General features: G+C 34.1%; 2 protein-coding genes, 2 long non-coding RNA genes and 2 pseudogenes across 4 annotated transcripts; 4 read left to right on the forward strand and 2 right to left on the reverse strand.

Moving 5' to 3' along the window:
* Positions 1-2,734: 2,734 nt before the first annotated feature.
* On the reverse strand, positions 2,735-10,737 carry LOC120153915. The gene is made up of 3 exons (XR_005518832.1): positions 10,623-10,737; positions 4,420-4,435; positions 2,735-2,744 (listed from the first exon to the last, which is right to left on the reverse strand). It is a non-coding gene; the product is annotated as an uncharacterized LOC120153915 (long non-coding RNA).
* Positions 3,906-5,366, forward strand: LOC120153913 (protein EARLY RESPONSIVE TO DEHYDRATION 15-like). The gene is made up of 2 exons (XM_039165776.1): positions 3,906-3,984; positions 4,899-5,366. Exon 2 carries the CDS (start codon positions 4,933-4,935, stop codon positions 5,218-5,220), a length of 288 nt encoding a protein of 95 aa, XP_039021707.1. The 5' UTR covers positions 3,906-3,984; positions 4,899-4,932; the 3' UTR covers positions 5,221-5,366.
* On the forward strand, positions 5,376-6,142 carry LOC120153914. Its single transcript, XR_005518831.1, has 2 exons — positions 5,376-5,615; positions 5,792-6,142. It is a non-coding gene; the product is annotated as an uncharacterized LOC120153914 (long non-coding RNA).
* Positions 10,738-10,787: 50 nt separating the features above from the next.
* Positions 10,788-14,138, forward strand: LOC120153911 (triacylglycerol lipase SDP1-like). Its single transcript, XM_039165774.1, has 3 exons — positions 10,788-12,305; positions 12,733-12,876; positions 13,117-14,138. The coding sequence occupies exons 1-3, from the start codon at positions 10,887-10,889 to the stop codon at positions 14,095-14,097; spliced, it is 2,544 nt and encodes an 847-aa protein (XP_039021705.1). The 5' UTR covers positions 10,788-10,886; the 3' UTR covers positions 14,098-14,138.
* Positions 14,139-14,890: 752 nt separating this feature from the next.
* LOC120153912 lies at positions 14,891-16,012 on the forward strand (annotated as a pseudogene).
* A 1,368-nt stretch (positions 16,013-17,380) lies between these two features.
* On the reverse strand, positions 17,381-18,526 carry LOC120154122 (annotated as a pseudogene).
* Between the last annotated feature and the right edge of the window lie 46,771 nt (positions 18,527-65,297).

Here is a 65,297-nt window from a genome sequence, read left to right on the forward strand (position 1 = left end):
GAAATTAATTTTCTTTTAGTGAATCTTGACCGAATTACTTTTTGATCTGTTAATTTTGGAGTTTCTCATTATTTTACTTGAAAAGTAGTTTTGCTTTGAGTAGATTCTACTGGATCTATATTTTTCTACTTTTCTTTGAGTATGATTTATTAGATCTGTATTTTTTTCATTGTCCTAGACTCATAGTATCTTATATGATTATCGATATTTCAAATTGAGTATAACTATTATAAAGATTTATAAATTTTGTTGTTGTTTTACCACTTCATTTCTAGCTGTAGGCATAAAGTTAAGTAAGATAGTGTTAATTTGTCTTAAAATCCTATTGAGAAACCAACTAGGCTTCTTAGTACCCCTCAACTCTCTAGCATTTTATTGGTGCATCTTCTGTCTTCTTTGGATTCCTTTTTCATAGTTCCTCATAGATTCAGCTATAGATGATTACTTGAGGTCATGTCATTCTTTTAGATCCCATAGGACGTATAGGGGGAGGGCTTGACAGAGTGGTGTCAAGGAGACTAGACTTAGAGTTTGTTCGTTGAATGTAGGCTCATTAAATGCTAGGTTATTGGAGCTGACCGATGTATTTAGTAATAGGAAAATAGATTTTGCATGTATTCAGGGAACTAGGTGGAAAGGGGCTCACACCAGAGAGTGTAATGGGTACAAGTTATGGTATTCAGGCGTAGATAACGCTAGAAATGGGGTGGGTATCTTGGTATCCTCTAGGCTCAAGGAAAATGTAGTTGAAGTTTGTAGATATCGGAATAGGATCATGATGATTAAGGTTATTATAGAAGCGGAAGTGGTGAATGTCCTTTAAGTGTATGGCCCACACGTTGGCTTAGGGGAGGGGGAGAAACGTTACTTCTGTGATCAGTTAGATGATGTACTTAGGATCATTCTGGAGGACCAAAGAGTTTTCATAGGGGGCGACTTCAATGGCCATATAGGTAGTGCAACCGACGGGTATGACAGTGTTCATGGGGGTTTCGGTTTTGGTAGTAGGAATGAGGAGGGGAGTACGTTTCTTGAATTTGCTACAGCACACGCTAACTCCTTCTTTAACAAGAGAGATGTGAACTTGATTTCGTTCCATAGAGGGGGACATTGTACCCAAATCGACTACATACTGGTTCGAAATCGGGATCGATGGGCTTGCATTGACTGTAAGGTGTTCCCTGAAGAGGCATGTGTATCATAACATAGATTGTTGGTTTTAGTGTTCCGCGTATGCCATGGGCAGAACACTCATAAGAGGGCTAAACTTGGTAATCCTAAGATCCTTTGGAAGAGCTTACATGGAGCGACAGCTGATGACTTTAGGAGTAAGGTTTTGTCTAATACAGGTTTTGGAACTACAAACTCAAATAATGCAGATATGTTATGGACAAATATGGCAAATTCAATCAGAGATGTGGGCAAAAACACCCTTGGGTTGTTGACAGGGAAGGTCAAGGAACATAAAGAATCGTGGTGGTGGAACGACGAAGTCCAAACTAAGGTGAAGACAAAGTAAACTTGCTTCAAGGAGTTTCTAAAATGCAATGACGACGAAGAAAGATCGAGAAGTAAACAAAGATACAAGGAGGCAAAGCGGGCAGCCAAGAAAATTATGGCTAATGCAAATGATAAGGCATACAAGAAAATGTACAAGAGATTAGACACCAAGGAAGGACAAAACAACATCTTCAGGCTTGCAAAATCCAGGGAAAATAGGAAAAGGGATCTAGGTAGCATTAGGTTTATTAAAGACAACAATGGTGTTCTTTTAGTGAAAGATCATGATATTAAGAGGGCTTGGGGTAGTTATTTCTTTGGATTATTTAATGACAATGCCTCTTCCTGTAGAGATAGTGTCGTTGATGGGTTTTCCGACCATCATACTGCGGTCAATGACTGCCTTACAAGTAAGATTGGGTTTGAGGAAGTCAAAATGGCTCTTAGAAAGATGGGGAGGGACAAAGTTGTCTGCCCAGATCAAATTCCTATCACTGTGTGGTTGGCCCTAGGAGAAGAGGGAGTTAAATGGTTGACTAACATCTTTAATATTATTTTAGAAACTGCCAAGATGCTAGAGGAGTGGATAAAGTCTACGGTGATACCAGTCTATAAGAATAAAGGAGATCCCCAACGTTGTGGCAACTACAGAGGTATTAAACTACTCAGTCATACCATGAAGCTATGGGAAATGGTGATAGAGGCTAGGTTGAGACAGGTTACTAGGGTTTTGGAAAACCAATTTGGCTTTATGTCAGGCAGGTCTACTACGGAGGCGATTCATCTACTTCGACGGCTTATGGAGAAATATAGGGAAAAAATAGAGATCTTCACATGGCGTTCATTGACCTTGAGAAGACGTATGATAGTGTTCCCCGCGATACGATCTGGAAGACCTTGGAAACGAGACGGATCTTAACTGCTTATATCCGGGCGATTCGTGATATGTACTGCAGATCTACTACTTACGTCAGGACTACAGTTGGCGACATCGAGGCATTCTCGGTGGAAATCGGACTCCACTAGGGGTCGGCTCTTAGCCCTTACATCTTCGCCTTGATTATGGACGACATCTTTTGTGCGACACCAGACGGTGTTCCATGGTGTATGCTTTTCGTTGACGACATTGTCCTAGTTGCTGAAACAAAAACTGAGCTGAATAGTAGACTTGCTGCCTGGAAGACTGCTTTGGAAGAAAAAGGTCTAAGGATCAATATTCAAAAGACAGAGTATTTATGTTCAAACTTCAGTGAGAACCAAAACGATGAATATGTAGAAGTATGCATAGAAGGACACGTTATCCCCTCAAAGGAATGTTTCAAGTACATAAGGTTTATGATATATAAAGATGGGGGTGTAGATGATGACGTTGCACATCGTATAAAGGCGGGATGGCTAAAGTGGAGGGCTGCTACTGGAGTTTTGTGTGACAAGAAGGTGCCTCTAAAACTTAAGGGAAAATTTTATAGAATGACAATAAGACCAGCGCTGCTGTATGGATCAGAATGTTGGGCAATCAAGAAGGATCACGTAAGGAGGATGAAGGTCGCAGAAATAAGAATGCTTCGATGGACATGTGGTAGGACTATGTGGGATAAGACACCAAACTCTGCTATTAGGATGTCCTTGGGGGTGGTGCCTATATCCGAAAAATTGAGGGAGGGAATACTACGGTAGTTTGGGCATGTCCTTAGGCGAAGATGTGGTCAGGAGGGTAGAGTCGATTACAGTCGACGGTGCCAGAAGGAGAGGACGACCAAGGCGAAAGTGGGAAGACTGCTTGAGATTTGATTTAAAGGATTTAGCCATTACCGAGGACATGACCTCTGATAGGAAAGTATGGAGACTTAAGACCAGGGTAGTTGAGTAGTGCGAGTTACAGACATAGGGTGTAACATCTCTGTCTTCTTTTTAATGCTTTTGTAATAATTTCCATGACTTCTACTTTATATACGTTTATGTTATTAGAATTTATGAAGGCTTAGAACTAGGGTAGTGGAATAGTGTTGCATCAGTTTAGGTTGCAACTCATTTGACTTTATTCATTCTCGTAGCATGTTATCGTTGACTATTGTATATCATTCTCTTCAGGTTTCCTCTTTTTAAATTTTATCGGGTCTTACGTTTCTGTCTATATGCAGAGATTTTTACGCAGTGATGTATTTGCAGGAATTACTTCCCATTACAGATGCGCATTTGAAGACTGTTCAACTATGTATTTTTTATTTATTTAAACATGTATTATATTTTATATTTATTTTTAATTTTCTAATTGACGGATGTCTTCTACGAAAATTGCTCTCAATACTAACGTTGGGACAGCCTACTACCCTGTCTCTTTTTACCGTATTGCATACCATAGTGTTTTGTTGTTGTTGTTGTTAGGTTATGGCTTTGGATAATACCGAACCTTAACTCTCTTCTCTACCAAGGATTTTCAACAGAGAGGTATTTCGAAAGAGTTTACGATCACGCTGCGCAAAGGTGCTCTCTTAATCTTATATCTCTGACATTTTCATCAATTCTTCAGAGTTTGCTTTTTTGTTTGATCGGTGAGAAAGTGAAAGAAGAGTGGTGGAAAATGGATTGAATTTGTTAGTCGATATAAAATTGAAATACGGATGAAAGCAAGGTTGCATGTACGAGTAGTAAGTGCTTCATTTTCTCAGTAAACAAACGGTAGTGTCATCTTAAAGATCTTTAAGCTTATGGGATTCTGTTACCAAGCTCATTTATCTCTTGATTTGATAGATTAGGCATCGACAGTGATGGTATGAACTTTGAATTTTAAACCATGATTTTTTAATTCTATGCTTTACTCATGAATGGATGCGGTCCTCCACTTTTGAATCCTTCACTTAACTTTTCGGTGTTTCACAAGTGATCAGATCGTTGAACGCTTTTCAAAGTTTGGGAAACTGGAAACCTTTACTATCTGCTGATCTGTGTCTGTTATTAAATGGCTGTCCCTTTTTTCCATATATATGAGGTAAGGGGAGGTAAGATAGTAGGCTACTCCATCACCGTTGAGAGCAGTTTCCGTAGGAGATCTCCAAATTATGAAATGCCCTCCGTGGGACTCGATCCCACGACCTTAAAGTTAAGAACCTTGTGCTCTATGATCTGTGTCTGTTATTGGAATCTATAAACACAAATTCTGGAAAGTGCTTGGATGTTCTTTCGGCTTATGATTTGCCATATATTGGATTCGCTGCACTTTTTCCATTTTAGGAATTTGTCAATTCGTTGGTTCCAATTTCCAACTGCTTATGAATAGATTAAATCTTTTGAAGTGATTGAGTTAGAGAGGACATGAAATGTTCTAATCTTAGGAATTTCTGAATTCTGATTAATCATCCATCATTTGTTGATTCCGTTTAAATTGTTGCGTATTACAGAATTAAGGGATAAATAACCACGATCGGTATAAGAATGACTCTGGTTGCGGGATCAGGAACGTCTACATTGAACCCCAATGCCCCTCTCTTTGTCCCAGCTGTTTATCGCCAAGTAGAGGATTTCTCACCAGAATGGTGGCAACTAGTGACGACAACGGCATGGTACGAGGACTACTGGATCAGCCAGCACCAGGATGACTTCTACAACAACACCGAGAATGATGTCTCCGATGGCAACGACATCGCCGATTGGCTCGAGGATACTTTTGACCCTGTCACCAACGAAGATCTCCAGTTCGAGGAGTTCGAAGGATACTTTTGACCCTGGCAAGGAGGCTGTTGCTGTTGTTGATGATGAAAATGGTGCAGGGGTTGATGAAAGTGAACAGAAGAAAAAGAAGAAGAAAAAGAAGAAGAAGAAGAAGAAGAACAAAGACAGTGAGGAAACTGTTGTTGTCGTTGATAGTGCAGAGTGTAAGGGGTGATGAAAGTGAAAACAAGAAGAAGAAGATGAGGAAGGAAAAAGAAAGTGTGAGGCTGTGGCTGTTAATAATGTTAGTGATGATGATGAAGGGGCTAATGGAAGTGAAAGGAACAAAGAGTTTGAGGCGTCTGTTGCGGTTCTTAGTGCAGATGATGCAGGGGGTGATGAAAGTGAAAAGAACAAAGACAGCAAGGAGGCTGTTGCCGTTGTTAATAGTGCAAATGATGCAAGGTGTAATGGAAGTGAAAATAAGAAAAAGAGGAAGAAGATGATGAAGATGGACAAAGAGAGTGATTATGCTATTGTTGTTGATAATGTTAGTGCTAATGATGCATTGAGTAATGAAAGTGAAAAGAACAATGAGAACAAGGAGGTGGTTGCTGTTGTTGTTAGTGCCAGATGATGCAAGGGGTGATGAAAGTGAAAAGAACAAAGACAACAACGATGCTGTTGCTGTTGTTAATAGTGCAAATGATGCACGGTGTTGTGAAAGTGAAAAGAAGAAAAAGAAAAGGAAGAAGAAGGGTGGCGAAGATAGTGAGGAGGCTATTGCTGTTGTTAATGGCGCAAACGATGCGGGGGCCCGATGAAAGTGAAATGAAGAAAAAGAAGAAGAGAAAAAGAAAAGATGCAGTAGAGGAGTAGATGAGGAGGTTTCAGAAATTTCCATTTAATTACTTGATCTTTTTGCCCCCATGTATTTTTGGCTCCTATTGGAGCTTTTTAGTAGCTTTTGGAACAATTAGTTTGAGTGGTTTAATGTTTGCGTAATCGAATGCTTCCAATACAATTATCAACAATATTTTTCTTCTGTTCTTCATTATCCTTGGTGTGTCATCTCAACCTCATTTTCAAGTGGAATGCTAGCATTCTAGTGATATGAATTTTATGTAAAACCGCTATTGCTTGCTAATTTCCTTTATACGGATGGCATTTCGATTCTTGAAGAGTTTAACAATGTATATTGAAGACCATGAGAATACCCTTTACATCTGTGAATTACTGCAAAACCTGGAAAAAAAATTTCATACTGCGATGTAGGTAAATGGGTCTCTTAACTTTTGGTTTCTTCCCTTCCATCTCCTTTGTGTACTTTCGAGTAATGAATAAGTTCTCATGTACTCGATCAATTAACAATATTTGTCTTGTTGGATATCGGCTTGATTTTGGCCGTTCTTTTTATTTGGCTTCGATTGTGCCAGCGGTTCATTGCATAATTCCTTAAATGTGGTAGTTTTTGTACCAGGTTTCTCTATTGGATTATTTTGGGATGAGTTATGGCACATAGATGGAGTTGAAGGACTGGAGAATTGATGAAGCATCTTATCCGCAGAGAAATTATCTTGGCTACTACTATTTTCTTGAATGAAGGATATCCCATTAGCTTAGACAAGAAACTCGAAAGTATAGTTTATGCTGTCTATGTCTAATCATACCGATTTATACGAATGTGTTTGTTTGTGGAGCAATGCCAAGAATGCAGGATCTAACCAGGCTTTGTTTTTCGCCTCCCTGAAATTGCCTCCTGCTCGGCTACTCGCAGCTTGCTGCAAAAAATGCAGCTATCGGAAATCTATTCCTTCAATCTACGGCAGCAGGGGATAATGTTGAAGTTTATGTATGTTTTTTTTCTTTGTTGCGGGTTCTGTTGCCGACTTGGATTCAGAAAGATGGTTCATTGAGCACTTGCCCGATCAAAATTATAAAAAAGAAGGATCGTGTTGAGATTGAGCAGATGGGATCTCTCTGGTACGCACAGTTTTGAACTGCGACTCCAAGTAGGGATGGCAAACGGGTACAGTTTCGTGGATTTCGCACCGCATCCGCTCTAATTGGAGCGGGGATGAGTATAATTTTAGCGGGTAGTGGGCGGCTGTGGATTTATAAAGTGGTACCCGTCGTGGGTGGTGGGCGGTTAATGGGTTTGAGACATTACCCGCCCCGCATCCGTCCGCCCCGCATCCGCCTGCCCCACATTCGCCCGCCCAGCTAAATATCTATTAAATTTTGGACTATTATGAATTTAGGTGTAATTTTAGAGACTAATTTATAAATTTTAATATTATATAATATATAACATATAATTTAACTAAATATTAATGATATTTAGTCTTTAATCTGGTATTTAATTAGGGAAATATTCAGCTCTTTGATTAAACTCATAATCCCACTAACCACGTCACTTTCCATGTTCTTTAGCACATGCTGCCCATCCAAACACAAATTAGCCGTACTATAAACATTAACATCAAAAGCAGCAGTTTTCATGTTCTTTAACCCCTCAAAACCCATATTAGGCGCACTATGAGCATTAACATCGAAAGCAACACAACAATCCAGCTCTGCGACTACATGCTCCCTACAATATGTCTCCATAACATTCGTAGAGCCACTCCTCTGACAAAATGAAGCATGCGCTGCTATCCCATCACGAACTGTCTGCGAACCAACTCCAACATCTCATTAGTTTGTTGTCAGGCGAGTCTAGATGGGTATGTCGCTAGTGGGTAGTAGGTGTGGGGATGTATTTGAAAATGTACCCGCGTGAGCGGGTGTGAATTTAAAAATTTGTACCCATCATAGGTGGTAGACGGGTGGTAGATTGAAAAATAATAGGTGAGTATGAGGATGGGAGAAGGAGTATCCGCATCCGACCCGCCCGTTTACCATCCCTAACTCCAAGAGTAAATGGAAGAATTTTTATAGCAATATCTTTGTCCTCTTGGATCTCCATCTTGATCGGGTAAGCTCTTAAATAAGTTGCAATGTTAGTGGAATTCTAATTAATCTCTACTTGGATTTGATTTTTTTAATTATTTTATTAAATAATTATATAAATATATACAAATATTTTTATAATAATATTAAAATATATTTTTATTTTTTAATTAAGTTGTCAGGAGTACCTATTAATTTGTAGCATCAATTCAGTAACTTAATAATAAATGGAGTGATTCATATGAGCTACTGATGGGGTGATGGGACTGGCACGTACGTTAGGCTTACTTGTCATATTTATTTATACGTATTCGCATTCAAATTCAAAAAAGTCAATGCATATTGCTATGGTCCACCGCCACAATTTGTCGGTATAGTGAAAATAATAACATAAATATTTTTTTAATTTCAAAATATAAAATGGTATTTAAAAATATACTTTTAAAGAAAATTTTAATTAACTATTGTGATAGTTGCTTATTGAATAATTTATCATGTCTATATTGTGAGTAATCTTCTTTTGGCTTAAATATACAAAAGTGGACAAACGTATGCCTTTGGTTATAGTTTAGTGTTTAACGTTTATTTTATTTTAATTTTATGTTTAATATTTCATTTCGTTATTAATTTAGGTGTCTTAGCCGTCAACGACATTAATTTGATCATTAAGTGATACGTGTTACAACCTAGTAATTTTAAAAAAATTATTTAAAATTAAAAAAATTAAAATTATATATATATATATTAAAAAGAAAACAAAAATTTTAAAATAAATGCAAAACTTTGAAAACCTTCATTTCAGCATTAACGTTTTATACCCCGGGAACCCTAGGATAAAAATATCAATCCCATGCGATTCCCACGGTCGATCGACCGCCGATCGGTCACGATTTCATAGGGATTTTTGTTGGCAAGGGAAGGAGAGGTCAAGTAGAGCTTCGTTGACGGCAAAATACAACGACTGATGTGGGTTTAGGAATTGAAATGAAAGTTTTCAAAGTTTTGGTTTTATTTCAAAATTTATGTTTTCTTTTTAATATATATATATAATTTTAATTTTTTAATTTTAAATAATTTTTTAAAATTATCAAGTTGTGACACGTGTCACTTAACGGCCAAAATTTACGATCCATCACGGCCTGACCCAATTTGAGTTACGGAATGAAACGTTAAATACCAAACTGAAATATATTCTAGGGTAAATAACACAAATAATCTCTCGATTATAGTATATTGATTTATTAAGTCTCTTAACAATTAAAAGTTACAAAATAGTCTTTCAAATATAGTTTGTTGCTTTGTTGAGTTCATCGTCTATTAAAAATTACAAAATGATCACTCGATTATTCATTATGTTCCAAACTCTTCCTTTTTTGTTAAAAATGGACGATATTATGAGGTGAACGTTAATTTATTGATTGTGATATGAAAAAAATTAATCATAAAATCTCAAATAACTATTATATTTCAATCATCATGTTAACGTTTAACTTAAACAATCACTAATTTTTTTAACGAAAAAGGACGAGTTTAGAACATAATGAATAATCGAATGATCATTTTATAACTTTTAATAGTCGAGTATCTAAATAAAATAATACTCTATAATCAAAATATTATTTTATAAATTTTAATAATTAACCTACATAATAAAATAATATCTATAATCGATATCATTTGAGTCGTTTACCCTATATTCTAATAAGAAAAAAAAAGCACCATGTTGTGTTAGAGCATGTAAGAAAATAAAAGCTTCAAGAGGAAGCGACAAAAACCTGTCGTCGTTTGCGCAAAAACCATTCAATGACCCTTTAACTCTCTTCTTCTTTATTCTTTTTTATAAATAGAAAATTGGTTTACCAACAATCAGAATCTTATCTTGTCGTTGATTTTGCTTATCTTGGGCGTATTTTATTACACAAATCTTCACTGACTCTATCCTGAATCTTCGGCCCTATCGGCACCTCTCTCTCTTTCACACATCCTAACGTTCACCCTATGGTTTCGCTTTCACCTTATATTTAGCTGCTGCTGCTGCTGCTGCTTTCATTATATCAGGCACAATATGGATGTATCTGCTTTTCTTTTCCCGGGTTTTCCTTCGTTTGTATTTGCGAGTTTCGGGTTGCCAAAGGAAAACCCGTGATCTTTATCTGGTTAGGTAAGTTGTAAAATTCGATATTATAGGCAAACTTTCAGGCCCCTTTTTGAGTTTCTGGGCTTCGTTCCGTTAGGTTCTTGACTCTCGTGCGTTGGTGTGAATTGGAATTCTGGGGTTTCTATGATTTGTTTTTGTAGATATTAAGAGAATTGGGTCCTTGTTGGTAATTACAATCCAGGGTTCTTCTTTGACTTGTTTCTTTTTGTAGATACTAAGAAAATTTTGTTGCAAACTTTCACTTGTATCCCTTCATTGCGTCATACCATGTTCAAATAGGATTGCCTTTTATTCTGCTGGTTTTCTATATATTCGAATCTTCTCCTTTTTTTTCGTTTAATGCTATAGCTAAAGATTTAAGTACGTATACAATAGAAGGAAGTGAAATTAGGCTTATAGGATCGGTTTCTCATTGATCTTTAGTGCTTCTGAATTCAATTTGGTGCAAAGCAAAGCCAATACTGTCTCCATTCTTCATACCCTTTTAGAACATTTGTTGTCTGCTGACCACCTATATTTACTTTAGATCAACGTTCTCTGGTTCGGTATTTGTTATCCGGTCCACATTCGTGGCTGTTACAAATTAGCAAACCTTCCTAACACAGGAAAATAACATTGTAAACTAGCTATGGATATAAGTAATGAGGCCAGTGTTGATTCATTTTCGATTGGTCCCTCGACAATAATTGGTCGAACGATTGCTTTTAGGATCCTATTGTGTAAGTCAATGTCACATTTCAGGCATCAAATATTTCGTGTGTTGTTGGGTTTGTTCTATAGATTTAAGAACTTCTTTTCGCCCATTCTATCATGGTTGCATCCCCGAAATCCACAAGGGATATTGGCATTGGTGACAATTATTGCTTTTTTGTTGAAACGATACACAAATGTAAAATTGAGGGCTGAAATGGCTTATAGAAGGAAATTTTGGAGAAATATGATGAGAACCACATTGACATATGAAGAGTGGGCTCATGCTGCTAAGATGCTTGATAAAGAGACCCCAAAGATGAACGAATCAAATTTTTATGACGTGGAACTTGTGAGAAACAAAATTCAGGAGCTCCGACATCGCCGAGAAGATGGATCTTTGAGGGATATAATCTTTTGCATGAGAGCTGATCTTATACGAAATCTTGGTAATATGTGTAATCCTGAGCTTCATAAAGGAAGGCTTCAGGTGCCTAAACTCATCAAGGATTATATTGATGAGGTCTCGACTCAGTTGAGAATGGTTTGTGACTCTGATTCAGAGGAGCTCTCCTTGGAAGAGAAGCTTGCTTTTATGCATGAAACGAGGCATGCATTTGGTAGAACTGCTTTGCTTTTAAGTGGGGGTGCTTCTCTTGGAGCATTTCATATTGGTATCGTTAAAACACTAGTAGAGCATAAGCTTTTACCCAGGATAATCGCTGGTTCTAGTGTAGGATCCATTATGTGTGCTATTGTTGGCACCAGGTCATGGCCTGAGCTGCAAAGTTTCTTTGAAGACTCTTGGCGTTCATTGCAGTTTTATGATCAGCTGGGTGGAATATTTACTGTTGTTAGGAGGGTCATGAGACAAAGGGCTGTTCATGAGATCAGGCACTTGCAATGGATGTTAAGACACCTCACAAGTAATCTTACATTTCAAGAAGCTTATGATATGACTGGACGGGTTCTTGGGATAACGGTTTGCTCTCCAAGGAAGCATGAGCCACCTAGATGCCTTAATTACTTGACTTCGCCTCATGTTGTCATATGGAGTGCTGTAAGCGCTTCTTGTGCCTTTCCTGGCCTTTTTGAAGCCCAGGAGCTAATGGCAAAAGATAGGAGTGGAGAACTTGTTCCTTATCATCCTCCCTTTAATTTGGATCCTGAAGAGGGTTCTAGCACAACTCCACGTCGATGGAGGGATGGAAGCTTGGAGGTTGACTTACCTATGATGCAACTGAAGGAGCTGTTCAATGTCAATCATTTCATTGTGAGTCAGGCAAACCCTCATATCATACCATGGTTGAGGATGAAGGAGTTTGCGAGAGCCGTTGGTGGTAACTTCGCAGCAAAGGTATGTGTATGGTCAAGAAAGAAAAAAAAATCCTTTTATCTTGGTTTATGTTTTCTTCTCATCATTGTGTAATATAAATCTCTGACCTTAACCACCATGGCCTTCTAGTTTCTCTCTGATGCATAGGCATGCACTGACATATAGACCCAATGATTAATAGAGTAACTAATCTTATAATTTACGTAGAGATATCAGACAAGGTTTTCAGTCAAATGCTGTTTTATTGGGGAAAGTGGTGCTGCAGTCATTCATAGAAATTCATTTTGTTGGTAATGCATTTTCGTAGGAACAAAATGATCTGTATGGCTGTATTTAAAATATTTTATGCATTACGAACTTGTTGGTCATTACTAAATCTGTAAGTTTACCTGCCCTATTATTTTCATGCTGAAATGAAATAAATTAGTTTTATCGTTTCAAATTGTAGCTTGCGCACCTAACTGAGATGGAGGTTAAACATAGATGTAGTCAAATACTCGAACTGGGCTTTCGGATGGGGGGACTTGCCAAGATATTTGCTCAAGATTGGGAAGGTGATGTTACTGTTGTTATGCCAGCCACAGTTTCTCAGGTACCTTCAAAATCATTTTAAGGCTTGCCTTTGGTGACATTCAAATTAGAAAGTGGTAAAAGTGTCATTTAGTGGCACTCAAACCTAGATTTGTATTTATTTTGAGAAATGGGCAGAGTAGCTTCAGCTTTTATATATTAACCGAGTCTATCTTTGCTGTTGTTCCTATCCATATCATTCGATAATCTTTTCAATGGTGACTGACTGGATGTTTCTTTTTATGGTTGTAACTATTAACAGTACTTGAAAATTCTTCAAAACCCTAATCTTGTGGAGCTTCAAAAGGCAGTCAACCAAGGGAGAAGATGCACTTGGGAGAAGCTTTCAGCTATGAAAGCAAACTGTGGCATTGAGCTTGCCCTTGACGAGTGTGTTTCGATTCTTAATCACATGCGTAGGCTTAAACGGAGCGCTGATAGAGCTGCTGCTACCTCTGCTTCATCTCATGGACCCATCAACACAGCCAGATTCAGTGCTTCAAAGAGAATTCCTTCTTGGAATTGCATTGCTAGAGAAAACTCAACTGGCTCCCTTGAAGATCTCTTAGAATCTTTGCATCATGGGGTAGGGAGTTCGTCAGGGATGCCACCTCCTGGCAGGAGTTTGCGAGCCCATCGCATTGCCTGTGATGGAAGTGATAGTGAGTCTGATGGTGTAAACGTGCATTCTTGGACAAGATCCGGTGGCCCGTTAATGAGGACAACTTCTGCAAATTTGTTGATCGATTTTTTCCAAAACCTAGATGCCGAAGCTGAAGCAAACAAAGGTCTGATGGCTCATCCTAGTTCTCCCGGATTTCAGTTGGATGGTGGGGATTCTTTTAGTCACAGCCCAAGGATGATGACAACAGATAGGGGTTCAGAACACGAGTTTGGTCAGAGGGATTTCGGGAATAGACCACCGATTAATGGTTCAAGCATTATGGTCTCTGAAGGTGATCTCCTGCAGCCTGAAAGGCTACTTAACGGACTTATGCTCAACATCGTCAAGAAAGAAGATTTGGAATCCTCAAGTAGAAGCCTCGGTTCAGAAAATTGTAGCACTGAAGTACCTGAATGTCTTCAACTCGATTGTCCAGAGAAGGACGACAGCTCGCTATCCGATTGCGGTGACTATGATGCTAATGCAGCTAACATCCTGTATCAAACAGCTGCTACTGAAAATCCCAGTGGTGTCTATGATGGTGGTAATCAAGGGGGTGTTGTAGATGGTCAACTTTAAGATCAAATCTGATATTTGCCAAGTTGACAGGGATATTTTTGGGGTACTTCCCTTTCATATTTAATGTCAAGCTGAAGATTTTCCCCTAGTGTATGGGAATGGGATATCCAACTAAAAACAAAAGGTTCGAGGTAATTTATTACTTTTAATTAATAAATTTCCTCTGTATCAATAAATAATTATAAATAAAAATACTTCCCTTAAATTATTTTTTATAATAAAACTGAAATTTATAAATTTAATTAACTGTATTAATTTAGAATTGAAAATAATTTAATTTTATCATTTATATTCACCAAATTAGAACCTATAGATTTCTTTAATGTCCTCTCAGTGGATAACTATTTCGATTCTGACTTGAGGCACTAATATTGGTCCTCCAGGCAGACACGTGGAGTTCCATGCATTCGTAAAACAAAATGAAAGTGCTCTCTCCGCTCTCGAAAAAAAAATAGTTCTAAGTTATTGAATTATGTTAAAATAATCTTTTTGGTCATTAAACTTTTAAAAGTAATAAAATAATTATTAATTTACCAAACTATAATCAATAAAATGTTATAATTAATTTTAAATTTTGATAAGTTTAATGATAATTTATAATATTTTGATAAAATGCAATGATTATTTGGTAATTGTTAGAAAACTTTAATGACTAGTTTATAACTTTTGAAAATTAGGTGACTATAAAACCTTTTTAATATAGTTTAGTAACCTATACTGTAGTTTACGCAAATTATAAAAAAAGAAGCGGAAATCCACGCCACACTTCCGTGTGTCGTTGAAAACCGGGCACTCGAGCTTTAGAATTCTCTATCTATGAAGCTCCACAAATGAGGCATACCCCAGGTTTCTCTCCATTTCTTCAATTCATTCCCTTGTTTTGGTGAGTCTCTTCTTCTCATTCTTCAATTCATTTTCCCCAGATTCAATGCTGTAAGCTCAATTTCTAGCAGTAATGATCTAGAAGAAACTTTTTTTTTTTTGGATTTGAGTAAGGTATTAGAAGACGCTTTGTTGGAATTCCATGGATACTTTACTTAGAACGCACAGCAAGCTCGAATTTTCGCTTCTACTACTCCATGGGTTCTCTGTGAAATCTTTTAATAAAGTCCATGAGGTTAAGTTTGGTCCCAAAAAATCCTACTTGAGAAGTGGTAGGGATGATAATGGTTGTGTTAAGGTTAAGGCAAGTAGAAGTGCTCTTTTAGAGTTGGTTCCAGAAACTATGAAGGAAAATCTAGAGGTTGAGCTTCCTATATTTGATCCATCAAAAGGTACTGTGGTGGATTTAGCGGTTGTTGGAGGTGACCCTGCTGGTCTTGCTGTTGCTCAGCGGGTTTCACTGGCCTAATAACTATGGTGCTTGGGTGGATGAATTCGAAGCTATGGATTTGCTCGATTGCCTCGATATGACTTGGTCCAGTGCCGGTGTGTATATCGATGACCGAAGAACGAAACAGCTCGATAGACCTTATGGAAGGGTTAACAGGAAGCAGCTCAAGTCCAAAATGTTGCTGAAGTGCATATGCAATGGTGTGAAATTTCATCAGGCAAAGGTTATTAAGGTTATTCATGAGGAATCAAAGTCTTTGTTGATTTGCAATGATGGTGCCACGGTTCAGGCTACCGTTGTTCTCGATGCGACCGGATTTTCTCGGTGCCTTGTTCAGTATGATAAGCCTTATAATCCAGGCTATCAAGTGGCCTGTGGAATATTGGCCGAGGTGGAAGAACACGCCCCTTCGACGTTGAAAAGATGGTTTTTATGGACTGGAGAGACTCACATCTTGCCAGTAGTAAGGATTTGAGGGAGAGAAGTAGTAGAATTCCCACATTTCTATATGCAATGCCCTTCTAATCGAACAGAATGTTTCTATATGCGCACTTTGAGCTCAGTTAGTAGCAGCAAGAAGCACATAAGAGCTAGGTGAACTATGTGTCATATACTCATATGTTGTTAATGGGGATATTAGAATTCATCACTATAATGGCTGCTGCTGTCTACGTCTGATAACATGCATGGTTAATCAGCATCATCGGTGTCCACTTATCGAATAATTAAAAAAATGCAGATGGCTGATATTCAGATGGTTAAACATGCTTGGAAATAGGGGAAATCACTTGTTGAAATTGTTTTGCTTTCATTTAGGTGGTAACTGCAAGTTTTCTCGTCTTTCATCAAATATGATCAGGGAAGAACATATAATTTTATGCTTGGAGGCGAACTCGTAAAATTTTAGGGGACAAAAATAGATTATCAATAAAAGTACGAAGAAAATATCTAAAATATATGAGAATTTAAATTTTTTAAAAAGGCCGGCCACCATGTTTCGATCACTGCTTATGTATAGCTTATGATAGCTTCCATCAATAGCTTGTTATACGCGAAAGAGATGGTTTGAGTTTTCGGGATAATGGTCTTTTTTAAGGTCGACGAGTTTTCAGCCTGTTTTGTTCACATATGAAAGCCTTCATGATTTTGTTCGTCAAATCATATAATTTCCAATGCTTTAAAATCACCAAGAAAGTGATACTGATGTATATATAATTGTTATTGAATATAATCAATCATGTGTAGGTTTTCTTAGAATATTTTTGATTATTAGTATGTTAATTTATTATAACAATTGATTCTTGTCATGATCATTTAGATTATATGGATTCTTATAATAATTTATCCTATATATTTAAACTCTCGAAAATGTCATCATCAATAAATCAATATGCAAAAGCATTTTTTTATATTTTAAAATTGGTTGTACAAATTATATAAAAATGATTTTATTGTAAGAAGTGGTTTTAGTGATAAAGAACAATATATTCTTCTTAAATGATATGATGATTCTAGTGATAATTTTTTTAAAATGAGCGAGATCGAATGACATATTCTCCCTTAAATAATCTGAGTCGAACAATGTAATTGTACGATAATTTTCCTATAATATTATATCGGTAAAGAAAGGCAAACATTGTTACACACACTTTTACATTCATGGCCAATATAAATCAATATAGAAGCCAATAATTTTTAAACGGTGTTACAAATTAAACCAAAGAAGAAAGAACTTCAACACGAAACCAAACAACTCTTTTTTTTTTGAATTAATCACTGGTATCTGATCTATTAACTGACTAATCCAAATCGAGTACTGCAGAGGCGAAGAAGACCCTCCCAACCCAGTTTACTCCATTCGCAAACTTCAAGATTCAAACCTTGACCTTACCCTAGTGAAAACAACTCTTTAATACAAAAGTACGAACCAAAGGATCGATTTCAAGGATTTCACTCATTCTCTGGTTTGTTCCCGGGCAATGAGAAATAAGCCTGAGTAGCAGAGAAAAGAAGGCTTATAATGACACCCAAGAGTGCAAGGAAAGTCCACGGACTACTAAAATGGCTGTAATAAACCTGTGCCACAACCGGCGTCCATGGATTGTTGCAGAACCAATGAATGTCGTTTACGACACCCGAATACCTATCCTGATCAGGCACCAAATCCCTGCTCATTTTGTTAAAAAGATCGGCCACTTCTTCGTCGCTGCCCAAGTAATTGTGAAGCATGCCCGCGACTCTCAGCACCTTAACATCTTCTGCCGTATCGATGAGAGAACCGAGGAAGCATAAGTAACTGGTCACCTCGAACTCGTTGTCGAAGTCCCGGCACATTTCTAAAGCTACCAAGTTCATGAACATAGCCGCCGTCGAATCGTCCACCAATAGGCGTGGAATCGTTCTTGAGCTTGTTGGTCTTGTTCGGCTTCACGTGAATCCCTGATTCCTTAAGCTCCTTGATGCTGCGAAATGTTTTTCGAATGCTATGTTTTCGACTGTTGCCGCACCTCAAAAGAGTCCGACCGATCATGTTACTGCTGCTTTTGTCCTTGTTGTCGTCCCCTGTTAAGAGTTCTTCACGTAACCGTTCCAGAAGGTGAGCAGAATATTCCCTGCCTGCTGCATTAGTTTGGCTCTTGTGCTCATCATGGGGTATATTTGTCATCAGGTTTCGACTGATGAAGTCTGTGATCGACTGTTTCCATTTCTCGGGTTCAATGGCCGAGTTAGCCACGACGGTCGAATTTGGGGTTGCAAAGCCCATGATGCAAAGGGCCGAGGGCTACCAGCCTGGGTTCGAAACATTTCTTAAAATCCGACTTCATTTCCTTTATGACCGTTGAAACTCTTTGTATCAACGGTTTGGTTCTTCGGGGTGGCGAACCTCGTTCCTGGTTTCGGACATCATCCATCACTGATGTAAATTCCTTACACCTTTCCTTGATGAATTCCGATTGCCGTCTCTCGGCCTCGGGCATTTGAACTGCTATATGATCCGGTGTGCCCTGGTTGCTCATCATTTAACAGAAGATGGGATGTACTTGTAACAAAGGATGGAAATCTAAATATGGCTCCAAGCGCCGAGTTTAAAGCTTAGTTTGGGTTTGGATTGATACCATGACTCTATTGTGGGAACAAGTTTGGTATAATATTCAATATTTGCCATTAAGAACTCATCCGTGAAGCTTGGAACAAGTCTTTCTGGGTTAAAGCATTTTCTTCTAATTACTCGTTTTCCTTCTAGCTGTAAGACTAACTCCATACAAATATATCACTGTGTACTTATTTTTTTTGCTTGTATTGATACTTGTTTTGCCCAACAAAGATGAAGACTATTACTGCATATGATATTCCCATGATTTATTGTGGGTCCCTCTTGGTCCTAATCTCCTTAATTAGTATTTCTTTAATAATAACACGAAGAATTGTCTTCAATAGGTGGTTAATTTCATCCCTTAATTATGTGGCTGGTGTTAATCATGCTTAAAAAAGAGTAAAAGCATGTAATGTAATTTTATCTCTCTCAATTATTTTTCGTGTTTATTTTTAATTATACTTTATCGTTTTTGAACTAAAATCCTGATTGCATCCCCAATAACTCATCAAAATTAATGACGGATGTTGGAATTAGTACAAAATGGTTATTAAGCAAGGAAGCAAATATAAAGCTCGATCCTTTTAACTCTCGCTTTTACGGGGAAGTCTCACGTGCGACAGCCTAATATATAACTAAGGAAAAACGCTATCGGTTTTGTTATTATTTTTTTAACAAAATCGATAAAAAATTACTGGAAATATTATTATTTCTACCGGTTTTGTTATTATTGGGCGCTTTACCGGGTTTGGTAATATATCTGGTAGAAAAAAATAATATTTTATGTAGCGCTTTACCATATATATTACCAAGCTCGATAAAGCGCTCAATAATAAAAAAATCCGATAGAAATAATAATGTTTTAATAATTTTTTACCGATTTTGTTAAAAAAATAATAAAACCAATAACGTCTTTTCTTAATCATACATTAAAACTGTCGTACGATAGAAATTTTCGATTTTGCAAGAATATTGGTTATCTTGTCCATTTGCAATTAAAGAATGCTAGTCTTTATCAAATATTAATTTGATAGTAGCTTTCTTTGTAAATTGAGGTATCGACCATTGATGGCGTGCATGCATCTTTATCTTCCTTTGCTTTTGTTGAAATGAGATCTGGGGACAGTCCGAGCACCACTAATTTTGGACACATGATGAGTGGCCTCTTTGTGGAGGTAAGGTCACCCCCGGTTCTCGTATTAGATTTCCTCTTCTTTCTTGATTTTTTTATCAGCTCTAAACAGGAGAAAAATAAACGTGTCTGACACAGCAACAGATGCAGACAAGGACTTTGGTTTCTCAAAATGATAAATTTATTGTTTAATTCGTTACCAAATTATAGAAGCAACTAAAAAATTCAAATAATAAAATAAAAAATAAAAAGTACAATAAATAAAATAAGAGAATATAATTCAATTAGCAACGGTGTATTTTACCCAAATTATATTTTGCTCTTTAAAACATTAAAACCTTGTGGTGAAGGGGTCAAATGAATATCCAGACCTTGATTAAAGCATTCCAAACTGGTCTCCGGGAGCAGCCAAATTCAGTGAGGATGAGGGAGGAGTGCATGAACGTGGATCATAAAGTCATATATTCACTGTTTCTCCAAATGGGATGTGACAATGATGATGTCCTGAATCCAGTTAAAATGAGACAACCACTGCAAGTGGAATTTGGACAACCGCGAAATCTCTCTTCCGGGTATCTGTCAAAACGGTGTGTTTCTATCGCCCAATAAAGAAGCAAAGCGGGAAATGATTGCCATGCCTGAAAACAAAACTTCTAATCAATTGGGAAAATATCCGAAAAGTGAGCACACAAATCAAGTTTAAAATTTGTATTTTACTAACAACGTCTCATTATTATGCCATTTAACATAAAAAAATTCAATAACTATTATACATATATTAGAGAATATGAAAATTTTATACCACGATGAGTATCATTAATTTAATTTATAAAAATTTAAATTTTAAAAAATTTAATGTATAATTATAAATTATTTAAAAATTTAAAGATAAAATAAAAGGTAAATTCTACTAGTGATCACTTAATTATTGTCCCTTTTTATTTTGATCAATATTTTTAAAATTTTGTCAATCAGGTCACTCAACTATTTAAATATATTTAATTAAGCCACTTGTCGTTAATATTTAACGAAAAAATTGATATGACAGTTAAAATATTTGATATAATTACACATTTAGTCACTGTTATTTATATATTCTATTAATTTGGTCTTAATTTTAATAAATTAAAATAAACTTAACCCTCAAATCTTTAATTTCAAAAGATTTTAAAAGTTTGACATATTCTATATTTATAACAAAATAAAAACTTTACTAGAAATTCCATTTATGGTTTTCAGAAGCATCTGTCAATAGTATCATAATCTCTTTTGGTTTTGAGGAAAATATAGTTGATTAGTCATGCATATAAAGTTTGTTGGACAAAATTATTATCATACTACTATTTGTAAAAGACATTCTACTATAAAAATGTGATATAATCTAACCTGAAAAACTAAGAATTTTTTATCTAGTAAATTTTTAATAGAAAAATGGACATATATTTCTTTCACGTTTAACACAATCTTCCTTCAAAATTTTAAAAATTCATCTCCTATCATAAAATTTTATGTCCATAATGAGTGTTTAATTTTGTTATTATTTCATTGTCAATTATTCCTTTATTTGTCGGTTTACGTGACTAAGTTAGGCATTTTCTGTTATTTTCTGTGTAGGGCATTATATTTCAGAAACTATGTTAAAAAGGATGAATTCTGCAAATTTTTATTTTTCTGGAATCATGGCTGGACTAGTGGGCATTACTTTGCTAACGTGGCGACGAGTCAACATCTTCTAGAAGATTCAATCAGTATTTTCGTGCAAGTAGAAGACTCAGCCACAAATCCAGACATGAATTTTGGATTTATTTTTATTTTTGGGGTTTATTTCAAACAATTAAGGGAATTTTCTTTTGCAATTTATTATGAATTATTTTTTTAGGATATTTAGAATTATATTTACAATTTATTAGGAGTTATCTTTTAAGATTTTTAGGGTTTATGAGGACTATAAATATCCTCTTATGGTAAGCCTCAAATCATCATTTACATCTTGAATTTTCTTGTTTTTCTTTGCTCTTGTTTTTATAAAAGTTTTTACTTTTTTAGTCTTTACTTTCAAGTTTTTATTTTTCTTTTCTTTTAAAATGCTAAGTATGATTTCTATCATACTTAGCTAAGATTTTCATAGCCAAAGGCTGAAGTGATGACTCAATTCCGATTGTGAGAATTGAAAATCACTTAATACCCTCTGGGTTACATTCTTAGTTTTCTAGAATCAAGGATTGATAATCTACCATCCTTTTATAATCAAAACGCTTTCAAAGCAAAAAAAAGTTCATTGGCTTGTTAGTTGTTTCGATTAACAGTTGGGAGGAAAGATCGTCTTGTATCACATTCGACTTTTTGGGAACACACTTAACGATGGTCCACTATTGGGAATTGATATCGGATTTTATTCTCAGTGAGACACTATCCGAGTCAGTTTTTTTTTCCAAAGCTTTAAAATCGAGTGTCACTAATAATGATTGTCGTGATTAGTCCACATAAGGACTTGCAATAAAAAATTGTTTTAGATTGTCAGTTCAATTAAGAGAAAAATAAGTTATAGGGGTTGGGCCTTATAGACTTAATGGCATGAATCTGAAGTGAAAAATCCATTTCGATGAGCGACAAAGTTTGAGGCAAAGCGAAAGTCGGAGACTGATTTTTATAATTAGATTTTCAATTCAACTCTACTTCCTTTTAATTTTATTTTCTTTATTTTAAATCAAGCTAAAACCCCATTTTTATTTTATTTGTAGATCACGCCTAGCATATAAACAATAAGCAATTTGTCAGCAATTACGATATTCCCTGTGGATCGACCATTTACTCCATTTATACTATTTATTTTTATTTAATTTTTATTGAGATTAAGGATAATTTATTTGACAATTAAAACGAAGCATTATCAAATTGGACTTCTTGTCGGAGAATACGGTAAATTTCTGACTAAATTGATATTTATTTTATGATCATGTAAAACCCGGGCATATTAGAAGAATTTGACCTGGAGATCAAAGTGAGAGCTAGAAGAATTCACGGACAAACATTTCGAGAAAAAAGAAGAATGTGGCAATATCAATTAAATTTCAAAGAATCTGACGCCACCTCTCATGAGGAATTGACGCAATTAATAGAAGTTGAATCGTACAATACCCCTATTAAATCACACACTATATATGGCGCTTCATTTCAAACCGATCACGCTGAAACGACAATCAAACCATTCGTGAGTTAACCGCATCCCCTGCTATTCAAACACCCATTTGCATTGCATTCCCTCAAGCAAAACTTCGTTCCAATTAAAGATGTATAACACCCCCAACCCGTATTCGACCCGAATACGAGTCCGAGGTGTCACATTGACTTTTCAAAACATTTACTTGTATAAAATAATGAGTAATTTAAGACTTTTATAACATATAACTTATTCAAAACGTTTACAAAACTATTCAGAGCTTATACAATATATTCTTTTGAATACACGCCAACTATAACTTTATATATTAAAATACATATTATTCACCTCTCTTCTGATCTGATCTTCAGTAAGGAGAACTGACATGTCTTGTTCCACATTGCTCTTTACTCTTCTTGAAACCTACGTGTAAATCACTTACACGCTAAGTCTGTGACTTACTGAGGCAATAAACATATAATGTAAACTATAACTTGTAACCATGAACGAACAATTACTGTTATCACATCATACCCAACCATATATCCATTCATATATCAAATCCACATATGCATATAATTATCTTCTTTCCTATCATTATCATATTATTACCATTCATATTTCTATTCTCTTGTTTATATGATCTATTATGTTCATATCATATATCTTATAACATATACAATAATCACTAACACATATATCATATCACAAAACACATATATATATCACATACATTGTATTCAATATTATCTCTTATTAGTCCATGTACACCTGTGAGAACTGTAGATATATGAGTCTATTGAGGTTGCGTACCACTATGCTGTCATCACAGCTCGTATAAATGTTCCGAATGACCTATCCAGAGGTCATAAAGAACCTCGACAACTGTCCATAGGTCTCAAAGAACCTAGGTAAACTGTTCATATGTTCCTTAGAACATAGGTATAATATCCATATGTCTCGAAAGACATAGGTAATTCTGTCTATATGTTCCGTAGAACATCGGTAAACCCTCGACTATTGGCATGCCAACTATACCTATAGCTCTCGTATCATATAACATGGGCATTTTCACTTATATCATTTCACATATACACTTTCATATCACATGTCATATAAGCTCATAGCTTCTTTCACATATACATGTAGTCGCATAGCTTCTTTTCATATTCTCATAGGATCACATAGCTCATAACTTATACTTTGTTTTCTCATGTTCACATATATCATGTCATATGGCTCATATATTTCTCATGCAGTCACATAGTCCAGTTTCACATATGTTCATATATATACATCACATAACACATACTTCTTATATCATTACATTCAAAAGCATATTAACACATATAATCATGCATACATACAATTCATGTCATTCATATACGTATAATCATATATTCATGCATTCTAACTTAGGAAATAAACTTGTGGCAAGTATTGTTTTCATTTAGCACCATAAACTAACTAATATGCACTCACCTTGGATTTACTAAGTTCCAATCCACTTTTATGATTTCTTTTCTTTCGATCGAATCTTAACTTGATAATCGTTCCAAAACTTGTTCGTGCTCGATATCTACATAAATATACATTTTAAGGTAATTATCAGATATCTACACCTTGTAATTTGATGCTAATAACTTGAACGAATTTAATATACCAATATTCACTTTTTCCTTTAGGGGTATACCGATGCACTATGGATGCATCGGTACACAAATTAGGTTCGAAATACCCATGCATCGATGCACCCTTTAATGTATCAATACACCTTCAAAATTGGTCTTAGTGCATCGGTGCATATTCATAGTATACCGATGCACCTGCCCATAATAGGCTATTTTCACCCGAAATTCCTCAATGTATAAACCATTTATTATGCTATCAAACTCATCTATAACCATTATAACTAACTTCTAGCATTCCAACACCTTATAATCTCCCATATTTCATCCAAATTCTTAAATCTTAGAATCATACCAAAATATCAGCATGATCCAAATTCAATTCTAATGCTTTAGACTTCTTAATTCTTCTTATGTCAAGTCAAAAATCTCATCAAAACCCTAAAAACTAAACCATATCAAAATTCCTCTTTAAAACTCATTTTACAAATCCCATCATAATTCATTCATCTTATTGTTTTAAGTTTATAAAAGCTTTCCTTAAGCTTATATAACACCCAATTATTCCAACCCAACCTATAAATTCAAGGAATTAACAAGATGAAATCAACTTACCTTTATTTTGGCTCTCACGGTGAAGAGAAAGAATAAGAAGAATGGAGAGTTCTCTGGAAACTTTCCCTCATGTCCCACGTTTATATAGCCTACAAAAAGAAAGATAAAAATCTTTCTTGTTAAGTGACCATTTTACCCTTCTTTATTTCATTCTTTACTAAACCATCCATCAGAAAATGTTTCCAATAAAGTCTCTGAACTTTTAACTTATTTTGAAATTAAACATAAAACTTTCAAAATTCACGCTTTAGTCACTAGCCCTGTTTTAGGATGTTACAAGATGGGGCTGATTTATCTTTTTCCCACATTCAACGGTCTTTCCAACAGAAGTTTGCGTAAACACTTGGCAGAATTCCATTTGGTCTGTTCAAGCATGAAACCATAGGGAGTTTCCAATGATCAAATTAAATTGAGAGCTTTTACATTTTCTTACCTGGTTTAGCAAAAGAGTGGTTATTCTACTTACCTCCAAATTCAATAAATACATAGGCTAATTTAAATTAAATTTCTCTTGACAGGTTTTTCCCATCAGCGAAGGCATACGGATTAAGGAGAAACATTATGGGAATCAAACAAAAAGATGGGGAATCTCTCTATGACTATTGAGAGCGATTTAAAAAGCTTTGTACAAGTTGTTCGCAATACGGATTAACCCAGCAAACCCTTCTTCAGTATTTCTATGAAGGTTTTCTCCCTTAGAGATGAAGATGATCAATACAGCCAGCAGAAGAGCTCTAGTAAATATGACGCCACACGCAGCAAGGGAATTGATTTCGATGATGGTAGTGAATCCACGACAATTTTTAAGTGTACCCATCCGACGGGTTCACTAGATAATTTCTATTTTGCTTGAATATAAAATCGATTGATTGTTGCCCGATGCTACAATAAGAGGCGAACGCTCGAGTTAATATCGTGGGCAATTTTCTTTGACCTTCACAAAGGCCTTACAACCCACACAGTAATATGTACAATCAGGAGTGGAAGGGCCATCTGAATTTCAGTTATGCATCGAATCCCAGGCCAAGTCAAGCCTATTAACCGATGAAACCTCCACCACATCCGTATCAATCGCATAAGCCATTATTGAAATAATTCGTCAAGCGATTGACCCTATCTCAAGAAAAATTTCAAACTCGCACTGAATCCCACTTGCAAGAGCTTGAAAAACAAATTAGTCAACTAGAACATGTCGTGAGTCTATTAAAGTCACAAGGGATGCTACCGTCGCAAACTGAGTTGAATCCAAAAGAGAATGTTAACGTCTTCACCATATGAAGTAGTATAATTGTTGAACAATCTATCCCAGAGGGGGTAGACACACAGTCCCAAAGAAAAGAGAAATATTTGAAATCCCTGAAGGGATATAAAGCAGTTGACAAAAATTCCCAAGAAAGACGTAAAGATGGCACATAAACAAGCTGAAAGAAAAATAAATAAGTTTTGTAAAACGAATTCACGCTATCTCCTCATGTCGTTCCACCACCTTTTTCCTCAAGATTGGTGAAAAAAGACAAGTAAGCCGAGGAGAGAGATTTTGGATGTATTTCAGAAGGTAGAAATCAATATTCCACTTCTTGAAGTTATTCGGAAGGTTTCGAGGTATGCTTGATTTCCTAAAAAACTTTGCACGACAAAAAGAAAACTTATCGAGCACGAGAAAGTTAATTTGGGAGAACACAAAAACTACAGCCAAAGTTGAATGACCAAGGCATGTTCGTCATTCCTTGTAAAATTGGTAAAGTTGGAATTAAGTGAGCGCCGAGCAATGTGTGATTTGGGCGCCTCTATTAACGTAATTGGTAAAGTTGGACTTATCATGAAAAATTTTGCACTAAGAGATTGGCCTATATCAAAAGGATGATAAATTTCGTTTGCTTTGAATTTAATATCATAAATTATGACTTGAGTTATTCAATTTTTTAGAAAAAGATTTTATTATAAATTTTGTTTTGTTATAAATATATAATACATTGTAACTTTTAAAACTAAAATAAATAAAAATAAAAGGTTGAATTTTGAGTCATTATACATGACACCATTTAATTTGAGATTTAAGTTTATTTTAATTTATTAAAGTTAGGACCGACTTGATAGAATATATAAGTAATAGTGACAAATGTGTAATTATACCAAATATTTTAACTGACACATCAGTTTCTCCATTAAATATTAATGGAAAGTGTCTTAATTGGATGCATTTAAATAGTTGAGTGACCTAATTGACAAAATTTCAAAAAATATTGGTCAAAATGAAAAGGGATAATAGTTAAGTGATCACTGGTATAGTTTACCCTTTATTTTAAATAGTTTATATTTAAATTTTTAACTAATTTATAATTACACATTGAGTACTTTAAAATTTATTTTTTTATGAATTATATTAATGGTGCTCATCGTCAATATTTTTCATCACTCCTTGTTAAGTCTAGAAGAATTATCCTAAAGAACAATAATGATTTCATAAAAAAAATAAGTTTTAAATTTTGTGTATTTAAATTTGTTATGTATGACACAAACCAAACGACCTCATCAGTGAAGAAATTATTACTATTCTTTAAGATGTCATGTTCAAACACCATAAATGACAAAAATATAACACACTAATAATGACTCAAGATTATAAACCGTAGAGCGTGCATGACATAACAATAATTGTTTTATAAATATCAATAATGAACTTAAAATAATTTAATATAAAACATGTAATTTTGTTTTTGAAAATTAAATGAATTCAAGATATTCAAATTTAGGTTTGACATATCCATTCAAGTGTCATATTTACAACCTTCTTTAGAATCATTCAAAAATTCATGCTTGTATTTGTTTTTCGGCTTTCGATTCATGCATGCACCTCTATATTTAACTTTACAATAATGGATGAGACACTGTACATTACTCAAACACTACCCCTTTTACGAACATTGGATTAGGGTACACCTACTATGTGGGGGTGATTAAAAATTATTGGCGAAAATTAATTTCAATAAGTGTTTTTTCTCTGGTTTTAAGATTTTGCATTAATTAATTTGGGTGACTTAGGTCACACACCTAATTTTGGTAGGCGAATTTTCCAGCGAAGATTTTTCGCACATACATTGACTTGATCATGAGACCTTACTTAATAATATCAAGTTACTTACCATTTGAACCAACCCATTGGTAATGTCAATAAGATTTTATATAGGAAGCCTGATATGATTAATTTATTTATACGGGAAATTTTTAAGTTTTATATTGATTTAAAATTATTAAATGAATTATTTAGATACATAGTTGAAAATAATTTTTTATGATAATATGTTTTTTTTTACAAAAAGTCTCTAGTTTTATTAAAATATAAAATATTCAAAATTATAACGAAGATTTACAAGCATAATCGTAAACCTAAAATATAATTATGACATTTTCTTATTACATTGAGACAAAAACTAGTCACGTAGATCACATAAAGATCAAAGAAGGAAAATGTTAAAAAACCTAACTAAAATGCTTGAACAAAATAAATATATGAACAAATCTGAATACATCGGTAAATGAATCACAAAATGGGATGAAGCTACTGAAAGACCACCGACAAATCGTACATCAGAGTCAAGTGACGTGAGAAAACTATCCACGAACGCAAAACGCGTATCCAAATCAATCCGAGGGTCCAAAGCAGGAAAAATCATCATGATATCAAATAAGCGATATATTGATCAGTCGTGATGATGTCAAATCCAACACTGAGAGAAAAGATAAACGAAAACAACGGTAAAAAATCGTAAACTACCAAAAGGCAAAGAAAGATGTGCCACAAAGGTAAAGATAAACGTGTCATAAAAACAGAGAACAAAATACATAATTATTCTTATTATAAATTAAAAAAAAACAAAGAAAAAAGACAACCGACAAGCAACAACTAGAATCAAAACCGATATCATTGTAGGTTAAACAAAATTAAAGAATAAAAAATTAGATTAATCAATAAAATTGACACAAGTTATAAAGAGAAAAAAATAAAGAAAGAAGAGAAAAATGAAAGAGACTAGTTTTATGATATGTTAAAATCTAATTCATTATTGATAATACATAAAATTATGTGATTTAATTTTAACAATCATTAGTGTTGTCATGTTTCAATTAACTTAATAAAAATAAAATAAAATAATTTGAGAGATAAAAGGAGATGCATTCTAACATAACTGATAAAGTTAGAGGGACAGAAATGTTTTTCTTCCAAAAACGTTTTAGTTCAATAATATTTTAGGATAAACTCTGCATTTAGTATTTAAATTATAAGTTTTAGTTCATTTTAATACTTAATTTTTTATTTTTTTAAATCATAATGATAATGATAATGTTTTGTTTTATTTTAGTACCAGCAGATAAAAACTTAATGCGTTTAGTACCTAAACTATCAGTTTTGATCCGTTTTAATTCCTAGATTTTCATTTTTTTAAACTTAAATTAAATTTTGAACAAGATACTAAAATGAGACAAAAAATAAACTTTATGTATGGTTTTGAAAAATTAAAAAATTTAAGTACTAAAATATATCAAAACTTATAGTTTAGATACTAAACGCGTAATTTATCCTATTGTTTATATATTTTCCACATAATATTATTATTTAAAAAATCATATAAAAATAATTAAATAATATAACATATGACGAAATGTGTTGCTACTTCTCAAAATTTCAGACCATCTACGTACAATGTTTCATTTATTTTCTTATTTTTTATACCAATAATTAAATTACGTGTATATATATATATATATATATAGAGAGAGAGAGAGAGAGAGAGAGAGAGAGAGAGAGAGAGAGAGAGAGAGAGAGAGAGTGGGCATTTCTAGTAAACTATTGAAGCAATCCTTTTCTTTATACGTATTTCCTTTAATATTAATATCAGCTTTCAGATAAATAATAAGTTTACTATATACACAGTAATTTCCATGTAATTGCTTACTTTTATCGAATAATTTGTTTTATGTATGTGGAAAAGTCAAGTCAATATAAAAGTAAATAAATACTATAATTTTCAAAGAATATTCATTTTTTAACAAATAACATTGATATAATTAGCATATAAATGTCAATGATGGTGTCTCGAATGAGTAGCTACCCAACTCAGCATCCATCTTAATGTGTCTTAATTGTTTATGTTTCTCAAATGAATAGATTTTAAAATTGATTAGTATTCATAATTAAGATGTTATATTTTTTATCAATATACTAAAAATTGGATTAATTAAATTTATATGTGTATATAGGCAAAATCATGCATTTAATGTTTGTGTAATAACTATTTAGGTTTTGAGAGTGATTAAAAAATTAATTAACAATCTATGACATTTACTATGGTGTCTTATAACTCGTCATGCTCACATGACGAGTTTCAATAAAATATATATTTTTTAGAATTTGTTATTCGTATGTGATAGATTTTAATAAAAAAATTATATTTTTTATACTCATCATGCCCACATGACGAGTTTGAATAAAAATATTTTTTTTCAGAACTTGTCACCTCTACATGACAAGTTCGTCTTTACTATAATAAATATCGTAGATCCCATAATAAAGTTTAAACTTCCTAATTAAACTAATAAATTTTCCGTCATCATTATTGTGCTAAAAACACCTGTATTAATTATACATATTTAAGTGGATTAAATATATATATTCATAGTCATTTGATTAAACTTAGTTGTAATATTATATGTAAGAAAATGGAAATAAATAAATGCTCAAGTTTCGGTTAATTGAACTGAGACACAAAAACGAATGAGTGGCGTACACCCACTTGGAATGACTATGGGCAGTAGCGCTTCAAACGTCATCACTACTGAAAACTAAATACCAACTTTTCAATTATTTTATTCTTTTTAATAAAAAGGAAAATTAATTTAAAGATTCAATCTATATTAATGTTAGTATATTTTTCAAATTAATATAGTAAGATTACATAATAATATTTATTTCAAAAATTAACAATTGATAATATAAATGTCTTATAAATATAATTGTTTGAATATTATTTTAAAAAATAAAATATTTTTTTTTAAAATAAAATATTTTTTATCATTTAAATTATTCAATTAATTCTAATGTAATTTAATATTTAATATATTTATATATATTTAAGGATATCTATAAGTTTATAGATATATAGTATATTAAATACAGTTTTCAATTGTTTGGAGTTTAAACGCTGAGCAATTTGTATGATAAAAAACGCATAGCAATTTGTAGAAGAGAGAGAGAGAGAGAGAGAGAGAGAGAGAGAGAGAGAGAGAGAGAGAGATGTTGTGAATGCTGAGAAGGCGGGATTTGATTGGGGAAATCTAGTGCCATTTGACCGAATCGTGGATCGTAGGTTTATCAGAGCATGAGATGGATCATGATGGGTATGATGGCGTTAGCTGCGTCGCTGCTGCTTCTGCTGCCGCTGCTTGTGCCGTCTCTGCCGCCTCCGCCGTCGATGCTTCTTTTCGTCCCGCTACTGATAATGATTCTACTCCTTTTCCTGGCCTTGTCTCCGTCTCAGGTCCCCACCGTCACCGCAGCTTGAACTCTGCGCCGCTAGCATAAACGAAAGGATACAATCGGATCTCCGATGCAAGGTTGTCTCTTTTCGTATGCACTTGCTTCAAGGATGTAAGCTGAATTCTTTTCTTCTTCTTCTTGAACCTTTAACTGAGCAAGTTTGGATTCTGCGTGCTATTATTGTAAGGTAAAATCTTGGTTCCAGTCCTAGACTTTTTCTTTATGTCAAGAGACCCAAAGAAGATAAACCAGAATAACAGGGACTTCAAACCCCAGATTTATGTATTTTGAGCTAGTAATTTTTTTATAAGATATAGTAGGAGCGATGGATGCCATGAACGGCCACCATTTTCATCTCCCTTCACAATATCAGTGATACATTTGGGCACATTATCAGAGATAGGCCTTCACTTGCACGCTGACGTTTCCATTTATAGGAAAAACAAGTGATGCTAGGGTATAGTTCTCAAAGAAATTTAAGTACCTTACACAATTCTCCATCTAATCATATATAAATTTTGAACCATGTAACAAAGCTACTTTAATAGTTATGTTATAGAACAAATTGCTTAAACTGGAAGGTATATTGCGATCTCAAATCTTCATTATGTATCTCCAATTAAGGCACATGACATTGATGACCATGTGCAGCGTGACACGGTCTAGCTTTGGTGGGTTGCTAACTTGTGCAACATTTGGATGAGCGCTCATACAATTAAACTACCAACCCCAATAACATGTCCAAAGACGAGCAAACCACAAGATAATTTTCAAGCCAAAGTTCTTAGGGAAAATGAATTTTATTATTTAAAAATCATTACAAAAACAAGATTTGCAACAACAAAAAACCCTCATCAACGTCATCTTTGGGGACGTAGGGGCAACTTTCAATGTTGTACCTTGGCTGTTGGCAAATAACTTAGCCGGTGGATCAACCCAGTAAATGTGGATTATCCATCTGTACAGGGATGCTGAAGTGATTTTCTAAGAGTACTATCAAGAAATATTAAATTTTTATAGTGAATGTTCAAACACCCCGAATATTATATTTAAATTTAAAACATCTAAATATAATAATAATTTTTTAAATACTGAAGTCATTTGATTTGTGCTATTAAAAGATATTATCTTTTGGCTTAATATAAAAAAATGCTCAAATTATACCTTTTGTCAAAGTGGTGCTTAAACTTTTTTTTAGTCAATTCAAGTGTATGACGTTATAAATATTATTATTTTAAGTATTTTCGTAACGAATTTTAAAAAGGTACGTTAAATGACATATGCCATATTTAAATAATTTTAGAAAAAATATTTTTTAAAAAGAACTAAAATTATTGTTTAAAAACATTTTTTCCAAAAAAAAAACCTAAATCCCGCCCCGCCCTTCACTTTTCCCGCAATATCTCCCTCGCCCCCACTTTGCAACGGATTGCATGTGGTGTTTTTGCCCAAACGGCCGATTGTCTTATTATTCCGGTCAGCTAAAAGGCAGGTCAAAGAGATTCAACAGGTTTTTAGGGATTTGAATATTTTTAAATTTTAGGAGATTCAAAAGATTTTCCGAGATTTGAATTTTTTTTAAATTTTAGGAGATTCAATAGATTTTTAGAGATTTGAATATTTTAAATTTTAGAAATTTAGGAATTTAAGTTTAGGATTTCAAGGGATTAGGACGAAAATTAGTCAATAGGGAGGTTGTTTGTCGATGGTAGTGACTAGGGTCACATCGACAGTGATGGTTGGTGTTTGGAATTAAATTTTTTAATGTTTTGGGTTTTTTTTATAAGATTTTAGAAAATTTTGTGGGTTATATATATATATATATATATATATATATATGTAATTTTAAATTTTTTTATTTTTTTCTAAAATTATATGAATAGGACACATGTCATTTAACAAACTTTTTAACTGATCGTTATGGTCGAAGAATCTAAAGTGATAACTTTTGTAAAGTTAAACACCTGAATTGATAAAAAAAATATGCACAAATTTTAAAAAAGCGGTACAATTTGGGCACTTATTTTTGTATTAAACCTTTTTTTATTAATCTATGATAATTACATGTGGTATTATCTGTTTTAAAGACTCAATCATTTGATAAGGAACACTTAAATCCCTAGCAGTTATTGATACTCAACTCAGGACCTTTAGGGACAATAATCATCCCTTTAATCACAGAAGTCACTTAGTTTATGCTACCAAAGGACATTGTTTTTTTTATTAATACCAAGAGACATTAAAATATTTGAAATGGATAGAGATGAGATTTTGAACTGCATCAAGATAATTGAATATTTTTCCTGGCGAAATGAAAATTCTCTGGGCTCACGTTAACTGGCCTAATGGGTCTTCAGATTTTCTTCTTCGCTTCTGATCTTTTTCTTCGATTTTCTATTCTCAGTTTTCTAGTCTTGTTCTTTGTTCTTAATTCATGGGTTCAGAGTCGTTGAGTTTAGATTGGCGGAAACTGTTTGTGGGTTCAAAGGAGCAGGCTCTCGAGTTTTTCCCCTGATCTTCAGGATGGTGTTTCTCCCGTTAATCCCCTTTTAACGTGATAAAGAAAGGCATAGCTGATTGGAATCACGCTTTAGTGGGGCAATTCATTAATTTGGCCCCAAATTTCAGTTCACTGCAACGAATCATCGAATCGATTTGGGGAAATTCATCGCAGGTCAAGGTTAGTTTGGATGACCCTAATCTTTATGTTTTTTCATTCTTGAATCTTAATCTGAGGGACTGGGTGTTGGATAACGGTCTCTGGCATATTCAGAATAAGCCCCTAATTCTAAGAAAATGGGAGTCAGGTCTTCAGAATCTTAGTTTTGATCTATCTTGCATGCCGATTTGGGTTCAGCTTCATAATGTCCCTTTGGAGCTCTATATTCGTAAGGGCCTCAGTTACATAGCTAGTGCGATTGGCACCCCCCCTGTATATGGATTCCATAACTGCTGCTAGGACGAGGCTTGAATATGCCAATGTGTGTGTTGAACTTAAAGTTGGGGGTTATTCCCGAGTTGATTCATGTGCTTTTGAATGGGTCTTCTATTAGAATCAGAGTTCATGTTCCGTGGTTACCTAAGAGCTGTGTTAAGTGCAAAGTTTTGGCCACCATGTTAGCTCATGCATGGAGACTGGACACCCTCTGAAGCCTATAGATGTTAAAGTTTGGAGGGAAAAGGACTTATATAACTCTTCTGCTGATATTGTAGCCAACTCAGCTAATCATGCTTCTGATCCAAATGTTTCTATGGTTTTGCCTGTGTCTGTTCCTATTTGCAAGGATGTTCCTGGTAGTTCAAGTGGTGAGGCCTCTCTTGGAAATAACTGCAACTTCAAGGTGGACATGGGGCTGCAAGTTGGGAATGCTATAGAGGCCTCTGTGCAATCTTTGCAAGAGGTCAATGATGATATAATGATTTCTACCATTAAGGATGTTCTTCCTGATTTGAATAAGTCTGCTGCTTTGACAGTTTCTACTGGTGTGCAGGAGCATGAGGTCATTAGTCAGTGTGGTACTGTTTTTGCAACTGAGATTGTTGGGTTAACTGCCTCACAGACTGGTGATTTCCATTCTCTTCAAGATTCAATTAAAAAGAAGGCCAGGGGTAAGAAAAAAGATGTTGTTGGCTCCTCTGATAAGGTTGATAACCTGACAAAGGGTCCTAAGAAGGCTCGGGCAGCTTCTTTGGGGGTGGCTGTTTTACTCAACGAGATAAAAGCAAAGAAAAATGACCATACTGATAAAGTCAAATGTAATGGGGTGAGCTTTGGATCTGTTAGTGGTGTTCCTCCTGCTTTTTCCTGATGATTGTTGGATTTTGGAATGTTAGGGGGATTAACAACCCCCTAAAGCATATGAAGGTTTTGAGGAGACTGATTTCTCTTGTAGTAGATGTTATATACTTTATGGAATCTAGGATTAGAAGGGATAGTTCTACTAAATTCATCTCATCCTTGTCTAGTGATTGGTTTATGGCTGAGAATTATGATTATGTTGAAGGAGGCAAGCTTTGGATTTTATGGAGGAAGAATCTTTCACTTTCTGTCTTGAGGAAATGTAACCAGACCATCACTATTTTTGGCACTGTTGATGGGCATAAGACTGGTATTACTGTCATCTATGGTAGTAATAATGGGGTTGTTAGGAGAGATCTATGGGACCATTTGAAGACTGTTGAGAATGATTTGGGTTCTTCCTCTTGGGTGATTAGGGGGACTTCAACATCACTGCTAGCCCAGAGGAAAGTTCTGACTTTGAAGTTATAGGAGTGCACTATACTCCTGATATGAGGGAATTTCATGAATGCCTAGATGACCTTGAACTGATGGATCATCCTTTTCTAGGTCCTCTGTTTACTTGGTCAAACAGACAAGAGGATTCTTTTCTTGCCAGGAAACTTGACATGATACTGGTCAACCCTCAATGGATACTGGATTTCCCTGATTCCTTTACTGAATTTAAGGCTCAAGGAGTGTCTGATCACTGCCTGGGTCTGCTATGGTCACATAAAAGGGCTATGATTAAGAAACCAAGGCCTTTCAAGTTTTTTAACTGTTGGACTGACCATGAGCAGTTTCTGAGTACTGTTGTGAATTCTTGGCTAGGCCATTGTGAAGGGAGCCCCATGCAATGTTTGTTCCGAAAATTGAAAAGACTTAAGTCTTGTCTTAAGGATTTTAATAAGGAATTCTTATATGATATTTCTGGCAGAGTTAAGTCCAAGAGATCTAATCTAGAGCATATTCAACTTTTTAATCTGTCCCATGTTGGCCAGATGAGGATGGATGATGAAAGAATTATTTAAGCTGAGTTGGTAGACCTGGAAATTGCTGAGTCAGAATTCTACACGCAGAGAGCTAAAATGCACTGGTTAAAGGAGGGTGATTTAAACACCAGGTTTTTTCATCAGAAGGTTGAGTATAATAAAAAAAAGAATACCATCAGAGTTATTATGAGTGAAGAGGGTCAGTGCTTTGAGTCTTTTGATGAGATGGCTGCAGAGTTAGTTAGTTTTTTCACTGATCTTATTGGATCTGTTGATCTTATGGTTAGTGGTTGTTCTATTGAGAGCCTTAAAGACCTATTGACTTACACTTTGCCTAATGATGCTGCTGACTATCTCACTAAGGAGGTGGATGATCTGGAGATTAAAAAGGCCTTATTCAAGCAAGGTAAGGACAAAAGTCCAGGCCCAGATGGATACACATCTGGTTTTTTCAAAGCTGTCTGGGACATTGTTGGGGCAGACTTTATTTCTGTTGTGATGTACTTCTTTCAATCTTCTGTTATGTTGCCAACCTTCAATTCTACTGCCTTAGTCTTAGTCCCTAAATCCCCTAATACTTGTTTGGCTAGAGATTTTAGGCCAATTTCTTGTTGTTCAGTGGTGTACAAGACTATTACTAGAATTCTTGTGGATAGATTAATGCCTTTCTTACCTGCCATGATTTCTCAAAGTCAGTCTGCCTTTGTAAGGGGTAGGAACATAGTTGATAACACCTTGTTAGCTCAGGAAATTGTTAAGGGATATTCAAGGAAAAGTCTTTCCCCTAGGTGTGCCATAAAAATAGACTTACAAAAAGCTTTTGACTCTGTTAGCTGGGGTTTTTTACTATCTGTTCTTGAGGCTTTGGGGCTATCTTCTATCTTTTGTAATTGGGTCAAATCATGTATTACTATTCCTATGTTCTCTGTCTCTCTAAATGGGAGCCTAGTGGGATTTTTTAAGGGTGCTAGGGGAATTAGGCAAGGAGATCACTTATCTTCTTACCTCTTTGTCATTGCTATGAATGTGTTGTCTTCCCTATTGGATGTTGCTACTAAACAGGGAATCTTTAAGTTCCACCCCAAATGTAAAAGAGTTTCTCTCACTCATCTTTGCTTTGTGGATTATTTGCTTGTCTTTTTCCATGGATCCCTTGATTCTGTTTTGGGAGTGTTGTGCACATTGGAGAAGTTTTATGAGTTATCTGACCTCAAATTGAATGCTCAAAAAACTGAATTCTTTGCTTGTGGTTTGAGTTCCTATATTCTTGATCAGATTTGTATTGTTACCAATTTTAGACTGGGGCATCTTCCTGTTAGGTACCTTGGTGTACCTCTTGTGACTAGGAAGCTCACAGGTAAGGACTGTGCAGCTCTGTTGGCCATAATTAAGAACAAGCTCAGCCAATGGTCCAATAAAAACCTTAGCTTTGGGGGCAGACTGCAGTTAATCAAAACTGTCTTGTTCGGTATCTTTAATTACTGGAGCAGACATCTCATTCTTCCAAAAGGGATTATTAGGGACGTTGAAAGGCTTTGTATGCACTTCTTTTGGAAGGGCAGTGACACTCCAACTAGGGGAGCATGAGTTGGCTGGTACCAGGTCTGTACCTTAAAATTGGATGGTGGTATGGGTCTTAGAAACCTTGTGGTTTGGAATCGAGCATGCTGCCTGCTGCTAGTCAGAAACATTCTGGCAGGTGAGGGCTCCCTCTGGATTGCATGGATTAAGGAATATTGCTTTAAATCTGTGAGCTATTGGGATGATGAGTGCAAATCCCACTTTAGTTGGATTTTAACCAAACTGCTGAAGTTGAGGGAAGAGGCTAGGGGACTGTTCTACCCCTATGCTAACTAGAATTTAATTAACGGGAAGTGGATTTGGGATATCATTCGTGACAGTAGAGAGAAAGTTAGCTGCATAGGTTAATCTGGTTCCCTGGTCATATTCCCAAACTCTCTTTAATATCTTGGATGGTCATCCTTGATAGGGTGCCTACAAATGATAGGCTTGCTCGGTTTGGCTTGGTTGTTGACAATGCTTGTGGCTTATGTGGAGCTGGGGTGGAATCCTATGACCACCTTTTTACCGACTGTTCTTTTGCTAGGGGTGTTTGGGGAGCTGTGTTGAACGCTTATAGTCTCTCTTTTGTGGCACGCACCTGGGACGAGCAACTTCACTGGTTACTGTCTAACCTCAGGGGGAAAACCCTTCGAGTTCGTGTCCTTAAGCTTTTGTGGACTGGCTTTCTCTATCTTGTTTGGGAGGAATGCAACCATAGATACAATAAGAATTTGATTCGTTCTATTGATGTAATTGTAAATAGGCTTATGGAGGTGGTTAAAATCAAGCTGTATAGGTATGTTTATATAGATTTGAGGTTGTAATTAGTTACTTGTCCATGTTTGTTTGTGACGTTTTGTAGCAGCCTCGGTTGTTTCTTTTGGTTAGAATATAACTTACTTATCCAAAAAAAATATTTGAAATGGATACAATTTTCTAAAGGATAAGTATTCCACGCTCGACGAGTACTGATAAACACTACTAATTATGAGCAATATTAATTTAATTTATAAAAATTTAAATTCTAAATGACTCAACATACAATTATAAATTAGTTAAAATTTTAAATTTAAATTATTTAAAATAAAAGGTAAACTATATCAATAACCACCTAACTATTACCCTTTTCATTTTGACTACCATTTTTGAAAATTTGTCAATCAAGCCATCAACTATTTAAATACATTCAATTAAGCCACTTGCCGTTAATATTTAACGAAGAATCTGATGTGTAGTTCATATATTTGGGATAATTTCACATTTGGTCACTATTACTTATATATTCTATCAATTTGGTCATGATTTTAATAAATTAAAATGAACTTAACTCTCAAATCAAATGACATCTTTCGAAGTTTGGTTGATACCACATCATAAATTAAAAATGACCATGACAATAATAACATCACTGGAAAAAATCCTCAATCAACCAAAATTATTTTACATATAGTTATGTTATTTGATAATAAAAAATTGCACTAGATTATTACTTCAATTATATCATTTTGATATTTCATTTATTTCTTTAATTGATTTACACGTTTTTAAACTTAATTTAATATTTTAAAATTTACTTTAATTTTCCACTCCCCAGTTCGAGGCAGCTGCCAAGAACTGCTGCATCTACTATCGTAATGTTTGTGGTTCTTAGACCCTGAGGAGTTTTGGGTGAGCAGCATCTCCAATCAACACTACATTGTCCCAATAAATCTGCCTTAGACGATCACAATAATATATAGCATTTAAGAAATGGTCTTTTATCTCCTTCATGACTTTTACGAGCTTCAGAACCCAAGTGTTCTCGGCTTCTTTGATAAATAAAAAATAAAGTTATAATTCCTATTAATTGTTTTATAATATTTTAAATAAATTTATTGAAACGATTCTAGATTCTAAAATTAATATAAATTACGTATTTCAATTAGGCATACATGGAATAAAAGAGGTTTACATGCTGATGGTAAGTTCCAATGACACCATTTGATTTGAGGGTTAAATTTATTTTAATTTATTAAAATTATGAACAAATTGATAGAATATAAAAGTAACATAGACCAAATGTGTAATTATATAAAATATTTTAATTGTCACATCAGTTTCTTCGTTAAATATTAATGGCAAGTGGCTTAATTGAATGTATTTAAATAACTGAGTGACCTGATTAACAAAATTTCAAAAATTGTAGTCAAAATGAAAAGGGATGATAGTTAGGTGATTATTGAAATAGTTTACCCTTTATTTTAAAAAATTTACCTACAAATTTTTAACTAAATTATAATTATACGTTAAGCCATTTAGAATTTTAAATTTTTATAAATTAAATTAATAGTATTCATCGTTAATGATGCTCATTGTGCTCATTGAGCGTTCTAGAAATTTCTTTTCTAAATTACAAAAGAATTACTCTTTTTTAAGGCTCCTTGATTCTACCATGAGGCTCTCTATACAAAGAAAAAAAAACACTACGTACCCTTCCTAAGGGTCCTTTACCCTAATCTAATCACCACCCTGTACAAGGGTGGCTATGACATCCTATCACACCTAATTTGATAACACCACCGTTAACTGTGTAGCTTGGCTTCAATCTTATACTTAACTGATCACCTAAGTTTGCTATCTCTCTCCCAATGAATGTTCTCTTCTCCTAAGCCCTTCCATCAACCTAGGTACTCGTGTATACGCTTTCTCGACACAACGATTATTCTTTTAGTTAAAATCTTTTCCACTCAACTCTGGGATGGTAGTTTATGTTGATTTCCTTCCTAATGGCCTTTCTTCGACTTGCATAAATATGATCTGCATAGAACGACTTCAAGTTATCTGCATCGAAAACTGGGTTAACTTTCATCCATGGAGACGACTAAATCTTGTAACAGGTTTTCCCACCTCCGAAGTTCCCCGTTGTTGATAGAAGACAAAATTCACATTTAGCTTGATCAGTAGAAGCCAACAACATAAAATAAATCAAACTTTGAAACAAAGTAAATAACATATTTACACGTGATTCTTGTCAAATTTCATAAATAAAATAAATCAATACATTCTTTTTTTCATTAAATTTTAAATTTTTACAGGTCAAGTGTAGAATATTTTTTATCTTTAGTTTAAATGAGATTATGTGAACCAAGACATATGAGCCTTTTATTTGAAAAATGTGCACTGATGGTGACCTTTTAACAACTTTAAAAAATGTAGCACTGAACCCAGCAAGAATTGGCTGCTATATTGAAAGTGAGAATCGGCCTTACCTAAAGACTTAATTTCCATGGTCTTCACCCTTATCTTTTCTTGGAAACTCTTCCCATTTATTGAATTCCCTACACAAATCCAGTCTCTGTAAACTGTGTCTCTAGCTCAGGCATTAGCAATGGAGAAGACTAATCAGATCGCATAGAATCATTTCATATCGTGAAAATTAAATATATCGAGTGATAAACCATTTGATGTTGAACACGAGATCATTCATTTTCATGGTTGTGGTAACGGTGTTGATCTTAATTTTTCCGTTGGTGATACCGGAACTGCCCCCGCCGCCGTTGATATTTCTCTTGGTCCCTGTATTGCTACTGTCGGTTCTAATTTTGTTGGCCTTATCTCCGGCGGAATCTCTAAATATCAGCATGGCTGCCATTTGAGGTAAAGCAAACACCTTGTCTCTTTCTTCAAACTTGCATGTTCTGGATTCAACACATATCATCTGTGTTTTTGTTTCCACTCAGTTCTTATTCGTGGTCAAAATTTACGAACTGCATATAGTAAATGTAAGTTTAATAGATTGAAGCTTTTAAAAGGATAAAACCATGGTTTGCAAATGCAATTTTTAATGATCATGGAGTAAAACAAAACAGAACAAGGAGATTTCGATCAGCGGGTCTTAATGTTAGGGTAATGATTCGATATGTTTTTAATTTTACGAATAAATCATTTGAATTGATGTATGTCTTTAATCGATATATAAAAGAAATATTTATCACTAAAAATAATAATTTTACAAATATCCTTTAAGGGAAAATGAATAAATCTAACAAAAACTAATCATTTAATTAAAATATAGCCTTAACTCGATTGTGTTAAAATGGTTAGATATATAACACACCGAAATACATTGAAACCTAGAATAGTGATGCATATTTGACCCAGAACTTGACCAAGTGTGTGAGGAACAGAAAATAAAATACAAATGATTATTATAATATTTTAACATAATCATCATGTTATGCATTTGGTACTATTCTAGTTCAATTCCACACAAATAAACAAATAAATAAAGAAAAAAGAACAATACGAACGATTATTATAATATTTTAACATATTCATCATGTTTTGTATTTGGAACCATTTCAGTACAACTCCTTCCTATCATGGTTTTCAGAACCGGATCGATTAGCGAACTGGTCATGCTACTGGTTCAACCGGTTGAATCGGTCGGAAGAACCGGACGACGTCATAATTATTTAAAAAATTAAATAATAATATCAAAAATATTTAATAAAAAATAAATTTTTATATCACAATTCATATTCAAAGCAAGTCATAACATATATAAGTTAAAAATCATAAAATCAAGTAAAACAAAATGATTCAAATTAACTACAACATAATATTTAAGGTATAACATATTAAATAATAAATATAATTATATAACTATAATTAAAAAATAAATTTGGGGCTAAAAAAATCATAACAAAATGATATTGTTTGGTTTAATTTTTTTTAAAAAAACAATCTCATATGGCTAAGAAACATAGAAGAGCATCCCAACTAACTTCTATAAATAATATAGGTAATTTGACATTCAAAATCATGGAGCCTTTAGGTGAGCATAGAGTGAACTATTCTTTCACTTCAATCAAGCTCGAATTTTAGGCTTTAATCGAGCTTCTATTTTTTTTAGTTCAAGCCTTTTCGAGTTTAAGTTTCAATATTATATTTCGAGTTCGAGTTGAACTCGATAATTTTTAGTTCGTGAGTTTGAGTCGAGTTGAGTTTACTTTTAAAGTTTGAGTCAAGCTCAGCAATACTCGAGTTCGACTTAGCTCGTTTAACAAACAACGTCGTTTGGTTTAATTTTTAAAAAATAAAAAATAAAATTGGCGGTTTTTTCCGGTTTTCAACCGGTTCGATTCGAACGGTTCAACGGTTTCGGCTAGTTCACTAGTAGCGGTTCAACCGGTTTAATTTGAACCGGACTAAGCAACGATTCTCGATTGAACTGGCCGATCCGATTCGATTTTCAAAACAATGCTTCCTATGGGTCTTGAAAAAAGCAAATACTATTTAGCTTGAAGATTATTTTTTTTCTCGGCAAGAATATATTTTTATTAAAAAAAGGCCTAAAAGCCAAATCAAATGAGAATGTCTCGTTAAAAAACTTCTTTTAAGTCTAAGTGGAGCAAAAGAGTACATTCTACATGACAGAACGAAACAACAAGATCAGCCAATCAAATAACCTCCCAACCTAGCATAATCACTCCTAATTTAAGGAAAGCTTCCGAAAACACGATAAAACAATTTGACTGCTCACCTAAAACACTTGGAGGAAACTCCTGCCAAACCATTGCTTGGATTTAAGATAGTAACACAATGGACCAGGTTGAAAACACACTGTGATTCCAATCTTGAATGAGCGAGACCATCAACTTCACCAAAGAACAAAAACCACCACGGACAACCTGGGCTAGAACAGACCCGAAACAAAACGCCGACAGCCAAGAGCACAACAGTTGCCACCATAGAAAACACTCCAACCCCTTCACCTAGCCTCGAGCATAACATCGATGGGCACAATACTCGGCAGAACGGAAATATCAAAACTACAGAATACACAAGGAAACAACTAGTACCGACAACATGCTAAACAGAAGCAAAACCACCCCGAAGAAACGAATAGAATAGAATCAAAACCCACGACACCTTTGGCTTTAGACAACTTGCCAATAACCAAAACTGCTAATTAACCCAGCTAACCATCAGCAAACTAAAAGCAATTTCAAAAGGCATAGCACAGAATGCAAAAAATAAAACTCCTATAGCAGCAAAAAACCATAAACCCTCGCCAGAAGCCATTCAAACTGGTTTCGTTGTATAGTGTGCAATTTTGAGTTATTTCTTTTATGAGTTGATTCATGAGCTCTTGCCGTTTGAGTTATAAAGAAAAACTAGTTTTAAAAAATGCAGATGGAATCAAAATTACAGGAGTTGAGCTAAGCTTGAGTTGTGCGTGTATATTGATCATCTGGTGTATGAGATTGAATCGGATGGGTTACTCCAGTGAAGGCTTGTTAGCTTTGTTCAAGAGGAGACAGCCAAGGCGTGAACTGATGCATGGCAGCATGTTTCGATCGTGGCTTATGTTTTTCTCTGATTGATTTTTCTGATAGTTGTCTTTTTATTGTATGGTATCTTCCAATTTTGTAAATTCAAACCAGTAATATGGAGTAACGGAGTCAGGATCTTTAAAACTAAATAAACTATAAAATTTAAAAGAGGTATGATTTAATTTTATTAATTTTAAAATTGAAAGATCTTAAGAAGTAATTAAACCAACAAAATTGGCGGTCAAAACATAATTTCATCTTAAAAAGTGTCCTAAAAAATAATTAAATCAACAAATTTTAAGAGAGGTAAAAGCTCATTTGTAATGATTTAAAAAATATTAGTGACCTAAAAACAATTAAACCATCAAAGTTTTGGGGTTAATTGTCTCTCCCACTTACAACGTAGGTTCGTCCACGGTAATATTGTTTTAACTTTTTAATTATATCAATTTTATTTTTTAAGTCACTCAGTTGCGTCAATTTTACCTTTTAATTGATGTTTACAGTGTTGATGTAGCAATCACATGTGAGTGATGATATGGTCAAAGGGTTGAATTAATTTTTTAGTCGACTTCGAGTTTATAATTGATTTTTTAATCGAGTTCAAGGATATAACTAATTCTAATTAAAAGTTCAATGGTTTATTCAGTCTTCAAGTAAATAAATTATTAAAATTTAAAAAAATATTTAAATATTCATAAAATATAAACACTATAAATAACAAAAATTATGTAAAAAAAAATAAAAGTATTATAAGATAAATTAAGAATTAAAAGCTAAAAATATTTATAAAGTATTAAAATATTTAAATTCAATTCTTTCAACTGTTCATTTTCAGTGAGTATTCGTCGAATGTATTTTAAGTGGAATCACTCTTATATTAAAGTAACAGTAAAATTTTTCTTTCAATTTTCTACCTCAAATTGGTGCTCATTAATATTTAGTGCAGAAAATTAACAAAAATGAATTTTTTTTTCATTCCTGTCATTTTGGATAAAAATATCACTACGAATATTTTTTGTATTGATTAGTTTGTTATATATTTTTTAAATAGATAATTAATTATTTAAGGTATAAGTTTATTGTATAATTTTATTTTATATTAGTTTAATATTTAAGTGTTTTATGGGATTTAATATTTAAGTGTTGTACATTTAAATGGTACTTTATTATCTCTAAAAATAACATAAATTTAAATTAATCGAATAAGTATAAATGATTATAAAAAGTATTACCATCATCATTTTATTGGAAAAAAAATCCAATTAAAAATAGTCTAAGCAGCCTGAAACATCCTTTTTGTTTGCAAAATCGTCTTGATTTGATTGCTTTCGTTTTCAAACAATGTGATGTCGCCAATGTACCCATCATTTTATTTTCCCTCGGGTGCATGTACTTGTTCCTACTTTGACATCAACTTGACACCCTTTTATTCTTTGGATGATTTTTTCTTAATGGTACATTAACTAGTTGGGTAAGGGAAAGGATATTAGGATTTCAACCCTCTTGGTAATAAAAAATAATAATATATTGATTCCAATGATCTTTTTGGTTTCGAAAGACTAGGTTAAAGGTGGTTCTAACTACTGCTTAGGGCATTCTGATCTACGAAAAGGATCCTACGAGCTTCCCTTGGAGGAGCACGGGAGACACAGGTGCTGGTGTTCATCTGTCGTCCGAGCTTAGCCATAAAGTCGACGAGCTGGTTAGCACTTCAAGGGACGTAGACAAAAGTAAGGGGCCAATCAGGGTTGTATCTGGGCCTGGGCAGGAGGGGAACCTGCCCAAGGCCCAGAATTTTTATTATAATATTGAAGAAAATTAAACCCTTAATAAACCCGTTGGTGGGAGGCTTCCACTGCGTATGCTTGACTGCCTTGGCATCGGGGACAGTTCTAAGCTGGCTTGATTTGATACAGCTCACCCAGGCCATAGCCTCATGAAGGATAGACATTACTGACCAGGCTTGCCCATTAAAGACCATATTGTTCCGATACTTCCAAAGTTTCCAGATGAGGACTTCAAAAAGATGCCTCCAATAGTAAGTGGTGGTATTCATTCCTGCATTACAACATAAATTAGAATGCAACCAATCAATAAGGGAGGAGGAAAAGAAAGTAGGATAGAGGTGGCCTGGGATGATAAAGTTCCAAAGCATCCGAGCGCAGTGGCAATCTCTCAAGACGTGAGTAATGGATTCCTCCCTGAGGTCACAGAGGGGGCAGTCACCGTTGTTAGTGATACCCCGCCTCAACCTCTCAGCATTAGTCATCAACCTGCTGTGGACGACGAGCCAAATTGTAATGCCCCATACCCGGTACCGGAATCCGAGCTGAATACATGAGCGTACATTAGGTTTCAATCGTGTTGGACAGATCATGATCCACATTACTGCCATTTCGCGAAAGAAAACAAATTAAAATCTCTTATTATTCATCACATACAACGTTCAATGTAACTAACATGCAAATGAATCTTTAAACATGCAAACATTACATTTAAATGTTTAGGGGTATTTTGGTCATTTCACATCACATAATAAATCAAAAAGTAAAATCACCCAATTAAGGTTACTACATGTTAAACAATGTCATAAGGAAGCATCACGCAAAATTTCATACCAATCGGACATCAAACAATCACTCAATTGATCATACAAGATTAGGGACCTAAACGTAAATGTACAAAACTTATGTATCTAATAGTAATATACAAATGAGGGTTCCATTATGTAACTAAGTGCGTAAAAGAAGTTGAATGTAACGGTTATACTGGTTAATGGTTACGGTTAACTGTTCTAAATTTTTTTGAACACCACTAATTTCCATTTGAATATTCAAAATTTAACTTGTTAAAAAATATATAACAAGGACAAATTGTAAAATATATATTACAGTAATATTTTATTCCTTTAATCAAACGTTGTAATCTTACAGTCTAACCAAATAAATCAAACACATTAATATAACATTCCGAGTAACGTGTCAGGTAATGTTATATTCTAATAATCATATTCCCAAAAATAATGTTATATTTCAGGAATCAAACTCCCCTAAGTGTTTAGATTTTAGTTTTAAATTTTAAATTTTAAATTTTAAATTTAATTTAAGAGTTTTTAAATAATATGTGTGACATCATTTTAATTCGACTTGTAGAATTGTTTTTTTTTTTGGGTATAAAATAACAACTTATTGATTATTAAAAAAATCAATGCTAAAGTAAATGACAAAAGATGCAAAACAATAAAAACAGTAAAAAGTTCAAAATGTCCGATGGTTCATGAATCAGAACTAAAGCAATCCCAGCTAGTTGGATAAATCAATTCCCCCAAAGGACATTAAGTTGCGATATCCATGGTATCAACTTAATTAACAAAATTATTAAAAATATATATAATATAATTTAAAAGGCGTTCATGACTTATTTTTTTTAAATTGTTTTTCTAAGAAATTAACCAACTCCTGAGAAAATATCTATTGCATTTCTCAATATTCAATCATAAAACTTCTCTTGTCTAAAACATTTTTTCAGCACACTCGCTCATTGGTTAAATCATTAATGAACTATTAAATTATTATTTTTCATTTGGTTATTACTTGTTAATATATTTAGAAAATGGTTATATATGGACCTGATTTAAATGAAAATAACATATATTTATTTGATATAATACTTTCATATATACATTTTTTTTCTTGAAGGATGGAATGATGAACATAAGGTTTAATATTTGAAATTAAAGATCAGCCGAATTTTAATTCAATTGATATCATTGTTTCATTTTACTAAATATAAATTTAAATATACATTAGCCTCTCACTTAAAATTTTAGGAGATTTTTATTATTAATAGGAGATTATATCTAATTGAAATATATATGTATATATAAAGTTAAAACTCAATATCCTACTAATTAAACCATATAATTGTTCAACGATCTCATTTTATCTATACAGATTTTATTAATTCTTTATCTTTCATTTTCATTTTATGATTCATGTTTGTACTTATTTTTTAAAATAATATTATTTCTAGTATCTAAATCTAAATTCTCTATAGAAATATAATATATTATCACAATACTCAACTTTTATCAATCAAATGTATGTTAACTTTGATATAAATTAAAAAACAAACAAATGAAATCGTCATAAATTTAGAAAGTGCCTGTGGCGATTAGATTCATGTGTTAGATTGAATGTTAAGGATGATGATTAATATTACATAAAATATGTCTGAAAATGATTGCTTCTGGCTAGAGCCACTAACAGGAGTTAGTTCAAGTGATAAGTATTTTGATATCGCTTAAGTAAGGTTTTAAGTTCGAGTACTTGTATACGTAGAAAATCTCTGTTGGAAGACTCGTCCACCAAAATTAAGCATGTGATGCAAGTCAATCAAGACGAAACCATAGATCCAAGAGGACAACCAAAAGAATAAAATCCCATCTATAATTTGTTAGAATGACAAAAAGTATCCACAAAAAGGGAAATAAAGAAACACTAGAATTTCATCTTAATATATACTTTAAATTAAAAGATTATGTGAACCAAGACATACCAGCCCTTTTTTATTAAAAAAAAGTGAACTAATGTTGACCTTAATTTAACGACTTAAAAAAATACAACACTGAACCGAGCAAGTTGGCTGCTATGGTCTTCTTTATTTTTCTTTGAAACTTTTCGTCTTTCACTTATCCAATTACTGCATAAAATCCAGTCTCGGGTAAGAATTTAAACTATATTTCTAGCTAGGGTAACTAGCATGAAGAAGACTGGTTAGTGTCGTATTATATAGGTTGAAAATCAAGATTAAAGGGCGGTGAAGCGCTTGATGTTGAACAGGAGATCATTCATTTTTATGGTCCTGGTAACTACGTTTATCTTAGTTTTCCCCTTGATGATAGGAGAAGTGGCACCCCCGCCATTGATACTTCTCTTTGTTCCTGTATTGTTAATGTCGATTCTCATTTTGCTGGCTTTATCTACATCCAAATACCCAAATATCAGCACGGCTTGCGTTTGAGGTAAAGCAAATACATTCTTATTACTTTTCAACCTTTTTTTTTCTAGGCAAAGAAAATTTTATTAATCAAGACCTAATTAAGAGCATCATTAAAAACTTCCCTAATCCTACATGAAGGAAAAGAGTACTCTTAATTAGGGGAAGATACAACACCAGGGCACAAATAAATATGATACTAACCAGTCTTCTTCATGCTAGTTACCCTAGATAAGGATATTAAATAGAAGAAATATGCATAGCCTCAGTAATACAAATGAGGAGTTGCAGCAATACTACATAACAATCAGAGCACTTCCCACCTAGATAAGGAGTTGCAGCAATACAAATCCAATCCATCTCCCCCGGCAAACATCTGTGCTCACAATTGAATATTACATAGCCTCAGTAATACAAATGAATATTACTTTTCAAACTCTTATACTGTTTTTATAAAACTTTTATGTTATCAAGAAATTATGAGATTTTCTATGGATACTTATTACTTGGTTATCAAGAAATTCTTATCCCACGAGACTATCTAACTTACAACTTAAGCTAGGTGATATATAATAACTAAACATGTTTAATACTAAAAGTCAAGCTAGAGGAATAAAGAGTGATAAAATTTAAAATAAAAAGGTAAAAAAGTAAAACTTATAGTATTTTGCCTACAAAACTCGTCAAGCCTAAAGAAAGATCCTTCAAGTCAAAATGTCTTCGAATTATATACTCTTCACCGAAGAAATAACGAATCCCTTGTCAGATGAGTGAATGAAATGATCCGAGCACACGTTAGGGACAAAAGAAGAATCATGATAAAGATCAATTATGAGAGAAGAGAAATGGTTAAGAAAAATAAAAGAAGAAAAAGAATATCTGAAATATTATTGACTTTCAGAAACAATACAATAGAAACCCTTATGAAAACCCACTACAACAAGCCTATTTATACAGCCCATAAGAGGTCTAACAACCCAACTAATTCTGAACTAACTCAAATAGTTAGTTACAAAACTACCTACTCTAATACTCTCCAGGTTTTCCTATTAGAATACTTTAATATTCTCCTGATTTTTCCTTGTTCAAGCCTGTCTGAACTTCTTCATAAGACTTAACACCAAGCTGAAACCGAAGATGAGGAAAAGACGCCCTTGAAACTGACTTGGTCAAAATGTCAGCTGCTTGCTCATTACTAGGAACAAAATAACCACCAGCTGCCCAACAAGCACACGTTCGCGAACAAGAAACATGTCAATCTCCACATGTTTCAGACGAGAATGGTGTGTGGGGTTTGCTGCTGAAGAGACTGTGGGAGTGTCGTCACACCAGGCAACTGGTTTACCAAGAATAAAGACACCAATTTCTTTCAACAACTGCTCTATCCATATCAATTCAGAGACGGCATTTGCTAGACTCATGTATTCAGCTTCGCAGGTGGACCTTGACACCACACTTCGTTTCTTTGAACTCCAAGCAATAGAATTCCCACTTAGGTAAATGCAATAACCCGTGGTGGACCTGCAATCTTCAATTGATGCTGCCCACTCAGCATCAGAATAGCACACCAGCTGAAAAGGATTGCCAGAAGCAAAGAACAAACCATGATCTAAGGTTCCCCTAAGATATTTAGGATTCTTTTAACAGCTGACCAGTGTGTATCACGTGGAGCATTCATATACTGACTCACCTTGTTCACATCATATGAAATGTCTGGGCGAGTAAAGAACACATATTGGAGGCCATCAACAACACTCCTATAAAGATGCACATCAGCAAAGCACTCACCATCATTGGCTGTTAGCTTAGGAGTAACAACTATAGGAGTTGAGGTAGGAGTAGACTGCAGCATATTAGTTCAAGAAAGCAGCTCTTAAATGTACTTTTTCTGATTCAGGAGAACCTCTTCAGGGTAGGATTGAATTTCCATCCCAAGAAAAAAACCAAGCTGGCCCAAATCCTTGAGAGAAAACTCAATATTCATTTGTTGCACAGTTTTATTAACCTCCTCAACACTACCTCCTGTGATCACTATGTCATCAATATACACCATAAGCAACACCGTTGATTCTGCTGAAAACTTAATAAACAAATATGTATCCCCTTTGGAAGCATGAAACCCAGCTTAGAGACCAAAAAAAATTTAAGCGTGTTGAACCAGGCCGTCTGTGCTTGTCGAAACCCATACAGAGTTTTTTTAAGGTGACACATAAGTTGCTCTCTACGAGGCCTTTTTTTGCTCAAAACCAGGAGGCTCAGCCATGTATTTATCTTCAACTAACTCGCCATTTAGGAAGGTATTGTTTATGTCTATCTACCATATTTCCCATCCCTTCATTACAACAGAAGCCAAAACAGTCCTGATTGTGATTGACCTCACCACAGGAATAAAGGTTTCTCGAAAGTCACATCCTACAGACCCATCAGGCTTCTTCTTAACACTGAATAACCACTTGCATCTAATTACCTTTCTCGAATGAGGTAAAACTTGAAGCTCCCAAGTGTCATTCTTGATTAGAACATCATACTCCTGATAAACTGCCAACTTCTAATCAGGATCCTTCAGGCAGTGTACACATCAGACGGTTCTTGTGGGACGTGATGAGTGGGAAGAGCTTTGGGCTTGAAGATGCCAGACTTCCCTCGAGTAATCATGGGATGAGTATTTTAAACACAAGGTGGAGCAGGTGATGATGGATTTATGGAGGACGAAGGGATGGATGTGGAAGATGGAATATTTGAAGTGGATGAAGATGATAATGGAAGTATTTCTAATGATGTATAGTGTGATAATGGATGAAATGGAGATGATGAATGTGATTGTTGTGGTGATGATGAATTTGTGGAGGATGAAGTAGTAGATGGAGATGATGCTGGATGTAGTTGTGGTGATGTGGGTAATGGTAATGAATGAACTGTTGGGAGTGAACATGGTGGTTGTGGTGAAGAGTGTAAAAGTGGTGATGATGGATCGGTAGAGGGTGGAGTACTAGATATGGATGGAGATGATGCTGGAAGAGGTTATGGTGAAGTAGATGATGGTAATAAGTGGAGTGATGAAGGTGACAACACACTGTTTGAATCAAAAAACCTAATAGGAGACAAACCCGAGGATGACTGCAACAGGGACTGAATATTAATAGACTTTGTTTATGACAATGAACACACGACTTTTCCTAAAGTTTAACTCCATAAAACTGAGGACTAGACAAAAATGGGAAGATTGTTTCATCAAATTTGACATGCCTTGAAATATATATCCTTCTAGTAGCACTCAAACATTTATAACCCTTATTACTAGGTGAGTAACCTAGAAAAACACACTCAGATGACCTAAACTGCAACTTGTTTTTATTGTAAGGACCCAAGAAAGGAAAGACAACACATACAAAACTTTCATAAACTTGTAATCTAGACACACTTTATACAATTTTTCATAAGGTGACTGACCAGAAAGAGGTTTTGATGGAAGTCTATTAATCAGAAAGATTGCACTGGTGAAAGCATTATGCCAGAATCTAAGAGGCATAGATGCTAGAGTTAATAAAGTAAGACCAACCTTAACAATTGATGCTTCGAATAATGTAACAGTAATCAGTGTAAGCATACACTATCATATCAAGTAATAAAGTGGATGCAAATTAATGCATCGAGTATCGTATCCACAGAGACTAGTATTACTTAGAGAATTGCTATAGCATTTATTAAGTAAAATAACAAAATTGTAAACGTGATGTTGTAAACAAAGCAATAAAAATATAAAAACTAAAATAAATATGCAAATAAAGATATTAAGGGATTAAGGGAATCATAGCAGTGACAATAAAAATAGTGGATCGACTCAAGGTAAAGATTATTGTATTGTTAAATTCAATCATGCAATTAACGATGTCAAAGCAATACAATCGATACGTCTAGCATTAACTTAGTAGGTTTTCCTCTCTCGATGGCTCCACCCAGAAACTCACAACAATGCTATATCTCAATATTCACTGATGCAAATTTACTAAGGATGTTACGACAATCAGTCAACAAGATCTCTCTACACTGAAATATTGCTCTTGCAATCACTGATGTTGCGACAGTGATACTCACCTCTCAATGCAGTGCTCACACAATGCCATCCACTTTTCGATGCAATGGACTGGGTAAATATATATCTCTATACTAAATGCCTTAATAAAACCAAGCAAACACCAATCAAATCAATGGACAAAATTAATTAACATGAAACTCAAAATATATTTAAAAATAATAGCAACCAAGGTTTAACAATTCCCAAAAAATTAAAGAGTATTTCAACTAAACAAAAATAAAAATCCCCTATCGAAAATATTTTATCGCTGCTGACGTTGATGCTCTCACAGATCACCAACCACCACTTCTTGATATTGACTTTGTCTTCACGTCCAGCTGCTGCTTTTCCCCAATATTGCCTAAGCGACCATGACTAACGGTGCAAAAAAGAAAAGAATAAAATAAAACCCTAAAAAAATCTCCATTTAATTGGTGGTTGCTGTATCCTTTATATAATAATTAAAAACCCTAAAAAATAGAATTTAAGCCCACATTAAATTAAGACTCTTTTTCCTTTAAGATTTCTTTCTACTTTTATGTTCTTTTCATAATAGGATTCTGTCAACAGCTTTCTGCCCTCGCATCAATTGCTACAGCAACGGCCCAACAATCTTGTCTCGCACCAGTGCATGCACAGTAATATCTGCAGTATCAGAGAATGTCACAGCATCAGGGTAACAATATCACAGCAAAATTTCATAATTAATCCAAAAAATTACCAACTCACTCCCAGTAATGCATGTAATGCAAAATTATCTAAAAAAACACTCTAAATATGATTCTAATATACTAAAGTACAAACACAAACCTAAGTAAAAAGGCTATAAATAATAACTCTTTTGGAGAGTTATCAACAATTTGTCTATGTTTTCTTTCAACAGTGTCATTTTTCCAGAGGTATAAAGACAAGAATACCAGTGTGAAAAACCTTTACTTTTTAAGTAGGAAGCTAATGCTAAGAATTCTCCACCTGAATCAGTTTGTAATGTTTTAAGTCTAGACCCAAATTGCCTTTCTACAAAATTGTGAAACTGAACAAAGACGTTAAATACATCAGATTTTTTGTTTTAGAAAATAAACCCAAGAATACCTTGAGTATGCATCTATGAATGCAACATAATACCTGAATTGATTTGACACTATAAGGGTAGAACCCCACACATCAACAAATATTAATTCTAAGGATATTAAATATGTAGTATAAGAATCAGTGAAAGGTAATTTATGCGACTTACCAAATTGACATGCAAAATACGCATTTTCTTGAGCATTTTTATTAAAAGAAATATTACATTTCCTTAAGACTTTGATCAGAGTCTCTTGAGCAGGGTGCCCAAGCCTTTGATGCCAAACATTTAGAGAATCAACAGAAGTGGAAAAAACAAGCACATTATTCCTTCTAGACTCAGAATCACATGCAATACTAATTCCAACGTAAAACAAATTTTATTCTCTGCCTTAATATCAGCCATGCTACTAGCAGTTTTTTCACACTTATTTGTAGGTAGTTGCAAAGCATATAACTCTTCTTTTTCCTCTCCTCTGAGCAGCAGTTTGTGTGAATGCAAATCTCTTACTTAGCAGTACTTAGGAAAAAACTCAAGACTCACTTGATTATCCTGACTGAACTTCGACACAAATAAAAGATTTTTAGTAATTTTTGGAAAATATAAAAAAAAACCTTTTCAATTTTTTTTTGGAACATATAGTAGATGTTTAAGATACAACATTATATTATTATTATTACTACTAAGAAAAATAGACTGTCTAACACAACAAATTGGGATAACATTACCATTACCAACCTTGATCTTACATGTACCTGGATAAATAGCCCCAATATTAAGATTTATAAGATCATTGCTCAGGTGATGTATGGCTCCAGAGTCTGGATACCAAGCACTATAGCCAACAAATTCAGGTGTGGCTAGAAGAGCCCGAGAATGAACTAAGGCCTACTGATGTTGACCACCTTGAGTCTGAGAATGAACTAAGGCCTGCTGATGTTGACCACCTTGAGTCTGAGAATGAACTAAGGCCTGCTGATGTTGACCTCCTTGAGCAGCAAAAAAAGGAGCAGATGCAATACTGTGCTGATGAGGACAACCTGAAGTTGAACTAAGCAACATCTGAGGATAGACTACAACTGGAGCTACAGCAACAGGGGAAGAGTAAGATGGTGAGTAATACACGATATTATAAGGAATCGTATTCCCACTTCCTTGACTGTGATGGGTACAAGTATGAGCCTGATCAGAAAAAACCATAAAAACCTCACCGAGTAATGTTATACCCCATGTTTGAATTGTTTCTGGAAGAATCATCTTATAACTCACATCAAAGCTAAAATAGCATCTATCTACCAAATGTCCAATTCTTCCACATAGTTGACATTGTGGTCGTCCAGATGAATACCTACCATGACGACTTCTCCCCTATTAGCTCAAAATTATTATCATAAGAATTGTTGCCATTATCAATATTCTTTGAACAGATATTCTGAGCAGAAAACCCATCAGACTGATTCTCCCCGATGATGAGCAACATGTGCTGAGACTCCAGTCTGATTAAAACTACTAACTTGTCTAGCCTCAGCATCAATAAGAATAGTATGAACAGTTTTAACATCAGAAGGGTAGAGCTAGCAGTTATAACAGTAGTTACCGACTCAAATTCTGATGGCAAACCATTTAGAATGGCTGTGACATGCTCATGATCAGAAATCATATCACCACAACTAGCTAAACTGTCACAAATAGACTTTATCTTCATTAGGTATTCTCTTATACTTAATTTTTCTTTCTTTTGAGAGTGCAAGAGTCTCCTATAAGATATTAATCTAGATGTAGTACTACTACTATATAACTTGTGAAGTGTACTCCAAATCTCAGCAGAGGGTGTTATGACCAATTAAGTGTGGTAGAACTTCTTTACTCACAGTAGATAGCAGCCATGATGCCAGAGCACCATCCTGCTCCTCATAAAGTTCAAACTCGGGATTAATACTAGTGATATTATTCTGTGTAACTTCCTGTGTAGGCCATGTTACTTTTCTATCAATAAATTTATGTAACATGTGTTTTAATGGCTAACAACACTTGATGATGCCAAAGGAGATAGTTATGATCATTCAAAGTAACAATAATCTTCTTAGTGGAGAAGAGAACTCTTTCAGTATTATTATTCTGAGAATTGTCTCCAAAGCTACCACTATCATGAACCTCATCAGGACTAACCATAATCCGAGCAAAAAATCACACAAGAAGAAATAAACGGATATAAATCGCACGAGATCTGAAAGATAATCCACACAGAAAACAGATACACAAAAAACGAAGAGATGAAGACAATAATACTCTGATCATAAAAAGAATCAACAACTAATAAAGCATCAGAAGGCAAGAGAAACTAATCCAAACAATCAAAAGAGCAGAGCAAGGATGAAAAACGAAAACCTAATAGGAAACGCAGAGAGACAATGCATGAACTTCAGAAAATCAGAAATCAGATGTCAGAACTGAGAGCACCAGTGATCGCTCCTTTGGGAGTGAGTCGTTCAAAGCTCTAATACCATGTTAGATGAGTGCATAAAATGATACTAAAGAAGAATCATGATAAAAGATCGATTATGAGATAAGAGAAATAAAAGAAGGATAAAAAGATCTGAAATATTATTGACTTTCAAAAACAATACAATAGAGTCCCTTATGAATGTCCACTACAACAACAAGCTCATTTATATAGCCCATAAAAGGTCTAACAATCCAACTAATTCTCAACTAACTCAAATAGTTAGTTACAAAACTACGTGATCTTATACTCTCCAGGTTTCCCTATTAGAATACTCTAAGGTGGCGTTTGGTTGGATGGAATCCCTTGAAATTGATGGGAATTGGAATCCAATTCCACCACTTTCCCATGTTTGGTTCAAGTTTTTCAAGGGAATTAGAATCCCTGATGGAATTCAATTGCATCAGATGAGGGAAAGTGAATTCCATCAAAAAATGGATGGAATTCAATTACCTTGTTGGAGGGAATTGAAATTTGACCATACTACCCTCATCAATCCTTTAGTAACTTATTCATATATTGAATAAAAATATTTTTTTATTATTTCGGGTCGGGTTTCTAATTCATATATTCGGGCCGGGTCGGGTCAGGTGAAACTTTATTTTGGTTGGGTCGGATCGGGTTTTTTTAAGTGTGATATTCGGGTCGGGGTTGGGTCGGGTTCGAGTTTAGGGTGAAAAAAACCGGACCGACCCGAAAATATATATAATTCAGGTTGGGTCGGATTAAGTCACTGTTTTTTTTAAATAAAAATATTTTATTATTATTTTGGGTCGGGTCGGGTTGGATTTCTAATTCATATATTCGGGTCGGGTCAGATGAAACTTTATTTTGTTCGGGTCGGGTCGGGTTTTTTAAGTGTGATATTCGGGTCGGGTTCGGGTTTAGGGTGAAAAAAACCGGATCGACCCGAAAATATATATAATTCAGGTCGGGTCGGATTAAGTCACTGTTTTTATTAAATAAAAATAATTTTTTATTATTTCGGGTCGGGTCGGGTTGGATTTCTAATTCATATATTCGGGTCGGGTCAGATGAAACTTTATTTTGTTCGGGTCGGGTCGGGTTTTTAACTGTGATATTCGTGTCGAGTCGGGTCGGGTTTTTTTAAGTGTGATATTCGAGTCGGGTCGGGTCGGGTTCGGGTTTAGGGTAAAAAACCAGACCGACCCGAAAAAATATATAATTTTACCTTATATATTTAGGAATAATTACAATAATACCCCTCTATATATAATTTTTTTCAATTAAGTCAATGTTTTTATTGAATAAAAATAATTTTATTATTATTTTGAGTCGTGTCGGGTTGAGTTTCTAATTCATATATTGAATAAAAGTAGTTTTTGGTATATTTTTTGGTAACTAATTAACATACTCCGATTGGAATATATCGAAATATTGCTCTATCTTTTGGTAACTTATTAACATATTTTGATTGCGATGATTTTAACTTATAATGTTTATTAGCATGATTTTTATAATTTATTGAAATGAATAATCAATCAATAAAATAAAAATTTAATATTTTTAATTTTTTATAATATATTACTACATGTAAGTTGTAAAATAAACTAAAATAAAGCAAAAAAACAAGAAGGACAATTCTGTCATTTTATATTACTGAAATAAAATTCATCTGACATGTCTGCAAACCAAACAGAATATGGAATTGGATTCCAATTCCATTTCCTGCCAACCAAACAGAATATGGAATTGGATTCCAATTCCTACATATTTCAATTCCTTCACAGATTCTAATTCCCTCATAAACATTCCATCGAACCAAACGCCACCTAATATCCCTACCAATGGCGAATGCAAGTATTATTTAGGATGGACAAATTTTCACTCTGAAATCTAAATTTTTTTATTAATTATTTATTCTACTGAGTATATTCATCCTAAGATTTCATTTGTGTCCATCCACAAATAAAAATCTTATGTTATTAATATATGTGCATGTACCCTCAAATATTTCTGAATCCACCACTAATTATACATGGGGCGTGTGGGGATCTTTTGCCTATATAAAGCTAGGTGAGATATATACAAATAACATATTTCAGCATATTTCAAGTTGCATGGTATCTCGTTCGATGGCTAAATGGTGTTACTTGAAAGTTATCATCAAAGTTCATTAAATAGACTAGTCTATCTCAGATAGAACGATGGTTTAGTAAAATATACAGAAATGGTGGTAATGGAATGTTTGATGCAAATGATAAAAAAAACGCAATAATTGATAGAGCTGATCTTGAGTTGGGTATTTAGGGTTTTGTACAGGTTGTCTATCTCACCATGTGTTTGTGTAATCAACGCATGTTTGGTGGTTGAGAGTATTGAAAATATAGATGTAAATGGATAAAAAGATTGAATGATTCATGTATAGTAAGTAGCTAGTATATTATGATCTTGTAGTGCTTTGCGTATTACGAAAAAAAAATGCATGTTGAGTGATTTTTGATGCGGTTACAAATAATTATTTTATGTTCAATTGTGAAATAATGTCCAGATATGTTTAAATGCATGTGAAGTAGAATTTTAATACTTTAGGCATGATTTTGGGGGAAACATTAGGTATAGTTTTAAAAAATAAAATAAAATTTGGATATCAAACCAAAATAAAAATAAAAAATTTAGGTACTAAATATATAGTTTACCTTACATGATTTTGATTTTTTTTATTTAGTATGTGTTGTCAAAAATGTTACAGGTTACATTGAGTCAATCTTTAGAATGTTGTGATGATGTTTTGGTTTGGTTCATCTGTGCTGAATGTGGAATGCCAAATTGCCAAGCATGTTAAATTAGGTTGATGACCTTAAATGCTTAGTATGACTAAAGGACTGCCTAAAATGATCTTTAGGATCAATTATGTATTTTGATTCTAGGGTGATTGTTTGTTAATTGAGTGCTATGATCCATGATATGGATCGAAACTCTAACTTGAAAAGTAAAAAATTAAGTATGAAAATTCCTCCAAAGCACCCCAAATCTCAACTCTAAGCCTCCAAACACATTATACACATTAAATACACAGTGACTTCAAATGGGTTTTACACAAGTTTACAATTTTGTTTCCAATAATAAGCGTCACCAAACATGGCAAGTACCATGAACAATACCCGCAACATGTTCAAGTAACCAAGTCATACATTACACGTTTATGAAGGAAAAAAATAGTTAGAAGTGTATTATCTTCATTTGTCAACAAGTTGAGCTTATTTATAGCTCCACCAACTTCTCCTAGCCCTTAATTTTGGAAGATTATCTAACTTCTTTTGCTTTTCAAAACAAACAAAAGGATAAAAATATTACTTTTCAAGCTAGAATGGTAAGATGAACTTAAAGTGCATAGAGGAATGATTATTTAATTAATTATTATGTACTTTGATTTTGACTTGGTTAAATATTGATTATTTAATTCTTATTATCATTTTTTATGATATTCATATCATTAATGAAAAAGTGAATCTATAACCTCAACAAGATAATGTTGAACAACTCATCATTCAACATAAGAAATTATTTCAGAATAATAAACTCAACAACCTCAAAGAACAATGTCTTCAAAACATTATTCATCATTAAGTTCTGTCAAGTTTTTCGTGAAGGAGATCTTCACACTCCAGTTTCTCTTTTCATTGTGATTAGGAGGGATGGTAGAGTCGATTATCAAATTTGTCTAGTTAATTTCAATTAAAGGGTTCGTAAGACAACTACCCATCGATTATCATCACCATCTCACTACAACAAAACTGATATGTAGCGGCATTTTTAGCGGCGTATGGAGAGAAAATGCCACAAAAGTTAAACATATAGCAGCGTTTACAATCGTAGCGCCACAAATTGATACTTTAGCGGCTTTTGTTGTAAAAACGCTGCAATAGAGTTGACATATAGCGGCGTTTTTACAAAAAACACCGCAATAGAGTGGTAAATTAGCGGCGTTTATACCACAAACGCCGCAATAGATTAACATATAGTGGCGTTTTAGCCAAAATACCACAATAGATCGGTAAATTAGCGGTGTTTATATCACAAACGCCGTAATAGTGATAATAAATAGTGGCGTTTTTAGACAAACATAAGGCTAATGTTGAAGCCATTATTGGATTCCAGTCACTGATACCTGATGCTGACAATTTTCATCCAGGAGGTGTACAAATAAGTTGCAGAAATGATAAAGATCCTATTCCATTTTTTGCCTTTGAGGTCTGCATTTTCTTTTCCTCTAGTGTTCACCAAGATATAGCACATTCTCAATATAGAGCAACATTCTTTTTATTATTTTAATTCGAGATCAACAGATGATTGTGCCACTGTTTTGTTTTTGGCTTTGAGATACGAATCCGATAGCTATGGAAATCGAAAGTGCATACAACATACTAGCATCTGCAACACGTTTAAGTCTTATTTATTGGCCTTTGTTGCCATTTAGGAGGAATTTAAGTTGACAATTAGATCAACAAAGAAGCATATTTATTGTTCCTTTATTTTTATGCCTGCTGAAACAAAATTGTTGTTGATCAAGTTAATGGATTTTGCTATGAAAAATCTATCAGACATTGATGGCGGATTACAGGATTTAATCCTCACTGTCTCTTAACCAAACCACTGGTGTAGTGACAAAAGGACTTGCATTGTATTCAAGTCTCGATTGACACACTGTCTGATAAAAAAAATCTTCATTGGCATGTTCAAATATAAGCGCCTTCTTGATTAACTCGTATACTGAAAATAGAGTTGTGTCCTCTTCATGCAGTCAAGTCCACTACAATGCTTCAAAGATAATAATGTAGAGCTAGCCAATCAAGCATTGCTACCCTTTTCACAATTAAGAGGCCATGCAGAGGAAAATGATGTGGTTCCTAATAAACATGAAGATTCTAGCAGGAATGTTGATGTGAATATCGGCTTCAAAGACCAACGGTAACATCAATTTGTTTCAGGAACCACATTAGCACCTCCAATGGTTGCATGAAATGAAATTGAATCATCCCATGAAGATTAATAAGCTTATACCTCTTGTGAGTTATTCTTCCATTTTAATATTTAAGTGGCTATCAAATTTTATAGTTACTTGCTCTCTAAGGTTATATATCTTCCGATGCTGGTATGCAGATTTTCAACATATAATATTATTATGAAGCACCACAATGTCATGAGGAATTATTGATTTTAGTTACATTTTCTTCTAGCTATCCACTTGCAATTCCTTAAAAATAGCTCTTTTAGTATATATGCTTTACATTGTTGTTTTCAGTAAGTGTAATGTGTTTTACCTTCCTCGTATTTATTACACTCAAAACTTGTTTTCTCTCATTCTTTTGCTTAATAGGTTACCAAGCCAAAGCAGTCTTTTATAGCCATTGCAGAAGCTACTCCACTTGTTAGTTCATTGACTTCAACAAGTAAAGAACCTAATGGACTCTTACTCTATGGTTCGACTCTCAGCAAACCACCAATTCCTAGCACTCATGCAGGTAGTTCATTTTTTTGTCTCACTTTGGTGCCTGGAAGTTCTATTTCATCTCAGCGACCTTTGTGTCTAATTAGTATCTTGCAGATACAACTGTTGTACAAGGATATCAAATTTCCCTTTGTTAATGTGGATGAATGCGTCAAATTATTGCCTACTGTCTGGTTTAGGTAAAAGAGGAAGAGTACTTGGTTCTTTTTTGCAAAGTTGTGAACTAAATTGGTATTTTCATTTCTCATCCGTTCCTTGCTTATCAAGAATATTTATATATCCATTCTAGAGTTAGTGTTCCTTTCTCTTTTTTTCACTATCATAGAAAGAGAATGAATGCAGTACATTTCATTTAAACTTGACTATATTATTTGTGATAATTGATTAGTTTTATACTTCATTATAAATTGTTGTTTTGTCTTATTGAATTTGTCATATTTCAGTTTGTACATTGAATCTTTTTGTTAATAACTCAGTGGTTTTGTTTTAGTTTTGAAAAATTGAGTTGTGTTTCACAAATTGTATTATTTTCCCTTGTTTTGTTTATCGTATTATATACAATGTCGTACTAACCAGAGTTGCAATGTTCTAGGTTGTCCCTTCCTCAACAGTTCTTGATGATACAAGTGCAGCAAATGCACATCATACTGCTACTTAACCTGTATACTGTAATAGTAACCTATTCTCTGGGGTTGTTCTTGCAAATAGGTGGGAGCTGGATGATTCTACAAACGCAGAAAGTTATAACGGTTGGGGTCCTACTGATGCACCGAAACATTCAGAGTTAGGCAACACAGGATGGATTGATGAACTAATCAGAAAAGACTACAATGGTTGGGGTGTACAAGATTCCTGGCCTACATGGGTGAACAATATTTTTTTAATTGAAAGTGAAAGAACCTAGATTAAATTCTAGAGAATAATGTCAAACTACATTACATTTAATTGTAATGTTTATAAATTTTAATTTATTTTGTTGTTAAGTATTTTTCTGCATAATGTGTCTTAATTAAAATTTATGGTTGTTGTTAATTAGATGAAGCTACATGATATTAAATTTATGTGATGTAGAGCATAAATGAAATATGCAAAATCAATTAATATAAGCTAAAAAAATGTAATTAGCGGCGTTTGTATCTAAAAACGCCGCTATAGATCTCAACCTTTTACGGCGTTTATTCAAAAAACGCCGCTATAGATCTAATCTTTTACGGCATTTGTTCCAATAAACGTCGCTATAGATCTGACCTTTTACGGCATTTTTTTCCAAAAATGCCGCTATAGATCTCGACCTTTTGCGGCGTTTGTTCCAAAAACACCACTATAGATCTCGACCTTCTGTGGCGTTTGTTCTAAAAACGCCGCTATAAATCTTGACCTATGGCGGCACTTTTGGTTCTCAAACGCCGCTAACTTTAGCGACGTTGGTTTTAGCAGCGCTTCTTGCGGCATTTTTCCAATCGCCGCTATAGGTAAAAAAACGCCGCAAATGTACAGTTTTGCTGTACTATCTTCACCATACAATATCAGTCACACCATCTTCTCCACAATATCTAAGTTTATGTTAACCACATACCTAACGAGGAGAATTTTTAATTTCAGTTTTTCATTAGATTTTTTTTATTATCTTTTCATAATTATTTTTACATATCTTTAACGTATAGATTAGTATCTTTCTAACAAGTATTTGTTTTCTTGATTCCGTATCAGGAACAATTTTGCTGAAAACCCTAATTTTGGCTAAGTTCTTTATATCCTATTATATTCGTTATCTTATTTCCTATCTTTGATTTCCAACAAACCATAACTTTGTCGTTGCCCCCTTCTTCTCCATCATCTTTTGTTCTTTGACAAAGTCTAGATCATTAGGTTTGATTCTTCAATAACGAGCAGTGTTCATGACTCTGTTGTCATCATATATTAATTGATATCATATTTGGATCAATTCTTGGAGAGAATCAAGCGTTTTTACTTGTTCTTGCATGCATACACTATCGAGGTACCCCAACGGAGTTAGTTCGCAACGATTGATCGTTTTCATGTTCTTTTTGAATTCATTTAATTTTTTTCAATTCCTTCTTGATAGTTTACTATTTGACATCAAAAAGAAAAATAAAAACAAAAAAATCGAAAAGAAAAGAGAAAAGAAAAGAAAAAAAGTCAGAAAAAAAATCCTAGAAAAAGAAAACAAAGGAATTTGGAGCTGATTTTCTACAGTACATTATTCATACTAAGAGTGATCCCCAGTAAAAAATTTAGGTCAATCGGACATCAAAAGACCCCTCAAAAGCACCATTCAAATTTGTTCAATAGATTCAGGGTTTTTTGTTAAAAATTTTCCAGGACATTTTGGTGAAAAAATTTGATCTGAAATTTTACATGCATAGTTCCCATCACAATACCCGTTTTCAGTAAAATAATTATACCATTTGGACATCAATAACCCCTTCAAATGTGGTGATAAAAGAAAATTTGACAAAATTAGGGTTCATCCATTCAAGAATTTACACAAGATAATACTAAAGGTATTTTGGGATGAAACTTTACATACTATTTCTACACTCAAAGAATGACCCACACATAAAATTTCAAGTTGTTTGGACATCTACAACCCTTTCCAACGTGTTTCTCAATTTGATCATGTATTCTCTAGGTTTTTTGGGTTTGGTTTTCCTTCATTTTTTTTATTCTTATTGCTTTAGGTTCTTTTGTTTTTTCCTTCTTTGTTACTTTACATCGTCTAACACATTCTTGTTCTTGTTTTAGTAGGACTAAAAGAATATGCATACTACTTCTTCCTTACATTCTCATTCATTTGGAATTTTTATCACCTTGCTCGACATTTATTTGATTGTAACAGGTATCTTAGAATCAAACCATCTTGTTGTTGGTTTGATAGCGTAAAATCAGAAGGTGAAATGGAAGATGAATT

The sequence above is a fragment of the Hibiscus syriacus genome, unplaced genomic scaffold (genome assembly GCF_006381635.1).
Source record: "Hibiscus syriacus cultivar Baekdansim isolate YM2019G1 unplaced genomic scaffold, ASM638163v2 tig00111105_pilon, whole genome shotgun sequence".
NCBI lineage: Eukaryota > Viridiplantae > Streptophyta > Magnoliopsida > Malvales > Malvaceae > Hibiscus > Hibiscus syriacus.

Bases quoted from the DNA above. Each gene is read 5' to 3' on its own strand.
- LOC120153913 (XM_039165776.1), top strand. From the start codon at position 4,933: ATGACTCTGGTTGCGGGATCAGGAACGTCTACATTGAACCCCAATGCC.
- LOC120153911 (XM_039165774.1), top strand. From the start codon at position 10,887: ATGGATATAAGTAATGAGGCCAGTGTTGATTCATTTTCGATTGGTCCC. The intron at 12,306-12,732 runs GTATGTGTATGG...TTCAAATTGTAG, and splicing joins GTGGTAACTTCGCAGCAAAG to CTTGCGCACCTAACTGAGAT. The intron at 12,877-13,116 runs GTACCTTCAAAA...AACTATTAACAG, and splicing joins TGCCAGCCACAGTTTCTCAG to TACTTGAAAATTCTTCAAAA.